Source organism: Dipodomys spectabilis, unplaced genomic scaffold (genome assembly GCF_019054845.1).
Source record: "Dipodomys spectabilis isolate Male_0828 unplaced genomic scaffold, ASM1905484v1 ptg000129l, whole genome shotgun sequence".
Taxonomy (NCBI): Eukaryota; Metazoa; Chordata; class Mammalia; order Rodentia; family Heteromyidae; genus Dipodomys; species Dipodomys spectabilis.
In genome coordinates, this window is record NW_024870806.1 from 3,254,096 (window position 1) to 3,326,184 (window position 72,089).

The following is a 72,089-nucleotide window of genomic DNA, read 5'->3' on the forward strand; positions in this document are numbered from 1 at the left end:
GTAATTCCAACTCTAAAGACTTCAGTATCATCATCTCAGAATTAAAAATAGAAGCAGATCCACTTTATGGGAATATTGTGAGGATTAAATTAGATACCATAGGTAAAGTACTTGGAAAAACAATCAGCATTTGATGCTTTCTACCTGTTATTTTATCATGAAATGAATTCTATCATTTTACTCTGATTTTTATATTCTGTCTATTTAGAATACACAATGTGATCTATTGATATTCATTGCATTGGTCACTTTTCTGTCATTATGAGGAAAATACCTGCAAATAATATTTCTGAGTAGGAGACTATTATATTGACTCATGGTTTAAGAGAATGCAGTTTAAGATCAGATGTCTCCATTGATTTTAATTATATTTTTATTAAATAGCTGGTCAAAAGAATTTCTATTCCACAAGTCAGTTTATAAGTACAATGGATCTTTACATAACTTACCCACACCCTTTCAAACCTCACCCCACTTTCATTTTTTCTAGTTTCATACTATCTCCATTGAATATTATACCTTCCCGCTCTTCCTCCATTGCTCTTTATTCCTTCCCTTTGACTCTCTCTCACATCTTCCAAGTGACAGTTTCCTGGTATTCATTTCCTTGAATTTAAAGTTCAATTTTATAAGAAATTACACTGTTTAAATACTCCTCTGCAATAGCATGCTTTGGTTAATACTATTATGTAATTGTAACCCCTCTGTCCGGTATTTTCACAATACAAAAATTCTCAGTTTTATGATGCATATATTTTGAAAAGAATGCCATGACTTTATGAAATAAAAATAGAATCTTTAATTGGTGTATTGTCACTATTGCCTGCCAGATTTAAAAAAATTTCTTAGACTACGACCTCAATCCTTATACAAAAATAAAAAAAGATTATAAAACTAAATGTGAGATGCAAAAACCTACAAAATATAAATGTAAAAATTCATGACATTGGATCAGTAAAGGTTTCAAAAAATGACAAGGAAAGCATTAGTGGGTAAAGAAAAGCAAGAATAAACTGGATAATATCAACTGATAACCTTACATAATTCACAGGACAATATAACAGAAATGAAAACATATTCAACAGATATAGGAGACATATTTGTTAATACTACAATGTTAATGCTACAATCATTTTGAGTCTAAGTATTTTTATATCTTCTAATTCTATATAAATTTTTCCCGAATAGGGTATTTCTTTAAAGAACATATGTAAATTGATAGTCAATAGGAAGAGCAAATGAAATAAGTTCCTCTTTAGTATCTAAGAATAAATCAAAAGAAAACTCACTAGTATGACCATAATATAAAAAGATTACACAAAATATAGTAGTGCAATTTTGGAGAAATTGATATACTCCACATAGCAAATCAGTTTGTACAATACTACAATCATTATATCAAGCAAGTTTTCAAAAGGTCAAAGAGAATTTATATGATCTATTTATTACACTTCTATGTATGTATTAAAGAGAAGTAAAAAACTTGTTTGGACAGGAAATGTAGTTTATTGACATTGCACTTGAATAGTATGTGTGAGACCCTGGAAATAATCCCTAAAATCAAGTTTTGAAAAGACACACTATAGAGGAGGTATGCTGGACAAATTCCTGTAACTGAGTTTCATATCTATTTTAATGTCTGTTCTAAAATGCACAGTATTTCTATTTGAAGAAATGCAAGTTTGTGAAAATTAGGCTTGGAAAACCTATGACTGTACATTTCACTTCCAAAGCACTAAAATGTATGCAATACATGGAGATAATATATTGCAAGTGAATTACATGTCAGCAAAAAAAGAGAAATTATTTTTAAAAATACTGCACACAAAATGCAGAATACCTAAAAAAATGTTTTTGGTGTTGGCTTAACAAAGATATAATGTCTGACTATTTTGAGGTTTTTGTCTGTTTATTTTGAGTTTATACAGAGATAACTCGATCAAAAAGTGTATGATAACTGGAATACCTAGGAATTATGCATCACTTATAAATAATTGATAACCTTTTCTGGAAGAAAATTTGGTAAATGACAGAACACAGAATCTATGCATCTGCATTTTATGAAAGCCATATGTTACTTGCTCAATCCAATTGTTTTTCTCTACTTTGCTAGGGGAAAAAATATTCTTAAGATAAGAGTCAATAGCAATGAAAAGAAACAAAACACACAATCATCTTGATTTATTTGTGAAAATAACAAATGAAATAAAACAATTCCACTTAAAGGACTCCAATATTAGTATCTAAGAAGATGTTCCTGAATGACAACATCCACTGAATTTTTGGAATTTTAATTTCTACAAACATATGACAATTAGAATAAGAAAACAAATATAGTCTTAGAGCAAACCAGCCTTGGAATAACTTTCTTAATTGTTTTGAAATTACATAAGAATTGATACTCCTTTCCTTTGGAAACATTTAAATAAGTTTATCACTTATTACAATTCCAATACGAAGCAAGAGTAATTTCATATAATCATTACAAATATCATCTTATAACTATCGCAAAATAGAGTAAAAGACCAATCCCAATATAGTACCTTTGTATCGTTATACTTAATTCTTAATCATTACCTAAATATCTTAAACAGGGCTGGGAAGGTGGCTCAGTGGTAGAGCGCTTGCCTTGCATGCTCGAGGCCCTGGGTTTGATTCCTCAGCACCACATAGGAAAGAAAAAAGCCGGAATTGTCGCTGTGGCTCAAGTGGTAGAGCGCTAGCCTTGAGCTGAAGAGCTGAGGGACAGAGCCCAGGCCCAGAGTTCAGGGCCCACGACCGGACCCAAAAAAAAAATATATCTTAAACAAACTAAATATTAGTGTCTTTAACATAGATGTAATTATTCTTTACTTTTTACTTAACATTTTCCATGGGCCTGTATTCATGTTTCTAAGAAATGCATTAAATGCATTAATGCATTTAAAAGATGCTTTTGTGAAATTAATGTGTTACATTTTGTTGGAGTTGAGTTGTTGTTGTTTGCAAGGCATAGGCATTGTCCCTAAGCCTTTTTATTCTCAAGGACAGCACTCTACAACTTGAGGCCCAGAGCTAATTTATGTTTTTAAGAATTTAACAAGTAATTTTCTGTCTGGGCTAGTTTCAAACTGAATTTTAAGATCTCATTACAGAGAATAGGTTGAATTATAAGAGTGAGTCACTGCCACTTGTTTAGATGTATTTGTTAATTTTAATTATGTTTTAAGATTTTTGTTTCACCATAGTGTCTATCTCTCTACAAATAAATTTAGATATATGTATATATTTCTGATGACAAATTATCTCTAAAAATGTATGTCATTCGAAACATAACATTTAAATATCTATATATATATATATGTATATATATATATATATATATATATATATATATGTATATATCTGAAGACAGACTCCCTCTAAAATTTGTTCTACTGTTTTTGAACTTTTTCATTTCAAAGATATACAGTCTATTTTTCGAAAAGTTTCCTAGCATAAAATAATTAATATTTCAATAGAAAGTAGAGTTTATTACTTTCAAGGGAATTTTAGATATACACATGATATTGTAGTAACATTTACAGTATATTACTTGAAAAGTTCTGTCTAAACTCTTAAATATTTTTGTGTAGTGAAGGGGAAAGAGGAAGTTAATTTATACTGGTTAGGAATTTCCAATGCTTCAAAAATCTATTCCATAATTTGTTATGAGCACATTGTCAAGCTACCTGATATGGTTTAGTTTTTCTGTTTCTTTATTTGTTCAAAATTTTAATATGGATGTATGCACAGTGGTAACATTAAAATTATTAATCAAAAGAAAAATAATAGCAAAATCATAGACACATATCAGACTTTCAATAATTAGCACTATGATGCTAATAATAATTTTGATGAAGATGATGATGATGACCACAGTGTAGCCTGATAATGACAATGTTGTGATTGAAAAGGAAAAAAAACCTTAGACATCATTGAAGGTAGATTTGCCACATTGAATACACAGTTATAAACAGTGTTGGATTACATACAATAACAATAACAAGGGGACAGTTTCAATATCAATAAATAAAATCACATAAACAGGTACAGAGAGTAAAAAAAAAAAAACCTAACGTTATTCCTGCAGTTTCTCTAATGTGTAATCACTTTTCTTGGTGGTATTTTTTTCTAATAAATAAAATCATTTATTTCCACATTTTGATGGACTAAGCTATAGTTTTCAACTAAGTGTTATTAGATCAAATAACATTCTCATATAGATAGTATTCAAATCAATGTTTCCAATGATATATTATGAGTATGTTCTTCAGTACAGCTGTAAACACATGACACAACTTACATAATACCACTTACATATCTGTAGTTACCATAAATGGACAGAGGCCCTAGAACCAGTAGTTAAAATTTATTTTTATTTCTGCATGAAACTATTTGTGAATTCATACCAACAAATTGAATTTGACTATTTATAAGCTAAGGTGGAAAATATAAGGACGCTTCACTTATCTTTTTTCTTGCTCCAGAAGGCAACAAATATATTCTTCAATATTTCTGGTAGATTACCTCCATTTACAGATGAGAAATGTAAGGCCAACAGTCAATGTAGTGAGTAAATAATGATACTTGAATTTGTATCTGTGCTCTTTACTCTGTGTGCTTACAAGAAGAGTAACTTGGTGATGGAGAGGACCAATAGGAAAAGACTATGTGGAAAAATCATACTTTGTAAACGGTTGTTTTAGGACTAGGGGATCAATGATGAGTATTTGAAACAGGCTGGTGTCAGGCACATAAAACGGAGTACATAGAAATTGTGTTAGTGAAAATCTTCATCATTCATCTTATCTAATGGCAGGGAGTAGAAGGGTAAGAAGAAATCTAAAGTGCATCCACATTTCTGGCTAGCATTTGTGTTAGTTATATTCTTGGTGATAAGAACTACAGGTGGAAATGATGGATTTAGAGGAAAAAACTCTCAGAAAATTCTAAAGTTTATGTTAAACAGATGTAAAGATAAGTCTGTTTAGATATCATCAATATATCCACGACCATGAATATGAAAAATGATAAAAAAAAATCAGGGGTATTATTAAAGGGAAGAGGAAAAGGAAAATTCTGACATATGTGTGAGCAATGTGAGCAACAGTGTGGACAAGATTAGAAGAAAGAGATAAATAAGGATACAAAAACGTAATAAACACAGATTTACAGAGGTAAAGGAAGGAACGAATTTTCAGGAAGGTATTGAAGGAAATATGCTATTTTGATTTGAAAAGTAAAAGACATAGACAAGTTCAAAAAGAACAGTGTTTTGGTGAAAGTCATATTGATAAAATTTTGAGATATGAATGTGAAGTCATGAAATTCTGAATCCATGCATTCAACAGATCCTGTTGATTTTAAATGCAGAGAACAAATGCTTTTATCCTGACCTTAGAAGATTTATACAGATATAACTCTCATTAACTACTTAGAGGTATTCTGTGAATATTTTTGAAGACTTTGTTTAGCCAGGTGAATAAAGATTGAATTACAGCACAGGCAAGCCTAATTTGTGCTACCGTTCCAAGGAGTGACCCATGTATCCACACCATTTTGGGATTTTATTGAAATGTCTTTAGATATGTTCGTATATCTTATCAGCCTAATCATTATAAATGTAGGACAAGTAGCACCAAGTATTAGGTTGAACATACAGCTTTACTGATGTGACTGAAGACTCCTCGAATTGATTCTTCTTTAGAATAAAACATGCCTCAGTACCATTGACAAATCATAACTGCCATATACTCTATTTAAATCTAATTTTTGTTAGGAATATCTCCATGCTGTAATAACCCTGTCAATCAACCTGCTACAAATTCTTATATGTAGAAAGTGCTCTTATAACCTCCAAGTTTTTATTGAATGGAAGAAGTCAGACATTACCCTCACCACTAAGAATAAATGCCAAAAAGATTAGACATTTTGTGTTAATGCCTTTCTTTTATTTTTTCATACACATTGGCAAGTGGGAAAGAATTCCGATGTAATAATAACACAATTTTGACTTGTACTAACAAAACATCTAGGATCTAGTGTTAATTCAGATACTTACTAATTAGCTCCATATTTTGTGGATATTTGTATTTCTCCTGGGAAAACAAATGAGTTCCAAGAAAATGCCCCTAAGGAGCCTTTCAATTCCAATATCACTGTTAATGAGATAATGTCTCATATTGCTTTAAATTCTACCTCCTCGAATGTAGGCATAGGGATATACTGTGGAACTTTTCTCCTCAGAGAGTGAGTACTACCCTATTGTTTAACATGGACAAAATACCGTGATAAATAGACTGGGCGTGTGCAAACAAGAACTGGTAGTGGAACAATGTTCTTAGCAGTTTGTAAAGATGAAATGGAAATAGAGCAACCATGATCTCAAAAGGAACGTGCAAAGAAGACAAAGGCACAAAGTAGAATGTGCCAAGGAAATGCTGAAGTAAAATTTCAAATTATTTGCTCAGGAGTGAGGATGTGTTCAAAGTACTGCTCCAGAGAATGTAGTTGAATATCTTGGGGGAAAAACTGCTTTAAACAATTCTGGGATAATTGTACAAGTAGAAGCCCCTAACTCTGACTGTAATCAGCCACAACATCATTAAATTAGGGACTATTTTCCAAGTGCAAAGTGAGAAAAAGAGGGCTCATCACAGTTAGTGTTCAGGTTGAAGTAATGGAAATCACATAATTTTTCTGATAAATCTTCATTTATTTTTGGAACATTAAAGTAGGGAAAAGCCAAGTAAATATATTGCAAGTTCCTAAATTAAGCGGGATGTATCATATTGTTCTCTTTTTTAACTTGGAAGTTATAGATTATATCTTTTTATACTCTGACTTGGGACACTGATCTGCTCTCAGTTATTTCTACTCTTCTCCTTCTTTTGACCATCCGCTTACATAATCTTTATTTAAAGAGACATACTTGAGCTTGCATTTCTAAATTCTTCAAAATTATCTGAATTTCTTCATACTTCTGGCATCCTCCTAAATCTTTCTCAAGGGAATATTTTGTCACTACCATTTTTATCCTATATGATATCTTCCTGCCTAATTCAGTGCAAAATATATATCATCCAGATATCTCAACACTTGTACTAACCTAAAATACTATCTTAATTAGAAATCATGATTTCAGTATATCTGGGGAGGTGACATCTGTCACTTTTCAATGACCCTAAGTGATACTTACATGAAATCATGTTTTAAACCAATATGCCACTGAGAAGATGAATGAATAGATAAAATCGGTGAAATCATTAACACACACACACACACACACACACACACACACGGTGGAATTCTATGCTTCCAATTCATAAGGAAATGGAAAGACTTGGAAAAATCCTACTAAGTAAAATAAGCAAGACACAAAGAAACAGATTCCATTGTTTCCCTCATGTGTAATAAGTAGGAAATGTCTAGGATGATCCTAGCAATGAGCAGAATGGCTCAAAAGCTTTGTATATATGACCATATAAGTGGATGCTGAGCAAAATGAACTCCTAGACATTGAAACAAAGGTTTTCCTTTGTGGTTGTTTTTTTAATGTACTATGTGATTTCTTTTTTCTTTTGTGTTTTCCCCTGTGGCTTATCCCCTGCTGCGTATGATTTCAGTATCCTGTGTATTGTATACATATTTATCTTAATTTGGCAAGGGAAGAGGAACAACAAAATGGCGACAGAAAGGACAAAGAGCAAACCAATGCAATAGCAATACTCACAAGACAACAAGTTGGAAATTTACACTACAACTTGTGATGGGTATTGTGAATGAAAAGTGTGAGAAAAATGAAGGAGGGGGTAAAAAGTTCAACATATTATGTCTTCACTACATTACAATTACTGAAACTATACAAAATTTTCAGAATATGCTTGCCATTATTTGAAAAAAAACATTATTTTAGTATTGTCTCATACTAAATAGGAAATAGTTCAATTCTCTGGAAACTCCTAACTTTTAAAACTGAAGTTTTGTTAAGAGGAGAGAATATATGTGTTCTTCAAAATTCCTATGACTACTAACTACACATTTTCAAATTCTGAACATGCCATACCAGAGACATTTAAAACAGTGCCTGTATGCATTTTATTTAATTCTGCAATAAATGCAGTTTCCAATGAGGCGTTACATAATTAAAGGTCAACAGAAAAACTAGCCACATTCTGGTAGAAGATAAAACTATGAAGTATCTATAATAATTAATTCCTCTAGAGTAAACATTTGTTCATCAGAGTAAGCTATTATTTCTATGAACATCAATCCCAACATTTTATGCAGTGAAGTCATTCTAGCCGAACACTTTCCAACTTGTAAGGTGCACCTTAAAATTCCCTAATTTCACAGCATGACTAGCGTAACACTATTGTGAAAAATTCTACATTTCTACTAATGTAATGCCCTTTCTATTGTTCTAAGGACACTGCACTAAACTTTGCTGCATCATTTTCCCCCAAGTGGTATTCTTGTGATGAGATAATTTGTAAATATTCTTTATACTTATCTTTTTACCTATAATAGATATTCAGGAGGCTAAGATCTGAATATTATGGTTCAAAGCACACCCAGGCAGGAAGATTTCTTAGATTCTTATGTCCAATGAACTGCTCAGGAAAAGCCAGACACAAGTGGCACTGAGGTTCAAGTGGTAGATAGTAGTCTTGACCAAAAACAGGCACAGGGACAGTGCCCAGCCCCAGAGGTCAAGCCCTAGGACAAACAAAACAACAAAAACAAAATGAAAAAAAAAACCTGAAAACTAGCATATTTCTCATTGTATACAGGGGTACGTAATTGAGGAAATTTCTACGAACTTTGCAACTTTGTGTGGGGGGAGGGGAGAGCGAGATTGGGTGGTGGGCCGGGGGGAGGATGGGAAGTCATGGGAAGGGGAAACAAAGGAGGAGGCTACAATGCTTGATAAGAAATGTACTCATGATCTTGCCCATGTATTTTAACCCCTCTGTACAGTATTTTCACAATAAAAAAAAAGAAATTTCTTCCTGTGTTATGTATAGGTAGAAGAAAAAAGATGCCTCACAATAACTCTCTTCATATCATGTTACACCAAAGTCTCAAAATATTGCTCTTTTTCTAAATTTATAAATTACTATCACCCATTTGTTGGCAACTCTTTCTAGATTATTCATATTATCACGTTATACATGAACTGTTGAAATTATCTATTAACTAAATCCTAATTATAACTCTCTTGAAAGAATATTCTAGACAAATAGAATGCTAGAATCATTTGTGAATTTGTAAATTAAAACTTCTACTTAAAAAGAATTTTGTAATATTCTGTAGAATATGAAATTATAAACAAAATATTTATTCTGAATCGAAATTCTCATTTAGCCAGGTCTACAAAGTCCTACATTAGATATCTTTTCTATTTCTCTAGGCTTAAGCTTTTGTAATCCTTCATCATTTCTTTGGAATCCAACAGAATGATGCTTACTTTTTCAAATTTTTGATTCGGAGTCATGAGCTTTTTTGCATCTAGGAATATTCTGTAATGAAGAGAGCATGTAAAACATGACTGAGGATGATATATGAGTTGCATTTCAATAGGAAACTTGACTTCTCAAAACATAATGACAAAATTATCCCAAACTTCCAACTGTGAATTCCATTTTTGTCCTTTGTTTTATTGAGCAAAATTATAGTACCTAGTCCAAGGAAGTTATCACTATGCAATCAACTCTCTAATCTCCTGTCCTAATCTGAGTGCTAGAATTTCAGGCTTGTATCACATTGCCCTGCCATAGGTTGTTGGTTTATTTAATCTAGAAACATACTAGTAATTCTGAACTTCTCCGATGATCTTATCCTCTAGACTGACTACTCAAACTGTTGTTGTACAATTTTCAAAGATGTCCTAACATTTGACATAGAATGTGAACATTTTCAGATGCATCTGCAGGGGTCTCTGATGCATTCCTCCATGGATCCGATCCCTTTAGTAATGATTACTTGACTCTCTTACTATCTCTGGTCCCTACCTATGTAATATTCTCAAGCTTTTGGGGGGAAAGTTCAGTTGAGGACTTTCTAATATTAAAAATAATCACTTGATTCTAGTCTTACTCAGGACATATTTTCTATTATTTTCTAACTTTTCTACATATTGAGAGTTGTTTCATATGTGTGTTTGCTCCTATAATTGCTTCTGTGTGTATGTGAATGTTTGTATGTATGCATGCAAAAACCTCAAGCTCTTATTCAGCAATCTTGTTCATAACTAGTATTATATCACTTGAGCCATTCTTCCAGTGTAGCTTTTGGCTGGTTAATTATAGGTATTGTTGCAAAGACTATTCTGCCCAATCTGGATGCAAACTGAATTTCCCAGACTCTTTTACATTCTAAGTTTTTATTTTTTCCATGAATATCAAGTTTTAAACTAGAAATACTTTTGTTAATGTAAAGTCTAAGCTGTAGCCCTGATTTTTAACTCAAGAATTCATACAAAGATAGATGAACATACACATTACATATCCTGAGTGTACACTGCTAGAAATGTGATCTTGAGTCGGGTACTGGTGGCTCATGCCTATAATCCTCTCAGGGGACTGAGATTTGAGGATTATAGTTCAAATGCAGCACAAGTAGGAAAGTTTTCTGAGGCACTTATCTCCAATTAACCACCAGAAAAAGGAATTGACACTGTGGCTCAAGTGGTAGAGCTCTAGCCGTGAATTGAAAAGTGGAGGGACATCACCCAGGCCCAGAATTCAAGACCCATAACCATCAAAGAAATAAAGAAAAAGAAATGTGATCTTAGCCACCAGTTCATTGCTGGTATAATTCCTGCTCTCTCAACATAGCTTTTTTTTTTTCCAGTTAAGTCCATGCTCTTATATCTGACGTCTTTGGAACCAGAATAATTCTTCCCTTCTACTTTTTACAAATTTGCATGATTAGTTACCATGATTTAGATTTAGTAGAAAACAAGAATGGCCTCATCATTCATGTTTCACTTAGTAGTAATGCTCTCTATATCCCATAGATCTACATGCTGGAATGGCTTTATTTTTTCACAGTTTACATATTTGCAGAGTCTTCTGTAGTGTATTGAACCATTATACTTAAGCACAAAACTTCTTTTTCTTCTATTATTCCTATTGTTTCTCCTAATGTTAACTTATGTACACTTGGGAAATAATGCACAACACACACACTCACAACAATATATTTCTAAGAATCTTCCTCCCACGTAAAATTGGTCTTAATTACAGTGCACATAGGAAATTTGAACTTGAACTACTCCACGATGTTTTTTTCATGTCTTTTATTATAAAATGGTGTAAACAGGGGTTAGTGTTACATAAGTAAGTAAATGAGTACATTATCTATCAAGCTCCATTACCTCCTCTTTTGTTTTTCACCTTCCATCCCTTTCCTCCCCACCGCCCCAACTCCCTTCTACTCTGCTCAAGTTGTATAGTTCATTTTCTACATAGTGCCTTATAAAACTCATTGTTAAAATGGGTCATATGGTATTCTTTTTTCAGCATTTTGTTATTTCCCTTTCCCTCCCCACATTAGAAAAATGTATATGCAAGGTGCAGGTCGCCGACATCAAATATAGTGAAAACAGGGGTTATACCATGGAGGAAGAAAAAAAAATCAGATAGTACATGTTAGATACATTAAAAACAATAGCAAGAAAGAAAAAGCAAGTTGTGTCCCTATCTTGGGGTACATTTCACTTAACATCATCTTATATGACCATTTGTACATGGATAATATTTTATAAACCATTTAAATTACATATTTTCTCCTTACGAAGTTATCTCTGAAACACGTTACCCCATGTCCAAAGATGTGCTTGTACTATATCAATGAAGCCAGAAAATATTCATTTTACCTGGGGCAGCATCATAGATTGTTACTGGAAGTAAGTGGAAGGAACTGTTACTGCAAGTGGAAACTGAACCCAAGAGGAATTGAACATAGAGAAATGACAAAGTTCAAGTTAATTTGTGCTATCCTTTTTACTATACAAGAAAATAATCCAAGGCCTGAAGGAAACTCTGTCCCTGATCTTTTGTAGTGTGTCCTTTACTCATATAAAACTTGTCTGTAAACTTCCAGTTGAGAGTATATAAAAGGAAACAATATGCCATTTGAAGGCAAGTATAGAATAAAAGGAAATAACTTTATTTTAAAAGTGTCCTACTGCAAAGAAAGAAAGAAAGATATGCAGGTTTTAAAGTGTCTTATGCACGGATATTTCTCTCCTGAGATGATTATCCTATTGCAGGATTCAGTTATTCATTTCTTTAGTCTGGTCCTGAGTTCTCCATAGCAATAAGGATTCCAAAAATCAGGATCCAGTAAGCATGATCAGCAAAAGGAGCCTCTTCTCAAACCAGTGCTTTAAGGATGGTCCCAACCAAATATGTGGGTTTTTTCATTTTCTTGTTTGTTTGTTTAGTTTGTGTTGGTTCTGTGGCTTGAATCCAGAGAGTGGACACTGTCCCTGTACAGTTGTCTTTCCTGCACACCTGTCCCCTAACCTAGTACTCTACTGTTTGAGCCAAAACTTCTGGCTTTTTTAGTGTTTAATTACAGATAAGAGTTTGACAGAGTCTCCTGCCTGGGTTGACTGAACTAAGACAGTCAGAAAGCCAAGTGACATCAACTGTATGAACTTCTCTTTTGAAACAAGAAATATTAGATGAAGTTTATAATAAAGCTAATATTTGACAATTTTTAAAAGAAAAGAATATGTGCAGCAAAGAAGCCATAACTTAAATAACTCAGCACTGAATCAGTTTGTAATTATTTTTTCTCTTTGGGAAGATTACTATCGACTTCGTTGTTCCTTTTGGGGATAAAGTTCTATTTGCAGTTTTTATTTTTGTTGGTCATGGGGCTTTAACTCCAATCCTGGACTCTGTCCCTCAGCTCTTCAGCTCAATTTGAGCACTCTGCCACTTTAGGTACAACACCATTTCGGGATTTCTGGTGGTTAATTAAAGAAAAGGGTCTCATGGACTTTCCTGACCAGGCTGGCTTTGAACCACAATCCTCTAGTCTCATCTTCCTGAGTAGCTAGGATTACAGGTGTGAGCCACCAGCATCCGGCTTATATTTGCATTGATGTGCACTTAATGACACTATGTAGACAAAGAATGGATATTTCAATCAATGTTGACATTGCAGCTTTTCAGAAAAATTGAGGTAGCAATAAATATATCCTCCTTTTCCATGTTGTTACATTAATGACTCATGTGTTATGGGACTCTTACATTAGCATCTTCTGTTATATGTGTATGTGGACTTAGTATCAGAAATTGTTCATAGAGAAATATAAAAGACTAAGATTTTTAGAAAGCAAAGGAAGTCAGGTATGAAAGAATAGCATAGGAGGATATACAATTTATCATACAGAGATTAAGAACTAGCCTAAGTGACTAGAATGCTAAAGGCAAGGAGGAATAAGTGTAGTTGATAACTAGTTCTTCAATAACCAAAAATGGTTCCCTAGAACAGTTTGTGGTATAACTTAGTTATTATTATCATTTATTCCTTCCATGGGGAATTATTCCATCTCTTCTGTCAAAGCTATTAATTATCCTATGACTTTTTGATGCCATGACTTACCAAAAAGTTTTCCAAATCTCAAATAGACTACCCTTCTCATTGTGATTAGCAGTGACCACTCAAAATCCTGGAATCTGAATTTACAGGATTAATCTTCACCTGATAGTTAATAATATTCTTGGAATTAATTGCCATGACCTATTAACAGAAAATGTTTTTTGTTTTGTTTTTTTCTTTTTTGTTTTTTTTGGGTCAAGTCTTGGGGCCTCAACTCTGGGCCTGGGCGCTGTCTCTCAGTTCTTAAGCTCAAGGCTAGCGCGCTACCACTTTTGCCACAGCAACACTTCTGACAGTTTTCTTTTTGCCTATGTGGTGCTGAGGAATCGAACCCAGGGCCTCATGCGTGTAAGGCAAGCACTCTACTACTGAGGCACCTTCCCTGCCTTTTTTTAAAAAATACTATTCTAATATAGGTAAAATAAATGAATTACAGACTATTGCTAGGTATCAGTTGGAATGAGCAATTGTATATTCCAAGTATGGGTTATTTATTTTGCATTTACTAGCTAAATGACTTTTTTGCCAGTCTTGGGGCTTGAACTCAGGTACAGGGAACTGTTCGTGAGATTTTTTTTTTTGGCTGAAGGCTAACACTTTACCAATTGAGGCACAGTTCAACTTTCAGTGTTTCTTTTTCTATTTATGTGGGACTGAGGAATTTAACCTAGGGTTTGATTCATGCTAAGCAATAACTGTTCCATTTAGCCACATTCCCAAAGCCCTAAATAACTTTCTTACTTTTTTATATTAATAGGTTTTCTTACTGTGAAAATACTATACAGAGGGTTTACAATTACATGAGCAAGGTAAAGAGTACATTTCTTAGCAACCATTGCTGCCTCCTCCTTCCCCTTACCATCCCTGCCCACCCATTCCCCATCCCTCCCCCACCAAAGTTGTAAAGTTCGTTTTTCAACATAACGTTTTATACATCTCATTGTCGCAATGGGACTTGGTTAAGATGGGATTACTTTTTCATTCCATTACTATTATGTATTATAATTTAGGCCAGGTGGTAGAAAAGGTAGTGGAAAACAATACTAAGTCCAGTAAAGCTGACATTCCTATCACATCAGTAAGGAAGTACAGTATTAAGGCCTGCTGGACTCATAAGGCTGTTGCATGTGACAATATTATGTAAAACATTATTGACCATCATCTCCGACATCCCTAACATTCTGCTTCCACTTTCAAGGTCACAAGCCAAATATCTAAGTCTTTTTATTGATAGGGTGTGTTTCTTAGGAAGGAAGAAGGAGGATGTGGAAGGTGATGGTGGAAAAATATGTATACATTCTTTGCATTTTTAAAAAGTGCTACTGATGAACTCCCACTTACATCTAATTGACTGTATTGTCTGCACAAGATGCAGATAAATGATGACATTTATTCTGGTGGATAATCACATATATTAACAAAATCCATTTGTGAAAAAAAAAGATACTAGGTAAGAAAATATAAAGTATTGTCTATAAAATGATTTCTTTTCTTGGAGAACAAAAGGTAGAATTGAAATGCTTACTCCAAAGTTTGAGATTTTATGGTGTCTCAGGATCAAAATGTTCTCTAATTCCTGTAACATCCAAGCATAAAAGACATGATTTGAAGATCTCAGTAATTTTAGAAACAAAGGAACATAATAGCTTCCTTCCTGTAGAGACTTGTGATAGCAAGTATGATTGATTGTACTATAGTTCTCTTTATTTTCCTCTTTATCTCAAGTGTTGCATATCTGGGCATTTTACTGTATCAGCTGCATCAGCTTTCTATAGGTGAGATTTACCTCTACTCTGCAATGTCAAGATTGGTCATGTGACTTACTTCAGTTTACAAAAATGAAACAGAATTGGTGAAAGCCTATTTCTAGGGGAAGATTTCTGTCTCATTGTCTGTGTTTAATAGCTGACTTGTTTTCTCTTAGCTATAAAAATAGCATCTTTTTAGAAGGAGTCTTCTTTCAACCTATATACTGGAAGAAAATAGCATGTGAAATTGAGGCAAAACTCAAATACAGCCTCATACATATAACACAGGGAGAATTAAGCTAATATTAGAATATGATATTAAGATGTTAGTTTCTTACCATTCTTGTATACCTTTATGATAGTTGTCTATAGCACACCAGAATTTAACAAATACTAAACAAGAACTAAGCAAATATATAACATTTCATGTTGGAAATTATTACAATTTTTTATAAATAAGCATTCTCCATGTGATCACTTATGAAGTTATATTTTTTCTATAGATGGGGTTAATCACTCTAGACCATTGTATCCAATATCCATAGTCACTATCCAGACCTTGTGATTGAGATGAGGAAGAACAAAATATCCAGATTGGTATTTCTCTTTTACTCTTCCCCTTTATCTAGTGTGAATTCTCATCCTTTCTCCCAATTCTCCTATTAATAAAGGAAGAATGACACGCCGTGGATATCAAGCAAAAGGCTTCAAATCAAGAATTTCATTCTTTCAAAATTAGATGAATAAATCAGAGTGCCTCAAGGAAGGAAAACAACATGATTTTTTTCTCTTTCTGGCTTCCACCATAGAGTCTGAACATGACTCTAAATATCTAATAAACCACTTGCCTTGGCTAACTTTTTAAGAATATAGTTTGTTACAGAAATTTTTTAAAACTAAAAAAATAAATTTTAAATAAATAGTATTTTGTGGTTTGCTTTTGAGAGGCATGAAATAAAACTGCATTAACACTGTGTGAGTTGAGAGGCTAAATTCTATCAGAATCTAAACATAATGAAAAATAGATGATTTTAAGTTAAATAGCTTGTAGGTACATTTTTAATGCGACATACCCACAGAGACATGTATTTTCTTTTCCTCTCCATACTGATTCAACTTCAATAAGCAGTTCATGTAATTCAAATAGCTGTGTTTCAGAAATAGATTAGACACAAAATGTTACAAAAAAAGAACTAGTATTGGGTGGTCCATTGTTTAAAAATAGCAGTAAAATAAATATTAACCATAATTCCAAAATAATAACAATCAACTCCTCTTGAAAAGAGAAGATTGTAGCAGAATGTATAAAAAGTGATAGTGCCAGAACTGTTTCAGGAGCTGCTCTCTTGCATTTAGGATTTCTAGTACAGGACAATGTTTTAATCAGGATTAATTGCTTTCAGGAACTAATTTTTTTCTGGTTATATTTCATTGAAGAAATATGTTGTTCAAAATTAATGAATGGATAACCAATTATAGTAGAAAAAAGTGCTAGACACTCATTGTGGTTGGCAGTAAAATACCTTCCAATAATGTCTCTCATCCCCCAAAATGTTTAATCCCTCAAATGTAAATATGCACTATATATATATATGTACACACACACACATACACACACACACACACACACACACACACACATATATATATATATACCTTTGTAAAATATTGATCTTTTATTACCCAAGGAACACAAATTTGAATAATTACCAGATGGGGGAGGTATAATTCAAATCGGTACTTAAAATCCCAGCAGTAGTTCAAAGGGGAAATGATCATGTAAGAATCATCAGAAAGATGTAAAGATGCTATATTAGAAAACAAAGGAAAAGACAACAACCCAGATTCTGAATTTCTGAAAAGCGGAACAGGATGTAAATACCTTTTGACTAGAATCATCTAAAAAATCTTTTAGCCCTGTAGGTGGCTTGATTTTAATGTGGTGAGACTTCTTTTAGATTTCTGTCCTTTAGAACTGTAAAATGATAAATACGGATTATTCAAGCCAATTAACTTACAGAAATTTGTTACAGCAGATTTGGTTTAGTAAACTAACTCAGCTACAGCCTTTTCCTGATGCAACTATAGAGACATCACATATCCCAGTTTCTGAGAATAAGAAAAATTTGCCACTGGCTTTGTACATATGTATGAAGGATATACTACTAAGGGCCTTGCATTAATGAAATCTTCAAATTCTAAATAATATTTAAATAAGAAACTCCCTATCTTTATTTTCACGTTTGGGGATCAAAGTACTAAAGTTATGCATAAGGCTAGGGTAAGAACATGGAAATGAAATCTGTCTCCTAATATTATAAAGATAATTTATGTCATTTTGAGTTACTAAAGTATTTGAGTTTCTAAAGTATTATAAAATAAAGTAAAACAGAAACAGACACTCAATTTTCCATCCTTCCTAACTTTCCAACAGAAATTAGAGAATCCAGTAAAGATACAGCACTCCCAGGATGGTATAGGATGATATAGGATCACTAGACAGTGACAAAGAAGATCACACAAAAGGGTCCCTTGGAACCATGGGAAACAAAATCTACACCTACAGGTTGTGATATAGCTACAAAATAGTTTCCACTATGCTAAGTCTTTGATATTTTATGTTTGTTTTCACAGCAACTTTCCTCTCTTAGGAAATGACTCTTTATTAATACTCAAGGGTTTGCAGCTTATAACCCAGCAAAAAATAATGCTTCTAAATGTAAACAAGCATGATTCTAAGAGTAACCAAGGCTACTTGTGTTGCTATAGGTAATAAATAAGAATGATGTTGGGGAATAGTCAAACAATCTTGAACTTTTTCATGCCTTTCCTCTTCTCCAATACGAATCATCCTAGTCAAGATATGTGAAACATTAATAGAGGATTTTTATATTTTTTATTGTTCACACTAAAACAAATACACTTTTTCTCTTTCCAAGCCTGAATTTGAAAGAGTTAGACCATAACAATTTTTTTATGTACAAAAGTTTACTGCTTTGGCTTAGGTATTTTCCTGCCTTTGGATATTGCTCTCTATTATTTTTGTAATTACATAGAAAAAACAAGATAAAGCCATTATGCTTATGTTGAATTATTCAAAGTTAAGCTGTCTTCAAACACAGTTTTCTGTTCCCTTCTTCACTGCTAATTAAAGTTTAATTATTGCTCTTTAATGATAAAAAAGTGATACTTTAAGTTATATTCTCATTGAAACTGATTAAAACAGGAATGTCTGCGATTGCTTTTCAAATTTTTTCAAGTATTTTCCTTGGCTATTTTCATTATTGCCTTTGTTCCAGTCTTCTAACAGGAACACAGAGTTACACAAAAAAGATCTTCCTAAGATATAGACTGTTAGACAGAAAAAATCAGATGTATATTTAAAGATTTTCATCTCTTAAGAGACTAAAAAGCTCAGAGGACATTTTTCTATTACTGGCATGTTTCAGATGACTTAAATGTTTTGGTTCTTAATCTAAGTGAAATACATGTAAAATGTTAAGGTTGTTCCAAACAATAACTACGGCTTATACTTTTCTGCTCCAATGAGTTGAAACTTCTGACAAGATTGGAGGGCATATCGATTTCAGGGGAGAAGTGTTAATGTTAGAATGCCAAGGGAGATTCCTAAAACAGCACTGCCTATCACATATCTGTTAGTTATACTTACGGCATATAAGTGTATAAACCTACAAATATGATTTCAATAAGAAATGTGTGATTTACACAATTCATTCAATAACAACTAAAACCAGAGAACACTTCTATATATTTATATAAACTAGTATATCTAGTGAGGATTTAAAAATTTTTAGAATATATATTTTAACATTCATTTCAAAGGACTGTTTATTTTTAACGGTTTATTTTTAATTGTTGTCAGTTTGAGGGCTTGAAATCTGGACCTGGACACTGTCCCTCAGTTCCTCAGCTCAAGATTAGTGCTGTACCACTTGAGCCACTTCCAGTTTTCTTTTGTCTCATTGGAGATAATATTCTCACAGAATTTCCTGCCTAGCCTGGCCTTGAGCCATGATTCTCAGCTCTCAACCTCCTTAGTAGCTAGGGTTACAAGCATGAGCAATTATATCCATTAATTTCTGCATGTAACATTTCTTTTTAGTGAAAATGCTCAAAAACTTTTCTTTTGGCTTTGATGAAATATCTATTCTTAACTATGATCACTTTTTTCTTGTATAAAATTAATATATTAACTTTTAGTCATGGAAGTCTGCTAACTAAAGTTATATAAAACATTAATTGTAAAGTGAAAGAAATTCATGGTTCTATTTCTTGTTTTAAGTAAACAATTCTGCGTTTTGTTTTCAATTATATTTCTTTGGGAATGTGTAATATTCTTTGATTTAACTGTTAAAATTGATAACAATTACATTATATCAAGTTGATTCAAACTTGTATTTGAAAATTGCATCCTTACCACAAATATACTTCCACTTTCCTCTATCACATAATTAAAATAACAGTAAAGCAAAGATTGGTGTTAGCCATTCATGTGTAGAATCCTAGAAACTCAGGAGGCTAAGACCTGAATACTTTAGTTCAATGTCAGTCGAAACAGACAAAAATGTGAGAAAACTTATCTCCAATTATCCAGCAAGTAGCAGAAGGTGAGAATGTGGCTCAAGGAGTAGAGAAAAAATTAGAGCAAAAAATAGAGCAAAAAAACAAAGCCATGAGTAATAAATTCAAGGAAGTCCATAAAACATTGAGCTCCAGCCCTAAAAATGGCATATACACCCAAGACAACAACAAAAAGTAATATTGTAGTAAGAAGATCCCTACTCAGACAGGCAAGCCCACCTAGTCGTCCGGAGTGACAGAGCCCACCGCAACAAAGTTGTTATTAAAGAAGCAACTTTATTGAGAAGGTTCCTACACTGACTGGCCAGGGCCACAGCACAGGCTCAGGAGCTGATACTGCGACCTCGAGCGGTCCACATACTTAGGTTTTTAAAGGCAAAAATCACAAGGGGAAGCCTGGTCATGTAGGCAACCAATGAGATTGTCACACACCAAAAGATTGTACAGTCATACCAGACCACACGCAGGTGGCCAATGAGTTAACACTTTGTCACATAATTGCTGTATAAACCAGTCTATCACTTTTGGTTTCTATGACTCATGAGTTCAACGGTAAAGTGGAGTTTGAGGTAAGCTTACACAAAGGAGGAGTTTAGTGGAATTTCACATAAGCACGTGAAAAAGGCGGAGTATATGATAAACTCATGATGTTGTCAATATGAGCCAGATTACTGGCTATCTGTTTAATCGGTCAGTCCTTAACAGACCAATCCCTAAAACAAAGGCAAAGCCTGGAAAGAAGCTATACTAGCTCCAATCTCCAATCAGGTGCTACTTCACTCCCGCCTTTGACTTGTTCCTGAGTCAAATCATTGACTCAATTTTTCCATTGGGATGGAATCATATTGAGTTCTCCTTACCATTAATTTTATGGCCCCAATCTTCTTTTGTGTGAATGACATTAATGCATTAATTACACAAGGGCCAATTTATAGCATCAGGAAGGTAAGAATCAAGGTGGGCAGCAATAGCTGAAATCAGGGTCATCATCCATGGAGACCTACAGTTCATATCAGAAGCAAAAGAACTACACCAGCCAAGGCAGTTATTAGAGTTGTCACCCATGGGGACCATGAGAGGAGAGGCTGATAACATGACTCAGTCCCTCAGACTCTTCTAACCGAGGCCAAACTTTCCCTAACACAAAGGCTACCTTGCTTCATGAGAAGTCCAGTGCCGGGCGATTTCAGAACTACCTCTGCCAATGAGTCTACCTGGCAGCTCTAACTGAACCAGCATCTAGATTGCAGTAGGGATATAGATAAGACAAAGAATATTCCATATCAGTGTGGAGCACACGGGCAGCAAAGATGACACTGGGAGGGGGTTGAGTGGGCAGAGCCTAATTTACTGTAGAGCACATGGCCAGCCAAGATGGCTCTGGGAGAGAGTAGAGTGGGCAAACCCCAATTGATCTTCTGATCAGTGCCTAACCAGCCCGTGAAGGCTCAGGTGAATGATAGAGTGTGACCTTGACAGTGATTGGTTCCTCTTCCTCCCTTACCACGCCACCCACCCTCTTTGTCTTTAAAAAGGGGCTGCTCTCTGTTAATAAAAGACTTTTCTACCTGCTGGATTTGGCTCCCCGCTGTGTCTGATTGTCTCCCAGGCTGAGGGAGGCTGGGGAATGGGCAAGTGCCGCACTTACCTTTCCTCGGACCCCGTCTGTCTTTTGTGGGATGGACGAAGACCCAACATCTGGCGCCCAAAGTGGGGCATGAAAGGAAAAGATACCGGCTGAGGCTAAGCGGTCTCTCGGTTTAAGGGAAACCCTAAATATGGGTAATGCTATATCACAGAAGAAGGAGGAGGAGGCAACATTAGGCCTAGAAGGAGTACAGGAGGACTTGGGAGATGAGAAGGAAAAGGAAAGTGTCAAATCCCATCGAGTATGCCCTGAGACGTGCACAGTAGAAATCAAAACGAGGGTAAAAATTACCCCCTCTGACCCAGCTGATACTGACGGTCCTAGGCCCCCTCCCTATTCCCCTGATTGGAGGGGAGGTACGGCACCCTATGAGACCTGTGAGAGGGACTTGAAAGACCCAGACCCCTACCAGCCTTCCATGGAGGGGCCAAGGGCTGGGGAAGTAACCTACTCGGAGACCTCCTCTGGAAAGGAAGGGCCACCCAAGAGCCCAGACTCTCGGCCACAGGATTCGCTTCCAAAAGCGTATCCGGTGAATGTGGCATCAGGGGCTAATAGGCCCTTGGAATGGTATCCATGGGAAGCTAAGGATCTTAAAGAGCTCCGCCATGCAGTGGCGGAGGATGGCCCAAACTCTCCTTGGTCCCAGACCCAGTTACAAGACATTGCCTATAAACCATGTTTCCTTAAGGACTGGATGGATGTGGCCAAAGCCGTTCTTACTAGTTCTCAGTTTATTAAATGGTGTGCTTTCTTTAAGGAGGAATGCAGAGTGCGGGCAGAGAGTAACCGGCACTCTCAACCAGCGATACCTATTACTTATGCCATGTTAGCAGGGACAGGGGAAGCCTACTCCACTGGCATCCAACAGGCTGCCATACCTGGCCTGTACCATGACCAGGTGAGGCAGGCAGGACTTGCTGCGTGGTACAAACTAGATGATGGGCCTACTGAGTCCCCCATAGCAGGAGTGAGACAAAAACCGGGTGACCCTCTACCTGATTTCATAGACTGAGTCCAACAGAGTGTTCACCCGCAAGATACCAGCAGGGAACCTCCGAGATCAGTTTGTGAAGCTGCTGGTCTGGGAAGGGATGAATGCAGACTACCGCATGGCCTGCTCGGGATTGAGAGAGAGTTCCCTGAGCAGATGGGTGGTGGCCTCACAGGATGTGGGAACGCAACAGGACCAGACCCAATCACTAGCTTTAGCTTTACAGGCTCAGGCATCTACAATGACTGAGGCTATTCCTCAGACGCTGGCAGCCCAGGGCCAAGCAACCCCAAAACCATCGGGGAGAGGGACTTGTTTTAAATGGGGGCAGGAGGGGCACTTTAAGAGGGACTGTTTACAACAATCGCCTGCCAACCGGCCTGAGGGCAAACCCCCCCCTACACCCTGCCCCAGGGGCATGGAGGGATACAAGTTTGATTTATATGGGAAGTCTTTAAACTAGGGGAGGGGCATCCTCCAGCCCTGTTAACTCAAGGAGGAACCCCCTCTGCCGTGAGGCCCAGGCAGCCTTATGGCAGGGCAGCCCAGGTCCATTGGACCATGCCCCTGGTGGACGGACTCCACCCTAAAATGAGTATTCTCATAGGCGGTAAGAAGTTTCACTGCTTAATTGACACTGGGGCAGACCGAACCATACTCAGGGAGGAGGAAGTGCCCTTGGACTGGAAGCTTGCACCTGGGCCCCCAATATTGGGGGTAGAGGGCAACTCCCAGAACAAAGAAACGGTTGCCCTTATGACATGGACTAGCCCAGATGGAGAACAGGGAAAGATACACCCTTTAGTGGCAAAGAACCTCACTGCCAATTTACTAGGGCAAGATATGCTAAGACATATGGATGCCGTAGTCACTACAGACCATTGAGCATCATATGATGATATCCTAGATGGGGAAGAAGTACAAAGGCTTAAACAGGATCTAGAGGGAGTTAAGGAAAGGGATTTTTTTAACTTTCATAATTACAGAGAAGAACATAGGGGACCTGCTCGGGTGCATCACCAATCCTAAAGGCCACTGCCCCCTGAGTGCCTCCCATTAGGTGGAAGCCAGGAAGCCCAATCTGGGTGGAGCAGTGGCCATTGACCAAACCTAAACTTGAAGCCCTCAACCTTCTGGTGGAGGAACAGATAAGCCTCGAGTATATCTGCCCTTCTATAAGTCCTTGGAACACACCCTTATTTGTTATTCAAAAGGCCTCTGGGGCTTGGCAGATGCTCCAAGACCTACATAAGGTAAATGAAAGGATGGAGCAAGTAGGAACGCCCCTAAGAGGCATGCCCTGGACTCCTGCTATACCTTCAGAATATACTTTGGTTGTGCTTGATATTAAAGATTGTTTTTTTCTATCCCTCTGCATCCAGATTACTCTGAGAAGTTTGCTTTCTCTATACCTTAATTTTTCCCAGCCTGAACGGAAGTTTGAATGGACAGTGCTGCTACAGGGTATGGCCAATAGCCTGGCCTTCTGCCAAAAATACTTGGCCACACTTTTAGAGCCTGTGCTGGGTTCAGATACCTTCCTTGTCTATGCCTACATGGATGATATGATTCTGGGGCACCGAGACCCAAGCTGCCTGGAGGGCCTTCTGACCCAGGTTCTCGCCATATTAAAAAAGGGGGGTTTTACCATAGCCCTTAATAAAATTCAAAATGTAGCTCCTTTTAAGGTGCTTGGGACCCACCTTACCTTGACTCAGGCCAGCCCCCTTAAGCCTTTGCTGGATATTCCAGCCTCTCTAACCTTAACCAAACTTCAGAATCTTTTAGGGGAAATCAATTGGTTGTTGCCATGGGCTTCTGTCCCTAAAGATAGTCTTGTGCCCTTATTTGCCTTGCTAAAAGACAGGACGCCGCAAGAAGTTATTACAGTTACAGACAACCATAGGGCAATATTTTTGCAGTTCCAAAAAGCCCTGGATAAAGTTTCTCTAAAGAGGTATTCTATTAGTGAGCCCATTTCCCTTTGGTTGTTTGCAGGGCTCACATTAATATCAGCAGTTTTAACTCAAAATGGGGAGCCATTAGAGTGGGTTCACACTCCCCTGGGGGGCACACCTCAGGTGTACTCTCAAGCACACCAACTTGCAGATGCTATTGTGAAGGGAAGGACGCAAGCCCAAAGGCATTATGGCCTCGACCCTCACTCCATTGTTTTTCCTTTTCGGATGGCAGACATTGAGTGGCTCACTCGAACCAATGCTCGTCTTGCTCTCTCCTTGGAGGGGTTTCTAGGCCAAATTGACTGCCATTATGGGCCATCCAAATAGAATGTCATGTCATGGCGACTTCCCCTCAAAATACCATCTCTATTTTCTTCTACGCCTATTCCTGGCGCCCTCCATGTTTTTACTGACAGAGGTAAAGCAGGCTGTGCATATGCAGCCTTTGAGGAGCAACAAAAGACCCCGAACCAACAAAGATTTCAACCTTGTCAAGGGTCAGCACAATATAAGGAAATGCTGGCAGTAATTATGGCCCTTCAGGACATTCAAAAACCCTTTAATTTATATTCTGATAGCCTATATATGATTAACTTGCTCCCTCATATTTCCCAGGCACATATTAAGCTGGATGAAAACCCTATTTCCCCCTTTATGGTTACCCTTAAGGGCCTATTAGAAGGGCGGTTAGCCCCTATTCATATTCAACATTTGAGAGGGCATTCAAATCTTCTGGGTTTTTTTTCCCTAGGCAATAAGTGGGCGGACCAGTTAGCTACTGGCACACAAGCATTAACATTACAAGAGGCTACCTGTTTTCATGATTTTACCCATATTAATTGGAGAGGTCTTCAGCATAGATTTCCTCAGATTCCTGTAAAGGACCTCAAAAGGATAGTACATACCTGTAAAACATGCCAGCCTTTCTTAAAAGTGACCCCGTTACAACCCCTAGGGGTAAATCCCAGAGGCCTTAAACCCAACGTCCTCTGGCAAACGGATGTTACTCATTTCCTGGCCTTTGGTAAGTTTAAATATATCTTTGTCTCTATAAATACCTACTCAGGAGCATGCTGGGCCACAGCATATACAGGAGAAAGAACTAAACATTCACAAGCACATTTTCTTAAATGCTTTGCCACCTTGGGTCTACCAACACAAGTTGAAACCAATAATGGACACTGTTTTGTTAGCAAAGCAATGTCAGAGTTTTTGGACAAATGGCATATTAATCATACTACAGGAATTCCCTATAACCCCCAGGGCCAAGCAATTTTAGAAAGAAATCATCAATGTCTTAAAGGGCAATTATTAAAACAAAAAATGGGAGTTAGCCCCCATATACAGTTACAGATAGCTTTGTTTTTAAATTTTTCAAAAGGAGCAACTGAATCCAGATTTCAGAAGCACTGGGGACAACTAAAACCTAAGCCCCAAGTGAAAGTCAGGTGGAAGGACCCCCTGACACAACAATCGAGTGGACCTGACCCCCTAGTTACTATGGGCAGGGGATTTGGATGCGTTTTCCCCATAGGGGAGTCCACTCCCATTTGGATCCCTGCCAGGAACCTTAAGTTTTTACCCATTTCCTCTATACAGGAGGATACCCAAGAATAAGCTAACCAACAACAACAACAACAACAACAACAACAACAAAAAGGCCATGGCCTAGGCTTGTGTTTTAAAGACAAAAGCCAGAAAGACAATTATTAACCATCCCCAAGGGTAACCAGCCCTTGAGAAGTTCTTGTGTTCTCTAACAATTGCAGATGGCAATACTCCACTGTTGGCTGTCCTGACTCTCCCAGTCCTGTGAACGGCCCTATGGAATCTGCATCAACCTCAGCAGGTGACCTGGGCAGTGATCAACGCTGGCAATGCAGAAATCATCAGTAGCACCACAAGAGAAGCTGTCCCTTCGACCTGGTGGCCTGACCTTCATTTTGATCACCACCCTATGGACTGTTTAATATTTTTGTAGGAGTTAATTATTTTAATGTTACCTGCTTTAATTGTTCTTTTACTAATTGCGTGTATAGCAGCATTGAATCCATACTTATGTTAAACAACCACCTTTTGTTATGCTTCCAGTTTAGATCTTGTCCAACCCCACAGGCAAATAGCTGGATTAGAACAATCCCCACCTCTGGACTCTGAAGTGGCAAAGACTGCTATCCCATCCTTCACTAAGGTTAAAGGACTAGTAGTGACATTTCCTGGCCTGGTAATGCTTTTGCTGATGGTTTTTTCTCTGCCTCTCTTGCATTATACGTGCACTGCAAAACTCTTATGAGCTTAGCCAGCCAGTTATCAAGCTCCAAATGCATGAATTTCCCCCCTCCCCCGAGAGGAATCGCAGCCAGAGACGGGTAAGAGGGGGTGTCAGTCTGACCAACCTAAGACAGGGCCTTCAGCTTCCCTCTGAAGAAGTTGCCGATGACGGGTAAGGCAGACAAGGTGATCCACCCAACCTAAGACAGGCGGGTTCGCTTCTTTAAACAAAGACTGGGGGAGATGATGTTGGGAGCCATTGGGAGCTGACAGTAAAGCTCAAAGGTCATCTTTACCCCTGTGCTAGCTTAAAGGCACGTACAAGGAACTGGCTTACTTAAAAGACACCAGGCACCCAGGAATTAATTGAACTGCTTGCGACATTTCTAACTGTGGTGGGACTGATGTTTATTACTGTGCTAGGTGGGGATGTGAGGTAACTGGGACAGGCTCTTGGATCATGCACAAGGGCCCTCCCTATCCTTATCTGGCCCCCCAGACTTGTCTGGAACCCCCTGTGTAGCCAATGTTATCCTTACCAATGTAATCCTGTTAAAACAACTTTTACAGAGGAGGGAAAAGGATAACTGGGAGGTGGGTCTGCCATTAAAACAAAAAGGGGGGGGAATCTGTGGAGCACATGGGCAGCAAAGATGGCACTGGGAGGGGGTTGAGTGGGCAGAGCCTAATTTACTGTAGAGTACATGGCCAGCCAAGATGGCTCTGGGAGAGAGTAGAGTGGGCAGACTCCAATTGATCTTCTGATCAGTGCTGAACCAGCCCGTGAAGGCTCAGGTGAATGATAGGGTGGGACCTCCTTGACAGTGATTGGTTCCTCTTCCTCCCTTACCACGCCACCCACCCTCTTTGTCTTTAAAAAGAGGCTGCTCTCTGTTAATAAAAGACTTTTCTACCTGCTGGATTTGGCTCCCCGCTGTGTCTGATTGTCTCCCGGGCTGAGGGAGGCTGGGGAATGGGCGAGTGCCTCACTTACGTTTCCTCAGACCCCGTCCATCTTTTGTGGGACATATCAGTACACCAATCCAGACTTTATGTATAGCACAGCTAACTTAATTTTATACCATCTCTAACGTAAGCTCCAATTTCAAGACATACTTATACCATTTGCTACATACTTATACTTTCTGAGGTTTGTCTTCTTTCCTTTCAAACATTTATAGACAATCCTTACTTTTCAAATCCTTTCTTATGCAGGATACTAATTTTTCCCCAATTCCTTTCCCAAGGCTTTCTTTACCACCCTCCTCTTTTCAGTTTCTTGAGCATCTTTGTGGTTAGAGTTTAAGACTGCCCAATTTTCCTTTGGCTTGCGGAATCTTTATCTTAGAACAGCCCTAAGGCACCACTGTGATGCAGAAGCTTGCTAGATTTTAAGGCTAAGAGTAGGGCTGGGTCTAATTTACCATACCAGAGCCAAACCAGGCTGTGACAATAGAGTGGATTTCCAGTCACTATGCACTGAAGTGCCTAAGGCAAGCAAGCCAGTGATATCCTTGTCTCCAATATCCACTGGGGAATAGAGAGGGTTTCTGGACATCACCCAAAAGAATGTCCCACAAGATCTTAGATTTAGCATCTGTCAACCAGGAAGCAGACTCAGATGATGTAATCAGGCAGGAGTTCCTCCAGGTGACTGTCAGGCCATCCTTGAACTTTACCCATTAGGGTATACAGCAGCAGCAGCAGCAGCAGCAGCAGCTGCAGGGTCTCTCAGTGACTCCAAGGGACTGTTACCTCATGTTGGGCTGCAAATTCCTACACAGACTGGTTAAGGATGCAAGTAATACATAGGCTTGGCAGGCTGTGGCCCCGTTGGTTTTTAAGAACATTTAGACAATAGCCCAGGACAATTTACCAAAATAACAACTTTTTTGCTAACCAGATAATTTTGTAAATAGACACGAAGGCTTACTCTTGTAATCATTTTTGACAGATGCAATCTCCACACTTGCACACCTAAAACTGTTAACACTATTCTTTATGCCTTTTTCTTAAAAAAAAATATTTTGCCTCATTTTTACAAAACTGACTCTGGACTCTTGATCTTAAAAAGGTGGTAGAAGGGAGAAGGTCCATCTTCTGTAACTTCTTCAACCTGACTTCAGGGGCGTTGATCCTACCTAGCCAGGAACCTATAACCTTAGCCTATTTTACAAAGTGGCTATCAGGGTTAGATGTCATTAAGAACAATATTTAAATTCTGATAACTGCACAGACCTTTTCTCCAGCTACATCAGTGTAGCTTGTTTAGCACTCCGGTTTGCAAAAGCATATTTCTAGATGGCTTAGGAATGTGATCTCTAGTGACCCTAACAATGCCTAAATTACCTTTCCAGGCCTTTAGACAGATGTTAATAGAAACACACTCTCAGGTTTACAAACTTTTTCCTGAGCAGATGAATTTCATGTAGCTGGTGTCAGCTCAATAGTTACTGCCAATTAGAGCTTTTTGCACATAAAGGGGTTAAGATTTAAACTATCCCCCACATTTTATAACAATAGCTTTTTACTATCACAGAAGACTGGCAAGTTCCTGTCCCTTACAAGGTAGTCATGAACATTAGGCATGCTTACAAACTATTCCCATGACCTCCTGGCTCTGAACAGTTTTGAAGGGCCACACACAAATGATTCTAGGATCTGACATTTCTGCCATCCAAGCAGTGGCTTACTGCCTCTGGATACTCCTCCATTGCTTTTGTCCCAGGAGTGTCTTCACCACACTGGGATAAATGCCTCATTGGCATTTCCCTTAGCTGGTCGCTGGACTTGAACTCTGGCCTGAGTGCTGTCCTTCGGCTCTCCATCTCAAGGCTAGCACTCTGCCACTTTCTATTTTCCAAGTTAAAGAATCCTTAATAAGTCATGTAAAACACTATGAAGTTTCTTTAAAAATTTTGTTGACGTCCAAACCTCATAACTTTTTGAATTTTAAATTTAAACTCACCCAATTGTTACTGCATGCTGACAATTCTTATCTTTGAACACTTCACAAACACACACAAAACACTCACACAGATCTTAAAGCATGCAAAAATCAAAATCAGTTGTACGTACACCTTCTAAAGTTTTCAACAAAAATTTAAGACAGTATTTCTTTTAAACTAGGTACCTTTGTTGGGCTTCATTTTCCCAGAGCTTGCTTGTTTAGCAAGGCAATTCACTAATCAGTCTTTTGAATCCCTTCTGTTGGAGGAGGGCTGGGGGAGGGGGTCACCTAAAACTAAACTGGCCAGATTTTTTTTATCCAATTTTAGACAAGAGCACTTTACAAATTGTTACATTGTCAGGACTAGCTGAAAAAGTCCAAACCAGGCACACAGCCTTCTTCACTCTCCCTGCCGGCAGCCTCCACAAGGAGAAAATGCAGCCTGAGGCTTGAAAGGAACCAAACTAGCCCAGTAACCTTCCATGCCTCACAGGGAGGGTGGGCATAGCAGGTCTGTGACCGAGCCCAGCTGGAACTTTTATTCCCCTAGAGATGTTCAAATAAATAAATAACAAAGACACAGATAAACACAAAAACCAAGGATCCACATTCTAAAACAGAACTAGACAAGAACCAAAGGCTCAGTTGGGGACTAATGGGACCCAGTTTATCCCTACTGGAACTCTGTGCTTCTCCCACTCAGCAAGCTGAATCCAGAGTCTGTTGAATGAGCATGCCATGCTCACCCAAAACTTCCCTATCTCTGGAAACAGAACAGAAAATGCACTGAAGTAAACAAAACAGACAAGTGGACACAAAGACAAAATCTGGTCTCTGTGTATGGGGCAAAATCTCACCACCATTCACTTACCAGGGGCCTCAACCCCCCTACTCACCTCCAGAGGATTTTTCTTTTAGATTCCTGCAAATGTTGACTCAGGGGCCTTCCAAGGCAGAGGAGAATTCCCAGTCATCTTGGGGCAAGGGAAAAAAAGTCCCTAGCGGTCGTCCCCTCAGACTGACATGTTCTCCCCCATGCTCAGACCCCTTGAGCTAAGGCCTGAGGCTGAGATCTAACTGGGGTCAATTGCAGGTGGTCAGTGGCAGTTTCATAATTGACTAACAATCAAGTTACAAAACCAGAATCAGCAGTTTTTGTTTTTGTTTTTAAACGAACTAGGACAAGCTCTAGGGGTGTCCCCGGAGTGGACTCACATTGCCCCACATTTTTTCTGTAAGGTAAATCCAATTACAAACATGGCAAGCAAAAGCAAAAGCACAATGAGTCCCAGACAGACACGATTATACCCAGAACAAGGAGGGATCCCAAAACCAAAAGTTACTTTTTTTCTCAACCTATTTTCTCCACAAGCAAGCCCCCCGTACAACAAGGACTGCTATGACTGGTGGAATTGAGGGGTACAGGTGTCCCTGGACCTCCTTGGTCGTAGGCTACTCTACTGCGTCCAGCCTCACCCTACTTTTGGCCTCACTCTGGCACCTTCTCTACTTAGGTCGACCACACTTACCTCGAGGCTTTCCTTGGAACTTCTCTCCATCAGCCGAGTGCCCACACACTGTCCTCCCGGCTGTGGATAGCAGTCCCCCTCAGGTTGTAGGCTAAAAGCTCTATCCCGGACAAGCCCCTATTAAATGAAGTAGGAAGACCCTACTCAGGCAGGCAAGCCCACCTAGTCGTCAGGAGTGGTGACAAAGCCCACCGCAATAAAGTTGTTATTAAAGAAGCAACTTTATTGAGAAAGTTCCTACACTGACTTGCCAGGGCTGCAGCACAAGCTCGGGAGCTGATACTGCGACCACGAGCGGCCCATGTACTTAGGTGTTTTTTTTTTTATTGTTTTTTTTTTTTGGGTCCAGTCAAGGAGCCTGAACTCTGGGCCTGTGTGCTGTCCTTCAGCTCTTCAGCTCAAGGCTAGCACTCTACCACTTGAGCTACAGCACCGTTTCTGGCTTTTTTTTCTTTTTGCATATGTGGTGCAGAGGAATCGAACCCAGGGCCTCATGCATGCAAGGCAAGCGCTCTACCATTGAGCCACCTTCCCAGCCCTGCACTTAGGTTTTTAAAGGCAAAAATCACAAGGTGAAGCCTGGTCATGCAGGTGACCAATGAGATTGTCACACACCCAAAAGATTGCACAGTCATAACAGACCACACGCACGTGGCCAATGAAGTTACACTTTGTCACATAATGGCAGTTTAAACCAGCCTATGACTTTTGGTTTCTATGACTCACAAAATCAACTGTAAGGTAGAACTTGTGGTAAGCATACACAAAGGAAGAGTTTAATGGAATTTAACATAAGCACATGAAAAAGGCGGCGTTTATAAAAAACTCGTGATGTTGTCAATATGAGCCAGATTACTGGCTATCTGTTTAATCGGTCAGTCCTTAACAGAACAATGAAGGTGGATTAAGTTAAGGGGAGGGGGACGTAGAGACATGCTTTTCATTCCAAGAACTGGGCAGGTTGGAGTCAAGGTCGAGTTAACCTTGTTTAGGGGTTGTTTTTTATTTCCCCTAAAATCCCTAAAACAAAGGCAAAGCCTGGAAAGAAGCTATACTAGCTCGAGTCTCCAATCAGGGCCTACTTCAATATGAACATCAATAATGAAGACAAAATAGTAGAAATATCATGAGAAATATGTAAACATCTGGAAGACAGAAATCATTTGACAGAATTTTGATTCATGAAAGGGAAAAGTGGCATTCTCATTTGTACAATCTCATTGTAGTTATTTTTATTGAAACCTGGCTATTGGGTAACATGTGAAAGAGTAGATTGGATTCCCTGATTTAGCAGACCTTGCCTGTGACTTTGCACCATCGCACTATGCAAAATCTAAAATAATGCTTGTTAATTTAACTAAAACCTCATGTTAGAGACTGTTTGGCCCACACAGACTGAGGTCCTTATATTGAGACTTAAGACCAGTGCTATTGTTTATAACCACTCCTGTTTTAACAAGTTGGGACAAATAGAAGTAGTGGGTTTAATTATAAATGGAAGCATGCTACAGACTTATTTTTGTTGTTAAGGCTCTAACCACTTTAGATTATTTTTCAGGCCAAGCCACCTTTGAGTAATGATCACTTACCTATGGCTTCCACAAAGGTGAGATATCAGGAAATTTCATTATATCTAGCTTTCTTTGTTTTGTAGTTTTTCACGAATTTGTGTTTTTCAGAACTGGCCCTCATATCAGTCTTCTAAATCTCTGCCTTCTAATTAGCAAGGTATATTTCATCTCAAGCTTGGACCCACATTACTTTTCAATGTAAACATTCAATATTCACTTCTGTTTTCTAGATATTAAATTCTATCGAGGTTAGTATGGATCTTTATGATCTTATAAGAACATAGATAAATCCCATGAATACTTTTCCCAATTTATTTAAATATTTCTATTCCGACATCACAAATAGGACATTAATATGTCTCAAGTACCTTATGCAGACCAGTTAATTTAATTATTTTGTGCACATATTAAGTCCAACATAATTTTATCAAATCTATTTTAATATCCAGTATTTACAGATATGTTTCTCTACCAAAAATAATTGTCTCATGTTTCCCTTTTATAATTAAACCCACCACATCCCTTTTTTCCATCAGAAACCTGTTTTATCCTGTCAACCAACATATTTTTTTCTCCGTCTTTTAGATCATGCAATAAATAAACATGTTTACCTTCAAATCTATGGTAGATTATTCCCAGTTATTGTATGCTTTAATTTTTTATTGCATTAACTCGAGTTGCCTTTTGGTCCTGTTATTAGAGAATGTAGCACAATTCATTTCCCATTCACTTGAAGAAAGCCTGAATTGATTTCCTTTTCTTTGACTAGAGGAAATAATGCTGTTATAATCCTCTGTGTTTTGGCATTTGGGTGAATGTTACATTTTATTTCTATGAGACAAAGCCTGGGGATATCAATTCCTGTGCTATAGAGTGGGTATTTGCTTATTTCATATGCTAATAACCTGTCATATGTTTTTAGAAGTGGATTTCCCAGTTGACATTTCTGCCAGCATCCATTTTCTCTGTTTCTTGATAGCATTTAATATGGTCATTATTGTATTATGTGAAGTAATTCTTATACATGTTTTATGATGTCATTTTGGTTTTAATGTGCATTTATTTGACTACTGATGATGTTGTTCTTGTGCTTATTTTTCACAAGATATACTTTGCTGGTTTCTAATTGATGTTCTTTTTAACATTAGGTTTTGAGAGTTCTATGTAGAATCTAGATTTGAGGCATTCTTCAAGTATAACATTTATACATATTTTATCCTTGACTATGGGTACACCTCATCATCATTATAATCATCATCATCATCATCATCATCATCATCATCATCATCATCATCATCATCATCATCACTATTAGTTACTACTATTACTTTTCTACATGTATGTATGGTTCTTGGGCTTGAACTCAGGGTCCCTGAAATTCCTTGCAATTTGTTAAAAATTTCCCATTTCAGTCATGCCTCACTTCTGGCTTTTTTGCTGATTAATCAGAGATAATATTCTCAAGGACTTTATTTTGTGGAGGGCTGGCTTCAAACAACAAAATTTAAATCAGGCTCCCAAGTAGCTAGGATGAGATACATGAGCCACCTGCTTCCAACTTCTATTCACTACTTATATACAAGCTTTCACAGACCAAATTATTTTACACTTTCATTGAGTTCTACTATATTGTTTTCCTTGCCTATAATTTTAATGCCAAATTTAAGAAAACTTTACCTCCAAAATTGTCAAGACATCTTTCTTTGTTTTACATTTACATCACTCATTTTGTTTTATATGCCACGTTTTAATTCTGCTTGAAGTTAATATTTGAATAAATTGTTATGTTTAAGTCAATGTTTACTTTTTAATTCTCCCCAATATTATCTAACCTATCACCAATTATTAAAAAGAATGTCATTCCACAAATGTTTGGATTTACCCCATATTAAATATTCCTTGATAATATTTATGTGGAGCTAATCTGGTGCTGTACAGACCCATTGAGCTGTATAATTTTCCTCTACAAATATAACAATTTTATACTAACAGCTTTAATATTGGACAGAGAAGTATATTCCAGTTTATTTTCCTTTGTGAATGGGTCAGAGTGCTGGTCAGGTGTTTTTAGAAATTGTCATAAACATAAATAAAACTGTGAAGCTGGACGATGTTGGCTTATGCTTGTAATCCTAGCTGCATAGGAGTCTGTGATCTGAGGATTGTGGTTAAAATCCAACTGGAACGGGAATGTCCGTAAGACTCTTATGTCCAATTAACCACCAGAAAACCAGCAGTGATAGTTTCTCAATGGGTAGAGCACTCCTTTGAGCTGAAAAGCATTGAGTCAGTGCCCAGGACCAGATTTCAAAACCCACGAATAACCAACAAATAGGGGAGGAGACAATTTATATCTTGGCTCAATTGTATCCTCCAATCCACAAAAATTATATGTCTCCATTTATTTTGATTTGTGCTTTTATATTCATCATTGTATAATTTTCAATGATGGTGGGTGAACAGCACTTTAGTAATTTTTTTTTGTTTCTTTTTTTTTAATTTTATTTTATTTGTGAACATACTGTACAGAGGGGTTACAATTACATGGGCAGGATAATGCATACATTTCTTACCAAGCATTGCAGCCTCCTCCTTTGTTTACCCTTCACATCCCTTCCCATCCTCCCCCCCCCCCCCACTCAATCCTTCCCCCTCCCCACTCCCCCGAATCGACGTTGTAAAGCTCATTTTTGACATGACAACTTGGACTTCTCATTGTTGCAACAGGTCCACCTGTATCCTTAAACAATTGTTTTTCCCCATCTCCTCCACAAGTTATACTGACATCAAATATAGTGAAAGGGGGGGTTATACTGTGTGGGAGGGACGTACAAAGCAACAAAGAAATAATCTTTAAATGCATTAGAAACACATGCATGAAAGAAAAAAAAGTTAAAATACATATCTAAGGTTTCATTTTCCTAACATCACATTATCTGACCTTTTTCCACTTGACTCATACATATACTAGATATTGCAAATAAGGGAAACCATGGGACTTGTGTTACTTTGGGCCTGGCTTACTGCACTTGATATAATTTTTTACAAGATTTTCAATTTCTTAACAAATGGGACAATGTCATTCTTTCTGATGGAGGCATAGATTTCCATTGTGTATATATACAATATTTTCTTGATCCATTCATCTATTGAAGGGCATTGGGTTGGTTCCATATCTTAGCTATGGTAAATAATGGTGCAATAAACATGGTTGTGCTGGGAGCTTTAGTGTGGTCTTGTTTGTAAACATTTGGGTAAATGCCCAAAAGAGGGATTGCTGGGTCATAGAAGAGCTCTATGTGAAGTCTTTGAGGAACCTCCATACTGCTTTCCAAAGTGGTTGAACAAGTTTACATTCCCACCAACAATGAAGTAAGGTTCCCTTCTGTCCACATCCCGTCCAGCATCTGTTGTTGTTAGAGTTCTTGATTATAGCCATTCTAACTGGGGTGAGGTGGTATCTCAATGTTGTTTTGATTTGTATTTCTTTTATGGCTAGGGATGTTGAACATTTCTTCATGTGTCTATTGGCCATCCTTCTTTCTTCCTCAGAGAAGTTTCTCTTTAAGTCTTCAGCCCATTTATTTATTGGGTAGTTGTTTCTTTGAGGATTTGTTGTTGGGAGATTTAATTTTTTGAGTTCCAAGTATATTTTAGATATGAGACCCTTGTCCATTGTATGGTTAGTGAAGATCTTCTCCCAATCTGTGTGCTTTCTATTGATCTTGGTAGCTATGTCCTTTGCCATGCAGAAGCTCTGAAACTATGCAATCCCATTTGTCCAACCTTTCTTTGATTTGTTGTGTTTCTGGGTCTCTATTAAGGAAATTTCGGCCTGAGCGAAGGAGACCTAAGGTTTCTCCTATTCTATCCTGTAATGTTTTCAGAGTGTCTGCTTTGACTTCGAGGTCTTTGATCCATTTGGAGTCGATTCTGGTGCAGGGTGATATATAATGATCTAGCTTTAGTTTTCTACAAGTAGTTAACCAAATTTGCCAGCACCATTTACTGAAGAGGCTGTCTTTCTTCCATTCTATGATTTTAGCTCCCTTATCGAAGATTAGATGGCTATAGGTCTGTAGGTTTATTTCTGGGTTTTCAATGCTATTCCATTGCTCCTGAGGTCTATTCTTATGCCAATACCAAGCTGTTTCGCTTACTATGGCTTTATAGTAGAGTTTGAAACTTGGTATTGATATTCCTCCAGCAGTGTTCTTTCCGTTGAGCAGCGTTTTTGCTATTCGGGGTCTTTTATTGTTCCATATGAATTTTTGGATTGCCTCTTCTATTTCCTTGAAGAATGAGGTTGGAATTTTGATAGGTATTGCGTTGAATTTGTATATAGCCTTGGGAAATATTGCCATTTTCACGATGTTAATTTTTCCAATCCATGAGCATGGGAGGTTCTGCCATTTCTTAAGTTCTGTGTTGATTTCCTTTTTCAAGATTTTAAAGTTTTCATCATAGAGGTCTTTAACTTCTTTTGTTAAGTTAAATCCTACGTTTTTTATTTTTTGTGGGGCTATTACAAATGGAGTTGCTTACCTAATTTCAGCCACACTTTTCTCATTGTTGGCATACAGAAAAGGGATTGATTTTCTGGGGTTAATTTTATACCCTGCTACTTTCAAAGTTTTGAATCAGATTGAGTAATTTGGGAGTGGCGTCTATTGGATTCTTTAAATACAATATCATGTCATCTGCAAAGAGGGAGAGTTTTATTTCTTCTTTCCATATTTGGATCCGCTTTATGCCTGCATCTTGTCTTATTTCTGTAGCTAGGCATTCTAATACTAGATTGAAGAGAAGTGGAGAAAGTGTACATCCTTGTGTTGTTACTGAGTTAAGAGGAAATGGCTTTAGTTTTTCACCATTAAGTGTAATACTTGTTGTAGGTTTGTCATATACAGCCTTTATTGTATTGAGGAATGGTCCATGGATTCCGAATTTTTCCAAAACCTTCATCATAAAGGGGTGTTGGATCTTGTCGAATGCTTTTTCTGCATCTATTGAGATAACCATGTGGTTATTCTTCTTGCGCCTGTTGATGTGATGAATAATATTAATTGATTTGCGTATACTGAACCAAATTTGCATCCCTGAAATGAAACCTGTTTGATCGTGGTCTACGATTTTTTGGATGAATTGTTGAAGTCGATTGGCCAAAATTTTGTTGAGAAGTTTTGCAACAATGTTCATCAATGAAATGGGTCTATAGTTCTCTTTCTTTGATGAGTCCCTGCCTGGATTTGGGATGAGGGTTATGATGGCTTCATAGAATATGTTAGGTAGTGAGCTTTCTCTTTCAATTTCATTGAAGAGTTGGAGGAGTATTGGTGTGAGCTCTGCTTTGAAGGCCTTGTAAAATTCTGCTGTAAAACCATCTGGTCTTGGACTTTTCTTAGCTGGGAGGTCTCTTATTGCTGTTTCTATTTCAATGCTTGATATAGGCCTGAAAAGATGGTTTAACTCATCTTGGTTCAGTTTTGGCATGTCAATATTTGCTAGGAAAAGGTCCATTTCTGTCAAGTTCTCAAAATTATTAGCATAAAGTTTTGATAAATATTTCCTAATAATGTTCTGAATCTTGGTTGTTTCCGTGGTGATGTTTCCATTCTCATCTCTGAGTTTATTAATTTGGGTGTGTTCTCTTCTTTTCTGATAAGATTTGCTAAGGGTCTGTCAATTATGTTAAGTTTTAAGAAAAACCAACTCTTTGTTTAGTTGATTCTTTCTATAGTTTTTTTTGGATTCTAATTCATTTAATTTTGATTTAATTTTAATTATTTCTTTCCGTGTACTGGATTTGGGTTTATCTTGCTGCTCTTTTTCAAGGAGGTTTAGCTGTGTCATTAAATTGTTGGTTTCAGATCTCTCCAATTTGTTGATGTAGGAGCTCAGAGCTATAAACTTGCCTCTGCGTACTGCCTTTGCTGTGTCCCAGAGGAGCTGGTAATTTGTGTGTTCATTTTTGTTGAATAGCATGAACATTTGAATTTCCTTTCTAATCTATTCCAAGACCCTCTCATGATTCAGCAGTGTGTTATTCAGCCTCCACGTGATACCGGACATTCTTTGGTTGCTTTTGATATTGAGTTCTAATTTTATTCCCTTGTGGTCAGAGAGAATGAAAGGTATATCTTCAATGTTTCTGAATTTAGACAAGTTTGCTTTGTGGCCTAAAATGTGGTCTATTTTAGATAATATTCCATGTGCTGCTGAGAAAAACGTGTATTCTCATGCTGCTGGGTGAAATGTTCGGTAGATGTCTGTAAAGTCTAGTTGATCTATGCAGCTGTTTAGATCTGTGGTTTCTCTGTTGAGTTTTTGCCGAGTTGATCTATCTAGTGGGGAAAGTGGTATGTTAAAATCCCCAGCAATTAATGTCTTTGGATCTATGTGAGATTTGATGGAAAGTAGTGTTTCCTGGATACATTTGGGTGCTCTATTGTTTGGCTAATAAATATTTCGAATTGTAATATCTTCCTGAAGGAGAGATCCCTTAATTAGTATGTAGCGACCTTCTTTATCTCTTCTCACGAATTTTAATTTGAAGTCTATTTTATCTGATATTAGGATTGCAACTCCCTCCTGTTTATGGGGGTCGTTTGCTTGGTAGATTTTGTTCCAGCCTTTAACATTTAAAATGTGATTGTTTTTATGGGCCAGATGTGCCTCCTGAAGGAAGCAAATAGAAGGGTCTTGTTTTTTAATCCAACTAGACAGTCTATGTCGCTTAATTGGAGAGCTCAGTCCATTAACGAACGTTAAGAGATAGGACTGAGAGGTATTTGGGAGTTCCTGTCATGTTATCCACCTTCTTGGGGGCTGCGAAAGCTGAGTTCTTCCTATGGTTCTTGGATTCTCAGTTTGGGTGCAGTTTCTTGGCCTTTATTGTGGTCTTGTTGGTTTTCTAGGTGTAGGACATCTTTAAGAATCTTTTGTAGGGCCGATTTGGTGGAGATGTATTATTTCAATTTTTCTTTGCTATGGAAGGTTTTTATTTGGCCTTCAGTTATGAAGGAGAGTTTAGCTGGGTACAGTATTCTTGGTTGATAGTTGTTTGTTTTTAGGGCATGGCATACATCATTCCAGTCTCTTCTTGCTTTGATTGTTTCTGCTGAGAAATCTGAAGTGATTCTAATTGGTTTCCCTTTATAGTTGATTAATCTTTTCTCCTTGACAGCTTTAAGAATCTTTTCCTTGGTCTGAGTTGATCCTGTGTGGATTATAATGTGACGGTGGGATGTTCTATTCTGGTCTGGTCTATTTGGAGTTCTAAAAGCTTCTTGTATCTGAATAGGTCTATCTTTTTGTATATTTGGGAATTTCTCTGCTAGGATCCTGTTAAACAAATTTCCTAGACCATTAACTTCTGTTTCTAGGTGCTCCTCTACACCCATTATCCTTAGATTAGGCCTTCTGATGGTGTCTTCCAAGTGTTGGATAGATCTATCATATTTCTTGGACTTGTCTTGGATGATTGTATGTTCTTTCTCTATAATATCTAGGCTGTCTTCAATCCCTGAGATTCGATCTTCTGCATGGTCTAACCTGCTGTCAAGACTTTCTACTTTGTTTTTTATCTCTTTTCCTTCCAATTGGTCAGCTTTGATGGCTTCAAATTCTTTGTTGAAGCTCTGTTTTAGATCTTGTATGTATTTCTTTACTTCCTTAATTTGGTGTTCAGTGTTTATTCTGAAATCACTTATTTGATTGGTTATGGTTTCATTGGACTCCCATTTCTACGGTTGTGTTCAATTCAGTATTCCCTTTGTGGTCTCCCTGACTTCCTTCAGCTCTTTATTAATGGATTCCATGAATGCCTTTAGTGATCTTTGTGTATTCTCTACCTGCTCTCTGAATTCCTATATTACTCTTTGATTAGCTTCCTCCCGTTCATGGGATTCCTGCAGTTCTCTTTGAGTGTTCTCAGCATGCTCACGCCATTCCTGCCTTTCTCTTTGAGTATTCTCAAGCTGCTCACGCAAATCCTGTATCAGTTTTTGAGTAGCTTCCTCACGCTTATGATATTCCTTTATAAGCTTTTGGATTGCCTCCTCTTGCTCCCTATCATGCTCATACAGAGTCCTTTTTATGTTTTCTATCTTTCCATTTATCATATTTGCCAGCAGTGTTTGTAGAGCTATTTGGGAACTCTCCTCTGGATTATTCATTATCTGTTCTGTCCCCTGATTATCAGGATTGGGAATTGAGATACCCGGATTTGCCATTTTTCTTGTGTTTTTCCAGCTTACTCTGCCCATTTGAGATGAAAATAGCACCAGTTTTGTGCTAGAACACTATCTTAAGGCAACCATCAACCAAAGTCTGAATTTGTACAGTCAGTAGTCTACAGATACAATCTAGTTCAACAAATACATCTATTCAACATCAAACAACTATATGTTAATGGGCTTCGAACCCCAGAGAAGAATTTGGAAAACCAGAAATTATTAGGGTTAGGGAGAGATGTGGGTAAAAAAATAGGAATAGACTGGTGTGGGGAGGCACAGGGAGAGTTAAATATGTCCTAATCTCAATGCATGAAATAGATTGGGTAGGATGAAAGTAGAGAGAGAGAAAAAAATAAGAAAAGGAAAGGGAAAAGAAAAGAGACCAGAAAAAATAGAGAAAAAAATTAATAATATTATGGTGAAACAAAAACCATCTATTTAGAGAGGAACGTGAATATATTGAGAGAAGGGGAGGGCCATAGAGGAGATGTGAAAAACTTAAAAATAAAAATGCTTAAAATATTATATAGGTATAAAGAGGTAGTACTGCTATTAAGAAATTTAAGTCTCAGAGGTTTGGAATTGAGTAATAAATTTGTGGATTAAGTGTGTACACAATGGGGGATGGGGATCTACTAATTAACTACGGGTTTATCTGAGTATGTGCAGGACAAGAGTTAAGTCAAATAAAGAAGAACAAAAGAGAGGAAAAGGTGAAAAGGATAAGAAAGGAAGAAAAAAAGATCAGTAGAGCTAAACAAAAAGATAATTAAAAAAGAAAAAAAGAGAAAGAAGATAAAAAAAGAAAGAAAAACTCACATTCATGTATCCTTAAAATAAAAGTTATAAGAGGAAAAAAAAAAGTTACTGGAGAACAATTTTTTTCAAAAAAGGCAAAAATTAAAGATTAAAAAAAGTTTTAGAAAAGAAAAAGAAGAAGAAGAAGAAAAAAAATGTTCTTTGGGGTTTTTTTTGGCAGGGGTTGGAAAAATCCTGTATCACCCTTGTGTCTGTAACCAGCCTCTTATTGGAGTCTCTGGTCTGCTTGTGGTCCTGTGGCTTGATTGGTTTCATAAGTCAGTTTTTTCGAACAGGCAGAAAAATGTTCTGCTTTACCCAGGATTTTGAGATCCTCCTCCCAGTTTAGTTTAATGGGAGGCTGAACTGCTTTGAGAATTACAAAAGAGGGGGATGCAGTGATGAGGCTAGGTTCTGGGTAGAGTTGAGGCCTTTCAACAAACAGTAGCTTTTCCCTTGGGCTATTTTGTCAAAAATTCACAGAGCCCAGCCTGGAGCCATTCTCAGGGTTTCTATTTACTGAACTTCAATTGATTGTCCAGCCTGCTAGAGGGAGAGCAGCCTCTGGCTCTGATCACCCAGTGAAGAAAGCCACTCCTAGACCTGGTGCCCCAGCTGGGTGACTTTTCCATGGGTGGAGCTGAGTCTGGCAGGTCACGCCGCCATTAAGTTCTTGTGACCTGCTAAATGACTCCTTTTATTTCAAGGCTTGAGTTGGAGCTAGCAGCTCTGCCGAGATTTGTTGGTGTCCACGATGCAAGTCTCCGGTACTGGGGGGGGGGTGGCCTTCCCTCCTCTGCTCCCTGAGAAGTAGTGAGGACGTCTGGCTTCTACTCATGCTGAGTCTTGGTTCATGCTGAGTCTTGGTTCCTGGGTCGTCTCTGGTCTGCGAACTGCAGGATGAAGATGTCTGCTCCTTGTCAGTTCTTGCTGGTGTTGAGTAGAATCTGCTCTCCCACTGGGTCTGGCTCCTTCGTCCCAGACTCTCTGTGGCTCAGGTATGGTGCCCTTCAGTCGCTGCCACCACCGCTGCCGCCGTGGCGGCGGCTGCTGGCAAGCGCTCAGATGTGTCTCCTTGCCTGGGTTTCCCCTCTCTGGCCTAACTCTCTGTCTTGTGATGGCACACTTGATGTGATTCTCTGGCTTAGGACTGTTCACTGGAACTCTAAAACTGCTTTCTATGCCAGAGCTTGTTCAGGTTCCAGCTTCTCCTCCACCATCTTCCCAGAACTCTCATCACTTTAGTAATTTTGACGATGTGTGAAGTTAGCAGAAAAAAATTCACAGAAAACAGTCGAAAAATAAATTGCAATGGGAATAGAGAAAAAAAAAAACAGGTTAATCAGGCCTTTGGTCAATATGAGAGTGTGTAAAGTATTTCAATAAGATTTCTTCGTACAATTAATATACATCAATTAATAAATATTTTCCAAGGGCATTGGTATTCAAGTATGACATAAAGGATATATACATATTCTGTGGTGAAATGAAAGAAAGATAGATGAGAAAATACATACTTATAGTAACTGTGTAAATAAACTAAGAAATTTGGTTAACATTCTGAGGCCTCATGGCTCATTAGACGAGAAGAATGTTGACATCTAAGATAATACCAAAATGTTAGACTTGAGCTGAACTTTAAGACAGCTTAATACTATTGCTTTTTGAGTCAGTATTCTTTTTGTTGTTGTTATTGGTGGTGGTGGTGGTAGTGGTGGTGGTCGTGGGCGTTGAACTCTGTGCCTGGGTGCTATCCCTCAGCTCTTCAGCTCAAGGCTGGAGCCATAGCATCACTTCCAGTTTTCTAGTGGTTTATTGGTGATGCCAGTCTCATGGACTTTTCCTGCCCAGGCTGGCTTTGAACCGCTATCATCAGATCTCAGCCTCTTGAGTAGCTTGGATTATAGGTGTGAGTCCCCAGCACCAGGCTTCAGTCAGTATTCTTAGTACAAGGAGAAAATACAAATGGTTTGGAACCAAGCTGTAGAAGACTGCCTTTTTTGCTTTAGAAGAGAGCTGTCAGATACCTTATGAGTAGAGAGATTTAGCAAAAATTGAACATATCAGTCCACACTGAATGCTACCAAACATTTTGCAAAGTTTCAAAAATGATAAGAACATTAACTGTAATAATTACCTCGGCAATAAAAGACCTGTTTGAGGGTTCTGTCTTTATTGTTACTGTTGTAAATGTACAATGCCATTTTATTCATTTTTGTTGTTGTTTCCTTTTTATGTTCTTTCTCCTATGGCATATCCCCTGTTGTCACTGTACTCAGTTTTGATACCCTGCATCTTGTATATACTTGTCTAATCTGGGGAGGGGAAGGAGAATTATAAAATGGTGAAACAAGGACACAGGATGTCACATTGCAACAAACATACTCACAAGACAGTATATTGGAAATGAACTTTACCACTTCATGCAGTGAGGGGTGGGGAGATAGGAATTTGAGAGCTGGAGGAGGGAAGGGATAGTGGGACAACAACAAGGAAGGGAAGGGGTAACAATGATCAACAAGTAATATACTCATTGCCTTACTCATGTAACTGTAACCCCTCTGTACATTTTAATCATAAAATAAAATAAAGAAAAATCAATAAAGGACATGTTTGGCAAATAAATTAAAATGATAACTTACAGGGAAATGAAAATAACAATATACATATATGTCTGTATATATATATACACATATGTATATTCATAAATGTATACATATATAGGCATTTGTATGTATACACATATAAGTATGAATATATGTACATGTATACATAGTGTGTATACATATGCATTTACTTAAACCACTTGAATCAGAAATATATTAAGAGCATATTAATACCAATAAAAAATTTTAACCATCGTGAATAAATTATCAAAAAATTGAAATACATATCTCTATATTAATATAACATCAACCAAGGAACATTTGGAAGTATCATAACATACCTAGACATTGCATACATATAGAGATTAGTGGAAATAGAAACAACAATGAGATTGCACTGCACAACCACGATGTAGAAATTGGAATTCTTATACCTTGGTGCTTGTCACTTAAAATGATATAGTCAGTTTGTTAAACATACTTGCAATCTTTAAGATATTGCACATAGAGTTGCCTCTATGATCCAGCATAGTTTTTGTTTTCTTTTTGGTCCATCATGGGGCTTGAACTCTGGGCTTGGGCACTGTCCCTGCACTCTTCAGCTCAAGACGAGCACTCTACCGCTTGAGCCATAGCGCCACTTCGGTTTTGTAGTGGTTTATTGGAGATAAGAGTCTCACGGACTTTGCTGCCAGGGCTGGCTTTGAACCGTAATCCTCAGATCTCAGCTTCCTGAGTAGCTAGGATTACAAGAATGAGCCACTGACGCCCAGTTTGATCCAGCATTTTGAATCATAATTTTATATACAAAATATATTTCAACATATATCCAATGAGACACATGTAAAGGAATATACATAGCAAAACCTTTTACAATAATATATATTAATATATAATAAAATATTGAAATGTCCATTGAGGATGTGATATAATTATTCACATGCATGCAAAACAATATACTCCATCCATGAAAAAAATTTACATGGTCTTAATTTGGAAACAGTAATATTACATGGGAGAAATGGATAGACTACATTTTATAATAATTTGAGCTTTTTAAAATTGGCACATCTGTAGAGGTAGAATATGAAATAATAGCTGCTCAAGAGGAGGTAGGTTGAAATGATGACAGGAAGTGACTACTAATAAATATTGGAGTATTTTGAGAGGGTAGTGATGATAAAATGTTCTAGAACTGAAGCTGATGTTCTTACTCCAACTCTTTAACACTTTAAGAAAAATTGTACTTTATTGAAGAATTACAGAGTGCATTTGCATTAACCTTAGGAAAAATTTTTATAATAGTAGTGTGTGAATCTGAATAGTACTGTGTGATAATTTAGAATTTAAATCCCAGAATTCTGTAATGCATAACATTGGTATGTTGATGAATAAAACTATCAATGAAGTATAATCAGTGATATATTCTCTGAGTGACTATATATGACATTGAAAGTCAGTGAATATTCTACAAAAGTATGTAAATTGAGGGATGAGATAGGATTGAGAAGGATGAGGGATAATGATCATCAAGATGCATTGTATTGGCCATGGAATGTGGCTTAGTGGTAGACTGCTTGCCTTGCATGTGTGAAGCCTTGGGTTTGATTCCTCAGTAGTACCTAATTTTTTAAAAACTGGAATTGGCACTATGACACAAGTTGTAGATTGCTAGAGTGAGGAAAAGAAGCTCTTGGGCATTGCCAAAGCCCTGAGGTCAAGCCCCAGGACTAACAAAAAAAAATGCTTCATTGTATAAGCCAGGCACTAGCTGCTCACGCCTGTAATCCTCAATAATCAGGAGGCTGAGGATTGAGGTTTGAAGCCATCCCAGGCAAGGAAGTCTGTGAGATTCATATCTCCAATTAAATCTCAGAAAAATCTGAAAGTGCTGCCATGCCTCAAGTGATAGAGTTCTAATGTTCATGCAAAGGAGCTCAGGGACAGCACCCAGACCCAGAGTTCAAACCTCAGAAGACAAAAAAGAAAAAAAAAAAACCTCACTAAACACTATTCATAAACTGCTTTGTCAAACAGCAACTCCCATACAATTACTTAAAGTTAATTAAAAATATGATTAGAATAAAATACAAATCATTTTGGGAACCAGACATAGATAGAAAGCAGGGGACAGAGTCAATTTTATATCACGCAGATTGAGTTGAAATGTGTTCTTCAGTCTTCTTACATCATTTATGAAATTGACAATGCTGCCAAATATAGATCAATTTCCTTGAGGAATAGATTGAATTCTATTGTCTTTTAATAGTAAACAATAGAGGTGATTTTTTTGCCTCTTATTGAAGTATATCTGACACTTTAAAGTAGATTTTTCCTAATATAATATTAATTTAATCAATCATTTCATTAAGGTGATATTGGTCAGATTTTTTTCCAGTAAATCTTATCCCTTATAATAAGTGAGAGCATGCTGTGTCAGTCTCCTATCAATATGACAAAATACTTTATAAATTAACTTAAATTGGGGAAAGATTAATCTTGGCTTCTGATTTTTTACATTTCAGTTTATGTTTTTATCTTCCTTGCTTTTGGTTGGTGGTGGCACAGTACCCCATGTCAGGAACATGTGATGGAATATATGTATTCATGGAAGCCAGGCAGTAAAGAAGAGGAGGAATAGGAGTGGGAGAGCGAAAAAGAGCAGGAGGGGAAGAGAGAGAGTGAGACGGAAAAGGAGAAGGGGAAGGAAAAGGAACAGAGAAGAAAAAGAAGGAAGAGGAGGAAAGGACTTTGATCTTAACATCCTCTTAGATCACAAGTTCTCAGTGACCAAATCTCTACAACTATGCCCACTTAAAAGGGTTCACTTCTTTAAGGCAACATAATGAAAACTAATTATTAATCCCAATCCTTTATGACTTCAGATTTAATTTCTAGAGTGGTGGGTAGATATTTCTACACATTTCGATAACTTCTGTTCCCAATTACTGTCTTGAATTAACCAGAAAAGCTATTTGGCATGGAGGTGGTTTGGTTATACCAATGCTGGAGAGATGAATGAAATATTTTGAGTGTAAATACATTTTATTTAACAGATAAGAGTGCTTCAAGAGATTTCATTTTGTGACCTTCAAAAATGACTATTTCATCTAACTCATAATGACTTGAATTTTTCATAAACTTTATGGCATCTCCATTCAAGTTTTTGTCATCTATAGTGAGGTTCTTTCTTTCTACTTGAAGGAAAAATTAATATTATCATGATCATTTATTTCTTAAATATTTTATAGAGACTAGGTGTAATATTCATTTTCTCCCATTCAAAAATAAGTTATATTCAAGTCTAAAGTTAATGCCAAGGTCACAGGACTCCCCACAAGAACACCACCGAGAGCCAGACTCTACAGCTGTTTTATTTAAACGGGCTGTATCTCGTGTCTCATCCTACACTCCAACAAAGCAGAGCCCAGGAGGCGAGCACACAATCAACCATGTGTTTTGATTACCACCAACACGTGGTGGTCACTGCCTCAAACTTTAAACTTTCATCCCCCCCCTCCTTGAGTTATGGTCCTGAGCCAAAATCTTGTGGCTCTGGCCCAAAACAAAACTCCAACAGCTCTTGATCTTGAATGAGTATACCAATAACAATCAGTCCATTTTTCTTTTCTTCAGGCGTATGCAGAGTGGTTGGGTAGGATGCTTGGAGACTTCTCATGTTTCCCCACAGTTGTCCAGGACAAAGGGGTCAGCTGGTCTGGTGTGGGAACAGTGGATCCAAGCAGCAATGCCATCCACCTTAAGGGCACTAGGTGTAGCCAGTAGCACCATGTAAGGTCCCTTCCACCATGGTTCCACAGATCGCAAGTAGTGCCTTCAAACAAACACCCAGTCCCCAGGTTTAAACAAATGGGGGGTAGGAATAGAAGCAGAATCATATAATGCTCTATGCTGGGGCCACATACTCTTATGCAACAGCTGTAAATAGTCAAGCTTACACAGAAATTCAGTATCATCCAAATCAGCAAGCAATTCAGTCTGAAGGCTAGGGATAATGGGTGGAGGGTGTACACACATTATTTCAAAAGGAGTAAAGCCAAGCCAATAGGGTGAATTTCTTATTCTAAACAAGGCAAAAAGAAGGAGTGATACTCAGTCTGCGCCACTTTCTAAGGCCAATTTACTTAAGGTCTCTTTTAGAGTCCGATTCATTCTTTCTACCTGCCCTGAACTCTAGTGTCTATAAGCACAGTGCAATTTCCAATCTGTCTCTAGTACCGCGGCTATTCCCTGACTTACTTTTGAGATGAAGGCTGGTCCATTATCCGACCCGATGGTTGATGGGAAGCCATACCTGGGTAGGATTTCTTCCAGGATCTTCTTAGTCACAACGTTCGCCGTCTCATGCTTTGTTGGGTAGGCTTAAACCCATCCTGAAAAAGTGTCTACAAAAACTAGCAAATATTTATATCCAAATTTTCCAGTTTTAATTTCTGTGAAGTCTACATCCCAATGCACACCTGGCCTATCTCCACGGAGGCGAGCTCCTTTTGTAACTGGTGGATTGGGGGCATTGGTGAGCTGACAGGCTTTACAATTTTTAACAATGTCCTCAATGAGTTGATTTCCTTGCCTAATTTTTACTTCTGAGTGTCAGAGCAAGTCCTGCATTCTTCGGGTTCCCTCCCCAGTTTTCTACCAGTCTTTGTTTCCTTCTCTGTCTGGGGGTTTATAGGCCATGGGAATTTTCTTTATCCACTCCAAGTCTTCTTGGGAGTACTGAGGCTCAGGAGGCAACATGTGGTAAACTTTAACCTTTCAATAGGAATAATTGGATAAGTGATGGATTATCTTGCTTTAGTTCAAATTTAGTTAAATTATCAAAGTGCCTTAGAGTTCAATTTTGGCAATCAAACTGAAAAACAGGCATGTTTTATCCTCAAGAATGTCATTATTTTATGTGTGAAAAAATAAAATAAATGTAATATTAATTCAGTGGAAATAAGAAATCAAATCCTTATGCAATGCATCGATTCCATAGATTATGAAATATATTGGTAAAATTAATAAAACTTGTATTAAGTATGTTACTTAAGACATGAAGCAAGTGATAATTTTGTTTTCTAGGTGATGTTGATATAGAAATGAAAGCCCAAGGATTCCAGAGCTCTGTGTGATTGATACGTGTCAATTTACATATATGCTTGGCTCATTTCAATGTTATTTCAGCATAACTGAGAACAGAACTAAATAAAAATATCACTCAAATGTTTAGCTTTATTTTGTTATTAAATATGTCATTTTATATCTCTTTATTTTATTTGAAAAATCTGGTAAATATACTTAAGTCATATCAACAATAATGAAAAATAAACAGGATCTAGCTCCTTAAAAGACAATGAATAAGAAAAAAGATGACTCTTGTTTTCTTCCAAGGCTGAATTAAGCCAGGCCCAAAGAAACATAGGTCCCATGCTTTCCCTTATTTGCAATAACTAGTATTTGTCTGAGACAAGCAGAAACGGTCAGATAAGTTTATGTTAAGCAAAATGGACCCCAAAATAAGGATTCAAATGTTTTTTTTCTTTCTTGCGATTGTTTCTAACATATTTATAAGATGATTTCTTTGTTGCTTTGTATGTCTCTTCCCCACGGTATAACCCCTGTTTTCACTCTATTTGATGTTGGTATATTTTGTGGAGGGGGAGGAAAAAAAACTTATTGTTTAAATAGTGATAAAGGTGGACCCATTGGAATAAAAAGATGTACAAGCCATTTTGTTGAAAAACGAAATTTACAACTTTGGCGGAGGGGGGCTGGGGTGGGCATGGGAAGGGATGTGAAGGGGAAACAAAGGAAGAGGCAACAATGCTTGTTAAGAAATGTACTCATTACCTTGCCCATGTAATGGAAACCCCTCTGTATGGTATTTTCACAATTAAAAAATAAAGGAAAAAAAAGAAAGAAAAAAGTGAAACAACAAAGAAAAAAATTGAACCTCATTTTGCATTTTGTCATTGTATATTGTGGTGCTTTGCAATTGTGTATTATGTGACTATCCCATAAATCTGGGCTCAAATCACTAGGGCTACTGGAAGAAAATTTCAAAATCTAAAGCAGCTAACACAGCTGTGCAGTTGTTTGTGGGATTCACTACAGTAGCAGCAGGGCATTGTTATACCTGGACTGGAGACCCTCCAAAGATCACCAGAGACAAAGATCAATGTAAGTGAAAAAAGAGTTGTTTATTTGCAAGTTCAAGCTTGGTCCTCCATACACTCGATAACCCGTGACACTAACAGGCCCTGAGCATAGAATCAGTACAGTTTTTATGTTATTGAATAAACAACCTTAAGGGAGTGTTACATGAGATATTACATGATTGGCTAATATTTTAAGGAAATTAAGCTACACATACATGATTGGTTATTATTAATACTGACTTGCTATTGACGGGTACCACCTGGGCACTGGGACACCGTGTCTCGTATAGCCACCCAGTGTTTGTTTGATATATCCAGAGAAAATTCCTGTGGCTTGAACAAGGATTATTTATGTTTCAGTTGTCTGGCAATTGTTTTCTTTTCTGGGTCATTTCTGGGTCAAATTCATGGTTCTTTTTTAATCCGTACCTCACAAGATGGTTGCTAGTCTGTAATGGAGTTACTTAGTTCTTTATTGTGCCTCTTTAAGTCTTATATTCTTCATTCACCCCTTTCTATTATGCACCTGAAAGGGTAATCATTGACCTTACGGGTCTGCGTTATGTCTTTCATCAGGGATTAATTGATATGGAGTTCTCAAGACCATCAGTTATACGGTATTGACACGTTTCTTAACACACATCACTAGTCAATTTACAACACAAGGCCCTATAGTGAACACAAGCACTAGAATGATAATGGGACCCAACAGAATGGATATTAATGTCGTCATCCAAGGGGAATAGTTAAACCATGATTCAAACCATCCTTCTTGCTTTTCCCTTATTCTTTTACAACTCCAGAGTGGTTTGCATAGAAACAACATTCTTCCCTAGGGCAGCACATAGACCTCCTTGCTGTAAGAAAATTAAGTCCAGCCCTTGTCTGTTTTGTAACACCACCTCAGGAAAGGAATCATGAGATTTTTGAAGGTAGGATGTAGAACTTTCCAGGTTTTTGATATCCTCATTTATAGCAGCACAAAGGTTAGAGTAGGGTGTTCTCTGAGTAACTAGAGATGCTACTCGAGTCCCTACTCCAGCTAAGCCAACCAGGGCCCCGATAGTCACGGCCATTATTATTTCTATTTTAGCTCTTCAGGGCCAGTAGCTTGCTGAGGACATTTTTATCATCTTGTCTTCTAGAAAATTGTAAAGTAGTCATGGGATGTGTTGCATGATGACACAAAAGCTGTGGGTCCTATTTAAAACTTCCAGTGCACAAAAGGGGTTAGGCCAGTTGAAAATGTCTACCAAACATCTTGGGGAGGTAATCGATAACCTTCCTCAGGAGTCCATTCTTGGGTCTGTAGGGTAAGTTTTGCCTCTTTTTATTCCCATCTGCGTGATTTACTTGTTTCAGTTACATTCTGTACCACTGCAATACCATCATAAAATGGGGGTCTCATATCATAACACATCCAACATGTACTGGTAATATAAGTGCAGGTCTGATTGATTACATTATAAGTTTGAAGCAACACCTGCCATAGAGAATTCTCCAGCAAGAGGATGTTCACCCTGAGGGGGTCTCCTCTTTTCAGAGGAGATGGGGTCACTATAGCCTGGGGCTTTTTCTTTTCACTTGCTTTGGCTTTTGTGGCAGAAGCCAGTTTTAAAACAGTGTTTGGTCCCATTACTGAAGGGAAAAAGCTAGCTGTGGCAATTGCCTGTAGAGTTATAAGTATGCCATTGTGAGTCTCTCCACATCGGTAAAATCTTAGTCCCCAAGTCTTTCCTAATTCCCATCCTAGGACTTGTTTGCCCTTGTCTGTGAACCGAACTTCCACTCAGGCATCAGAATCCTGGGGAACCCTAATTTGTTGGTGCACAGGCATCCCATTAAACTGGATGCCCGCTGGCCCTGATTTAGTAAAAGTAACAAGGTCTCCTACTTTTCCTTTCCATTTTCCTGAGGTACTTGTTTTGCAGCCCCAGCTCTTACAGTAAAAGTCCTCTGGTCCTCCACAATTACTAGTTCTTCCTTCCCCTGGGCAAACATACCAGTGTCTCCATCTACACTCAACAAGCCTAGTTCCTTCCCATACTCCCTCGGCGAGCTGGCACAAATTAAATGTAAGCCTGTCTCGAAACCATAGGGAGACAGAGGGAAACGTTTGTCCATACCTGATTACAAATAATCCAAGTCCAATTATATGGATGATTAGGATTGCAGGCACCCACGATTATTTCAATACAATTTCTAAGTAAGGTATACCTCAACAACCCTTTCATAACTTAGTCTTTTTACTGCTCAATTCGAGCTTTAAGAATTTTCTTTTGAAAGTGAGACTTATCACTCTGGGTTTTCTCTGAAATCGGTTATGTGATCTGCAGGCTTCGCATGCAAATGTTGGATCCAGGTAGCAATGCCGTCAACTTTGAGGACAGTTGGATTCGTCAAGATGACCACAAAGGTTCTTTCCACTGCGGTTCCAGGTTTTCCTGTCAGTGTCTTTTCACCAGGACCCAGTCCCGGAACAGAAGTGATTTGGGATCGGTGGAGGGCCTGACTCATACAGCACATTCAGTCTAGGCCAGACATAAAAGCGGGTCTTCTACAGGACCCTGAGAGAGAACAAAAGTTCAGAGTCATCATCTTCCCTAAGAAACTGCTCTGAAAATTATGAATTATGAGAGGGGGCATTTCGAATACAATTTCATAGGGGGAAAGACCAATTTTCAAAGGGGAGTTTCGTACTCTGTATAAGGCAAAGGGAAGGAGCGTTACCAAGTCACCACCAGTCTCCATGGTCAATTTGGTCAGGTTCTCCTTTACAGTTCTATTTATCCTTTCTACCTGTCCTGAGCTTTGGGGGTCTATAAGCGCAATGCAGTTTCCAATCTGCCCCAAGAGCATTAGCAAGTCCCTGACTTACCTTCAACACAAAGGCTGGTCCATTATCTGATCCTATCATACTAGGGAAGTCAAACCTGGGTAAGATTTCTTCCAGCAACTTCTTAGCCACGACCTGTGCTGTTTCACGCTTTGTAGGAAAGGTTTTTACCCATCCTGAAAAGGGAAAAGTAATAGATATTTATATCCATACTTTCCAGGTTTGATTTCTTTGAAGTCCACCTGCCAGTAGGGTCCTGGTCTATCTCCTCTTATCCGACTGCCTGGTTCTGCCTGAATTTTCCCTGCATTAGTCAACTGACATGCCTTACAGTCCCTGACAATCTGTTCTATTTTAGCATGACTATTCTTGATCCTAAGACCAGTATTTCTCACCAGGTCTTGCATCTTCCTCTCACCCATGTGGGTGCTCTATGCATTTTCAGTAGTATTTTAATCCCTAACTGTTCTAGCAAGATAATGTTGCTCTTAGAGTCTCTCCATCAACCATTGAAGCATTGTGCCATTGTTAGTTGATCAATCCACTTTAAATATTCTGTGGTATATGTAGGAGTGACCAGGAGAGTTCTTGCACCGGGGTCTGGGAGGTTTATCATCATTATAGAGTCTCTTTTTTGTTGTCACTTCCTGGGCAGTTCTGTCGGTCAGGTTATTGCCTTTACTCACAGCATCTTTAAGTTTTTGATGTCAAGGGAAATGAACAATGGCCAACTTCTTAGGCAACCAAAGAGCAGCGATTAAGGCCAAAATTTCATCTTTATTTTTGATGGACTTTCCCTCTGCTGTCAATAATCTTCTTTCTTTGTAGATAGCTCTGTGTATATGAGCCATTGCAAATGAATACCGACTATCACTGTACAGAGTTAGACTTTTATTCTTTCCTAGCGTTAGTGCTTGGTGTCAGGGCTATTAATTCGGCTCTCTAGGCTGACATGCCTATGGGCAGAGGTTCGGCCCAAACCACATCAGTCTCAGTCACTACTGCAGCTCCCGCATACCTATGTCCTTGATGAACAAAGATGCTCCTATCTGTAAACCACTCGAGTTCAGCATCTGGTAACGCTGATCTCTTAAGTCCTCTTGGATATTACGGACTTGCACCAGAATCTCCGAGCAATCATGTAGTGGCATATCTAGGTCTGGATCTGGTAGAAAAATTGATGGGTTGACAGCCGAGGGAACCTGGAAATTAATACTGAGAGGACTGAGTAGCAGTCCTTGGTAATGGATTAGTCGGGCATTGCTGAGCCATTGATCTGGTGGCTGCTTTAACACACTCTCAATAGCATGGGGGTGGTCACATACAGTTCCTGCCCCATAGTTAATTTGCATCTTTTACGATTAGAGCAGTAGCCACTATCATTCTCAGGCATGGTGGCCATCCTGCTGCCACCGGTCTAATTTCTTTGATAAGTAGGATACTGATTTTCTCCAGGGGCCTAGATATTGGCTTAGGACTCCTTTCAAAATCCCATTATGTTTATCCACGTACAAATAAAAGTGTTCAGTTGTATCAGGGAGTCCTAATGCTGAGGCTGACAATAAGGCAGTTTTTATCTGTTCAAAGGCTTGTTCAACCTACTCCATCCATGAAAACAGCTGCTTTTCTTTGGTAGCCTCATAAAGGGGTTTAACCAACTCTGCAAACCCAGGAATCCACAGACAGCAAAAGCCTGCTGAGCCCCAAAGCTCCCTTATGTGATGCTGAGACTGGGGTGTTGGAATTTTAAGGACAGTTTCTTTTCTTCCATTTGTAAGCCACTCCTGCCCCCCTTTCAATAAATAGTCCAGATAAGTTATCTCTGATTTGCATATTTGAGCTTTCTTGGCCAACACTCAAGAAACCAAGGCTTCCCAAAGTCTGGAGTAAATCCTCCATTCCTCAGATGCATTCTCTTTCAGTCTTAGAAGCAATTAATAAGTCATCCACATATTGCAACAGTCAAGCCAGGGTGGCTTCCCTTAGACTCACCTAAGTCCTCATGCAGGGCTTCGTCAAAGGGTGTTGGTGAGTTTTTAAATCCTTGAGGAAGTCTTTTCCAGTTCAGCAGTCCATTAATATCTCTTTCTACATCTGTCCACACAAAGGAGAAGAGATCTTAGCTTTTAGCTGCCGAGGGTAGGCTGAAAAAGGCATCTTTTAAATCTAATACTGTGTACCACTGCCTATCAGGAGGCAGGGTGCTCAGGAGTGTGTAGGGGTTGGGTACAGTTGGGTGAATTCCATTACCCATTTGTTGACCCCCCTTAAGTCCTCCACTGGCTTATATTCATTGGAGGGGGGCTTACAGACTGATAGCAGGGGAGTGTTCCATGCAGACTGACAGGGCCACAGTATACCCAGTTCTAGCAGACACCTAATGTGGGGCGTTATTACTACCCGTGCCTCCATGCATATAGGGTACTGCCGGACTCTGACTGGGTCAGCTCCTGGCTTCGCTAGTCCCACTCCTCCAGTCTCTGCCCATGTTTCTGGACAACTTTCCAGCCAGTAGGTGATTTCTTGGTGAGGAGCCTGGGTGATTGGTGCAACCGGTAATCATCTTCCAGGCTCAGAGTCAGCTTTTGTATTGGTCTCGCTTGGGTATCTGTCACCTAGGAGTCTTCTGGATAGAAGTGAATCTGTGCTCCGACCTTAGTCAACAAGTCTCTTCCTAATAAGGGATAAAGGCTCTCTGGGATAACTAAAAATGAGTGAGACACTCGTCCCATCACCAGATCCACTGTTCTTTGGGTGGTCCATGAGTATCGTTTAACTGCTGTGACCCCTTGCACCCAAGAAGTTTTGTTCGAAAGTTTTCCATGGGGCTTTATTACTCCTTGGGACATTTTGAGTTGTGGTCATATCCCAAATTGCTGAGAGCACTGGCTATTCAGTTTAGTGACAATTGTAATTACTTTTCTCCTTTTCGCTGGTCTTATGTGTGGATTGATATACATTGAAATGTGTCAGAACCAGAATGCAACTCACACCCCCCTTACCTTCCTAACAACTAATTTAAAGATGTTAAGGACAGAGCTAACAATGTCCCAAGGTGTAAAGTGTGGACTAGCTGGTCTGTCTAAGATCCCAAAGGGGTAGACAGAGACACTTTGTGATATTCTAGCAGTGGCGTCCGATAGATTACCTGACTCCAGCTTTGCTTCAAGTGGGCCAATCTTTCTAGGCCAGATTTCACCCTTCGAGGTGCAAAAATAAGGGGGGTCTGAAAGAGAAAGTAGTTATTATTGGATGAAGAAACAGAGCGAAGACTAACAGCCTCAAACGGAGACAAACAGGGTCTCTGGGCATCCACCTCTGGATGAACCTGAGTGAGGAAATGTTTCATAATACTCACAGTACAAACACACAGACATTAGGACAAGACACACATTTAATAGCATGCCCATGGTAGATTGTCAGAAAGAACGTGAAGGATTACAGACAGGATAAATCCCAAATGTCCTCACTAGTGGACAGTCTACCTTGTAAACTATCTGACAGAAAGTTTCTGACAACAAACAGGCCCAAGTGTCCAAACTAGTGGATAGTTTACCTTCCCGGGGAACCGGGGGACCTCTCCCACTGGTCCAGTTGGCTGCCTTATAGCACCATCCCCCAAGACTTCTTCCCAACTCCAATACCAATCCTGCAGGACACACAGACCCCAGACAATTACAAAGTGGCAATGCCTTAACTTACCAGCCATTCTTTGATCTCTTTGATACTCTCTGATCAGGTATCTGGGTGGGTTTATGGGTTTATCCCGGATGAGCCCCCACCTGTTATACCTCCTCCAAAGACCACCAGAAACCAAGATCAACCTAAGTGACAAGAGTGGTTTATTTGCAAATTCGAGCTTGGTCCTCTGTGCACTCGGTAACTGGTGACACTAAGAGGCCCCAGGCACAGAATCAGTACAGTTTTTATAGTATTGAATAAACAACCTTAAGGGAGTGTTACATGAGAAATTACATGATTGGCTAATATTTTAAGCAAATTAAGCTACACATACATGATTGGTTATTATTAATACTGACTTGCTATTGATGGGTACCACCTGAGCACTGGGTCACCGTGTCTCGTATGGCCACCCAGTGTTTGGTTGATGTATCCAGAGAAAATTCCTGTGGCTTGCCCAAGGATTATTTATGTTTCAGTTGCCTTGCAATTGTTTTCTTTTCTGTGTTATTTCTGGGTCAAATTCATGGTTCTTTTTTATAATCCGTACCTCACAAGGTGGTTGCCAGTCTGTAATGGAGTTACTTAGTTCTTTATTGTGCCTCTTTAAGTCTTAGACTTTTCAGCACAAACTCTACAAAGGAAATAATTCTAGTTCTTTGCAGGCAAGAATGTGATGAAAAGCATACTTTTACCGTCCTACATGAAATAAGAAGACACACTTTAAAAGCTTACTATGTGATCAGTACTTAAATAACAGTGCCAGTTTTAAGGCACTCTAGATAATTCAAGTCCTTTACCTCCCCACAAGCATAACTGCCATTCACAAATCATTGCCAAGGTGAGTTTCCAGTTCTTTTTGATATTTCGAATGGATTAGGAGTAACATAAACAATAATTCAACTGGTTGAGAAAATTTAGAATAAGCAAAAAATCAGAGTCAACCCCATAGCATAACCTTTAGGGAAAATGAATTAAGGAATACGGTATGTCCTTTGTAACTTAATATTAGACGTTAGGGCAAAATGCCAGAAACAGGCTCTGCAAGAAGGACATAGAACTCTTTAAGATATATTAAAGATTACCTAGGGACAAGTAATTTTACCTACATTTTCTATTATACGATAGCACATTTGTGTCTGCTGATCAGAGTTTTCAAATGTGATATGAAAAATGCATTGTCATGAATGAATGAAATCAGGATAGATGGCTCAGGAGATGCGTGGTTCTGTTAAATAATCTCATTATTTTGAATGATCTAGTTTTTTTGTATGTGTGGAATTATGAATGTATTTTATGACTGGGCAAGGAAGTTTGATTATTAGGATAGATCATTTTCTCATACCCAATGTCAGGAACCTAATCTAAGTTAGAGTGGTAAATATGTGAGTATGAGTGTGTGTGTTTGTGTGTGTGTGAGTGTGTGTGTGTGCCTGTAAGCATGTATTTAGTAGGAAGAATCTTCTTTCTCTCAGGGTATATACTTAATTGTATTAGTTATAATACATTAACAACAGCAGATAAAGGTAATTAATATTTTGTGCCATATGTTTATGTTCCTAAGAATGCATGAACAAACTAAAAATTATGTATGGGATATGAGTTTTTTGGAAGGTCAGCTGAAATTATAAACATTTGGAATCTTGAGAAGGATATCAATGGCGATGATTTTAATGGAGATCAATTTTAGACAACACTTGCAAGGATATGTAATCCCATATGAAAATGCAATATTTATTGATTTTTCCATAGCTATACTATTCTATAAATTCGTGGGGAAACAAGTTAAATTATGGAAACATGAAGTAATGTCATTATTTATTGCATACAGTTTTACACTTTAGTTTCTTCAAGTAGACATAGCATTTGTTTCTACTATATAAGAAGGAAAACCCTAAATATTACATTTTGTGCCATATTTCACACTGGGAAGCTTTGTCTACATCAATTTATATATATCAATTATTTCTTTTGTTTCTGCTTTCCTATTCATAACTCTGTTTTTCATAGTATTCTTCTAAGAATTTTTTCTTTCTCCCAGTTTGGGGCTTGAACATACCTCATGCTCTCAGTTTGTTTGCTAATAATAGTCAATCTACAATAAGGACCATGTAGTTATTTGGAGATAGAACCTCATGAACTTTCCTACCAGCCTGAAAACCATTATCCCCCAAGTCTCATCCTTCTTAAACACTAGAATAATAGAGATGAGTCATGGACCCCAAGCGTCAATGACTTTTCATGTCATATAGATTACTCATGTTTGCTAGTAATTGTAATAATAAACTACCACAGATTGGGTAGTGTTAATACTGTAAATACTTTGCCTCTGAGTTGGTGGAACTAAAACTCCAAGATCAGAATTGGCTTCTTTTGAGTCCTCTTTCTTTAGTATATTCAATTCCTTCTACTTCTCTTGGAGGAGAATTCAACTTAAATGATACCTTTGAGATAGTTTCCACATGCTGTCAACGAGGTTTTGATTTTAATATGACTTCAGTGGGACAGTATCCAACACATAACATATTCCTTAATGGATAAAAGAAAATCTCTAAGAGGAAATTATTTGGTTTGGCCATGGAAATTATGATTATACTTTAAAAATTAACAAAAGAGGTAAAGTTTTTATTAGAGCTTGTAAAACCAGTATGAAGTCTTGACCTTAGACATGCCGTTCTTACCCTGGCACATACATAAATTCCTAGTGGTACAGGAAGATTGAACCCCAAGCCCTGTACTTGTGAAAAAACACCTCTACTACTCTCATACCTGCAGATTGTAATTGGATTACTTATTTTAAGGTAGTATCACTATGCCTGGGCCTTATTGGACTGTGGCCCTCCTAGCACAGGCAAGAAAACATTGCACCAAGCAAATGGTTAGAATTTCTGGAACTTCTTTTTTTGTCTGGGCTTGCTTGGAACTGGAATTCTCTAATCTTTGTTTCCCAAGTAGATAAGATTATAAGTTTGAGCAACTTTATCTAGTAAAGGTATACAATTTCAAAATGTCTTGATATTGCCTATATTTGTGCTTAACATATATACCTAACCTTAATTTTATCCCTCTTATTTTTAGTACTCTGAGTTGAAAACATTGGCTTTCTTGACATACATGGCTTTGTTTGGAATGGAATCCCATAACAATAAAAAAAAATCTCCCAAAAGTTTATGTCAAAAACCATGGAAAAGAAGGTTTCAGGCTGGGAAAAAACACTAATCCTTAATTTATAAATGAAATATATTTATAGTCTTAGTCAGTGCTTTCTTAAGTATGAGAAGAGAAGGAAGGCAGAAATGTGAAAAATGTCAGATATAATTTTGATAACATTCTAGGTCCCCGTAGAAATTTTGTAGTTGTCACTTCATGTTATCTTACTCTCTTAAAGCTTGCTTTATTAAAACCCCCTGGGTAGATATTGGTTGGACTGACTGGTAACCTTCTCCAAGAAATGAACCTGATTTTAGAATGCTTATGGTATAGTAAATAAAGGAATGTTGAGAAAGAGGACAGGTATTGTCACAGAATGAGCTGAACAGGTTCAACTGCTGAACAGCAAAAACAAAGCAAAGTTTCAATTCTGATGATTCACTAGGGAAGATATTTGGATATCTATATATACATATGCATATACATGCATGCATGAAATCGTAATTCTCCAGTAGAATGTCGAGAAACTTGGCCTGACAATTATAAAACTATATCAAACTGGTTGCAAGAAAGGTACAGTAAAATATTAATATTTTAGCATAGATTTTGAGTATATTTTGTAAAGAATGAAAATTCTTCCTTCATTTTATACGTTACAAATATCCTTAGTAGATTCTGTTTTTCATATTGTAGTAGGAGAATATATACAATGCTGAGAATTGGAATTACACAAAATATGCAACATGGCTGGGCACTGGAATTTGAAGTATGTAATCTTAGCTAGTTAAGAGATTGAGATCTGAACATTACAGTGTGAAGCTAGCCTAAGTGGGAAAGTTCATTAGATTCTTATCTCCAATTAACCACCAGGAGAAATGAAGTTCCAGTTCAACTTATATGTAGAGCCCTGGCCTTGAACACAAAAGCACCATCCAGGCCCTGAGTTTGAGCCTTAGGATCAACAGAAACAAAAATACAAAATACAACATGGAATTAGATATTTTATAATGAAGTATATTTTAATACAGTCTACATTGTTACAAAGACTAGACTTCTGTGTTATCTTTATAACCTAACATAATAAGTGATATTATCCATTTATTAAGTAGAAAGGCTTACTCAGATTTACAAATCTGAAGGTTTCAGTGTATGTTCAGTTGGTTTTATTGCTTTGGAGGGCTGTGACAAGACATGTCAAGGTGGGAAGTATGTCAAAGAGAAATGTTTTTTACCTAGAATGATTTAAAGATAAAAGAAGAAAGTATGTGAGAGGCTATGTTCTCATGGGTTTCACTCTAAAGAACTTAATCTCCAGAAGAACTGTTCAGGTATTCTCCACAATGTGGGAGGAAGAGGAAAGTAATTTTTCTTTAACACATAGGTCTTTCTGCGGCATTCTAAATTCAAATGGCAACATTTTCACCAATGATAATGATTTGTCCAGGGGTGGAAGCAATTAGATATTTCAAGAAATTCTAAGCAGATCTCAGCAGACTAAATATTTTATGGAATTCCTATTAAAATACTTTCTTGCAGACTGACTGGGTCGTCATACCACACATGTATATATCTGTGTGTTTGTATGTGTTTGAATAAATTAATACAACAATGTAGCTGATAAAAATATTCCTATGGCCTTTTGTTTTTCTTCTCATACTATGAAAGCCTGTAAAAATTACCAATCAAATAGCATCCAAGATTAAAACATTACTGCTGTCCAAAAGATTTGCATGCAAACCCAAGAACATCCACCTCATTTCAGACCGCCATGTTTTAGGAACATATTAAGTCTATCAATTATGTTGTCACCAAGGAAACAACATACAATATTTCTTTTAAAAATACCTAGATTGCAGAACACTTTAGACAGAAAATTGAAGGAATATAATTTATGGGATTTAATATAAATATTTAGTCACTTAAATTGATATTCTATTATTATTATTATCATTGTGAAATTATCTTACAGAGGGTTTACAATTACATGCGCAAATAGTGAGTACATTTCTTATCAAGCATTGTTTTCTCCTACTTTATTTCCACATACCATCCCTTCCCCTCTCTACCACCTCCCTCCCTACCACCCTACCACCCACCCCACCAAAGTTGTAAAGTTCCTTTATAGACATAATGTCTTATACATCTCATTGTTGTAAATTGGGTCCACCTGTAAACCTATTTAAACAGTTTGTTTTTCCCATTCCCTCCAAAATTATATCAACATCAAATACAGTGAAAGCAGCGCTTATATCCTGGGGGAAGTACATACAGAGCAACAAACAAATCATCTTATAAATTTGTTGAAAACAATAACAAGAAAGAAAAGAAAACATTTGAATCCATATCTTGGGATTTATTTCTCCAAACAACAACCTGTCTGACAGTTTGTGTTTGTCTCAGTCATATATTAGTTATTGCAAATAAGGGAAACCATGGGATCTATGTTTCTTTGGGCCTGGTTTACTTCACTTAATATAATTTTTTCCAATCTTTCCATTTCCTAACAAATGGGGCAATATTCATTGTGTATATATACCACTTATTCTTGATCCAATCAAGAATATGTGTAGATTGGTTCCATATCTTAGCTATGGTAAATAATGCTGCAATGAGCATAGAGATGCTGGTAGCTGGTCTTGTTTGTGATCATTTGAGTAAAAGCCCAAAAGTGGGATTGCTGGGTCATAGGGGAGCTCTATGTGGAGTCTTCTGAGGAATCGCCATAACAAATTCCAAAATGGTTGAACAAGTTTCTACTCCCACCAACAATGCAGTATGGTTCCCTTCTGCTCACTTCACATCCAGCGTTTGTTGTTATTAGAGTTCTTTATTATAGCCATTTTAACTGCGGTGAGGTGGTATCATAATGTGGTTTTCATTTGCATTTCTTCTCTGGCTAAGGAGGTTGAGCATTTCTTCATGTGTCTATTGTCCATCCTTCTTTCCTATTCTGAGAAGTTTCTCTTTAAGTCTTTAGTCCACTTATTTATTGGCCAGTTGTTACTTTGAGGATTTGTTGTTGTCAGATTTAATTTTTTGAGACAAAGGTATATTTTAGATATGAGACCTTTGTCCGATGTATGGCTAGTGAATTTCTTCTCCCAATCACTGGGCTTTCTATTGATTTTGCTAGCTATATCCATTGCCAAGTAGAAGGTCTGCAATTTCATGCAATCTCATTTGTTCCACCTTTCTTTGATTTGTTGTATTTCTGGGTCTCTATTAAGAAAATACTGGTCTGTGCAAAGGAGACCCAGGGTTTCTCTTACTCCATTCTGTAATGTTTTCACAGTGTCTGCTTTAACTCTGAGTTCTTTGATCCATTTGGAGTTGATTCTGGTGGAGGGTGATACATAAGGATCTAGCTTTAGTTTTCTACAAGTGATTAACCAATTTTGCCAGCACCATTTAATGAAGGCTGTCTTTCTTATATTCTAGTTTTTAGCACCTTTATTGAAGATTACAGTGCTATAGGTCTGTAGGTTCATTTCTGGGTTTTCAATTCTATTCCATCTATCCTGAGGTCTTTTTCTTGTGTCAAGACCAAACTGTTTTGATTACTATAGCTTTGTAGTAGAGTTCATAGTTTGTTATTGATATTCCTCCAACAGTTTTCGTTCTGTTAATGATCATTTTGCTATTTGGGGTCTTTATTATTCCATATGAATTTTTGGATTGCCTCTTCTATTTCCTTGAAGAATGAGGTTGGAATATTGATAGGTATGGCATTGAATTGGTAGATAGCCTAGGGAAGTATTGCCATTTTCATGATATTGATAATTCCAATCCAGGAGCATGAGAAGGTTTTGCCATATTCTAATTTCTCTTTTGATTCCTTTTAAAAGTTTTTAAAGTTTTCATCATTGAGGTCCTTCAATTCTTGGGTTAAGTTAATTCCTAGGTATTTTATTTTTTGTGGGGCTATTAAAAATAATCTCTTCTTGTTAATTTTAATTTGAAGTCTATTTCATCTGATATTTGGATTGAAATTCCTATGTGTTTATAGGAGCCATTTGCTGGGTAGATTTTGTTCAAGCCTTTCACTTTCAAAAGTTGTTTGTTTGTATGGGCAAGGTGTTACTCCTGAAGGCAGTAGATAAAGGAATTTTGCTTTTTAATCCAACTAGACAGTCTATGTTGCTTAATTGGAGAGTTAAGTCCATTAATGTTGAGATTTAGGACTAAGCGGTATTTGGGAGTAGCAGGTACAACTGTAACATCATTATGGATATTGCCACTGGCATGGAATTCATTTCCTTTTTTATCTGACAAATGAATATACGAAATAACATAACTTTAACTAAATATCAAGACTTAACTAAACATATTACCAGAAAAGTCATCATGCAAGCCATATTGCAACTGGGGTAAAAGAAAAATCCGTCATACTCATTCTGTATTTATTTTACATGTTGATTTTTTTCTTAAATTATGTACTTTAGCTTGTATTTTAAAAATATTGTGTTAAATGATGTATATTTTGGTAATTAATTTTGGATGCCTCCTTAAATTTTGTTTTGAGTATAATGTCTCACTTCAGTTACTAACTCATGAAATGATGCTGATTACAAAACAAATGCTAATAACCACTGTTTATAATACACAAAATCTCATAAGCAAGATTTCATGAAGCATTGGTTAACATTTTGATTTCATGGTCTCATGATGATGAGGCCTATCTGCAGGAGTACAGTTGTACCTAGATTCCCCAGCCTAAATTTAGCCACTGTTAAAAAATGTTTATATCTTTATCTGTCATCCATCAGAGATTAAACTTAGGTATAAAACCTTAGAAAATGATAAGGTAAGAATTTGGCTTTTCTGGACATAAAGTAAACAATCTGCCGCATAGAGTAACTCATTATTTTAAAGTCAAGCTATTTCTCCAAAACATTCTAAACATTTCCTTACAATGTATATTATTCTCAAGAAGGGAATGAGGAATGTGAGAAGAAGACTAACCACGTATTGTCCTCAAATATACATAATTTGGATTTACCTCTTTTTTTTCATTATAAGCATTTTTGATAAAACTCTTTGAATAATTGTTCTCCTGGTCTGGTATCATATGTCTTAGTTGCATATACCAAACTACATTCAGAAAATGGTATATAGTAATTAAGTTAAGAGAACATATTCAATAAATTGTAAAAAGTATATACCTATAGGGATAATATTTTGAAGAGTTCATTGGAAATATTCTCATATAATTACTAATTTGATTGAACAATTTCATATTGACAGTAATGAACTAGATTACGTTAATGCTAATTGGACAAGATTGGACTGCATGCGCGCTCTCCCCTGAAAAAAAAACAAAAAAAACAATATCTCCTTCTACTTTATCAAGGAAACAACTGAGCAAAAAATGGAAATTAACATATGAATCTATAACAACTTGAATGAATTTTTGTTTATTAACAAATATTAATTTCAGAAAGTATTTTATTGTGTTATATTCATCTGTCCATATAATGTAGATTGGTAAATTATATTCCTTTTATTAATTTCATTATCCTATTTTTATAAGCATGTTTAATTCTGTCATCATACTAACATAAAATATTTGAATCTATTTAATCCACAATATTTCTCTTCATCTCCTCTCTTACTTTTTTCCAAATATAATCCTTTCCAACTTTTATACCTGAGTCATTCATTTTATTTTCTGAGTCTAGAGTCTGCATATGAGAATTTAGTATTTGTTTTTAACACTATGGCGTATTGCTTTAATATGAAGTTTTCCAGTTCTATTTTCTTGAAGATGATATGATTTCATTATTATGTGCGGCTAAATAATATATCATTGTGCATATATGCATACATATATTATAATTTCTTTAGTCAATGAGTGATTAAGGAACATGTAGGTTGATTCGGTAGTTATTTATGTTTTTTATGTGGGAGAAGGAAGGATGGAAAAAATGATGTTTGGACTGAGAAACATGCTCTTTAGGCAGGCATTCAAGTATTTGAAACATTCTCTCAGCTGCTCTTTCATTAGTATTTCAATAATGCATTATATTCAAAAAGTAAAATTTAATTACATTTGCAAATGAGTTCTTTTTCAGTATCTATATTATTTTTTATTATAGTTTTACGTTTAGTATGTCATGTGAGTATGGGGGTATATGTGAGCATGAACATGCATGCATGTTTGTACATGTAGCTGACTCTAAGGAAACAGACTCTGTGAGATACAGGATTCGAATAAAAGTTTGAGACCTGTAAGTTGCTAAATTAATGTAAAAGTCCAGTTTGTGGAGTGTGATTTCAAGATCATATTTTTTAGGTTTCATACCAACAAAGTAGATCTTTCTAATCCAAAATCACAAGGAATAAAAAGCTACTCTGTTTCATAATCATTGTCTTAGTACTCTAGACCTTTTTTATTAGTGAAAAATATGATTGAAAGTATGATGGGTCAGTAGTAAGCCTTTAGAAACTGTACATTTTCCCCAAAATCTTCCAATGTACTATTTGGAAATAGATTACAAATATATTTATAAACATACAGATACAATATGATTTTATATATCTAAATATATGTATATAATATAAAAGTATCATATATTTAGTTATGATTTAAATGTGTATCTTAAATATCTATTTAATTTTAAATGTAATTCATTTCATCATATATACATATATACATATATATATATGTGGACACACACACACACACACACACACACACACACACACATATATATATATATATATATATGTCCACATATTTTTTTGGGAATGTGACATGAACTCTGGGCTTTGGTGCTATCCCTGTGCTCTTCAGCTCAAAGTGAGATCTCTACTGCTTGAGACATAGGTCTACTTCCAGTTAACTGGTGGTTTATTGGAGATAGGAATCTCAAGATAAGGAATCAAATGTTTCTTCCCCCCTTGGTATTATTTCTAACATATTTATAAGAAGATTTCTTTGTTGCATTGTATGTCCCTCCCCCACAGCATAACCCCTGCTTTCATTGAAGTTTACTTTGGTATAATTAGTGGAGGGGAAGGAAAAAAACAAATTGTTTAAATAGGGATACAGGTGGAATTATTGCAACAATGAGATATACAAGGTGTTATATCAAAAAATGAACTTTACAACTTTGGCTGGGAGGTGGGGGTAGTTGGGAAGGGATGGGAAAGTGAAACAAAGGAGCAAGCAACAACGCTTGATAAGAAATGCACTCATTACCTTGCCCATGTAACTGTAACCCCTCTGTAAGGTATTTTCAATATTTAAAACAAAACAAAACAAAAATAAAACCTGAGAGAGTCCAGGACAAAGAGGCCAGAAGCAACAGGAGAGCAGATTCTGCTCAACCCCAGCAAGAACTGACAAGGAGCAGATATCTTAAAAATCCTGCAGATCACTGAACAGAGACGGCCCAGGAACCAAGACTGTGGTGTGAGTAGAACCTTGACATCTTTACTCCTAGCGAGCAAAGGAGGGAAAGCCACCCTTCCCCCACCACCAGTGATCTCCACCTTTGATCCTGACAAATCCCCACTGAGTAACTACCCCCAATCAGGCCTTGGTCGAAAAGAAAAGAGTCATTTAACTGCTCACAGGACCCTGACCTGAACTGCCAGGCTCCACTCCACCCAGGGCAAAGTCACACATCCCAGGCAGATATTGCTCGGCCTCCGGAGGAGTGACTTTCTACATTGGGTAAACAGAGTCAGGAGCTAACCCCTCAGGGAAAACTACTGTTTGCTGAAAGGCCTCAACCCTACCCAGAACCTAGCCTCATCACAGCATCTCCAAACTAGAGGAAACAGCATTTCCCTCTTTTGTGATACTCAAAGCAGTTTTCCCTCCCACTGAACTAGCCTGGGAGGCAGATCACAAAATCCTGGGTAACAAAGAGCATTTTTCTGCCTGCTCAAACAAACTGACTTAAGAAACCAATCAAGCCAGTGGAAAACCAACCACCACAAGCAGACCAGAGACTCCACCAAGAGACTGGTTAGGGACACAGTGGAGATAAAGGATTTTCCCATTCTCACCCTCCCCCACCAAAAAGAAATCAAAGAACTCTTTTTTTGTACCTTTTTTAATTTTAATTTTTTTGAAAAATATTTTTTCTATTAATCTATTTTTTTCCTCTCATAAATTTTTAGGTGTGTGTGTGTGTGTGTGTGTGTGTGTGTGTGTGTATGCTTTTTTATTTTTAGACCTTTTAGTCCTTTTTTTGTACTTTTCATTTTTTTTCTATTTCTTCCTTTTTTACATGACTTAATTGCTGTTCCGCTCATCCCCAGGTATATACCTGCCATTGATTATTTCACCTTATGCCCCATTGTGTACATACTTAATCCAGAAGTTTATCACTCAATTGACAACCTCAAGCTTAACTTCTTTGATATCAGTATTATATCTTTATACTTATATAATTTTCAAGTAACTAATTTTAGGAAATTTTATTTTTTAGTTTTTCATACCTCTTTCTATCTCTCTCCTCGTCTCATTCTATCTTTTTCTTCTCTCAATATCACTTCTTTAAAATTACATAATTTTTCTTTATTTCACTTTTAAATTTAAATTTTTGTTTTTCCATTTTTTCTTGTTTTGTTTTTTTTTTTGGTTGTGTTAATCACTCTACTATCATTCTGCCCAATCCATTTCCCTCTCGGTGATAAGAATTTGGTTAAATTCACTCTTTTTTCACCTCTCCACATCCCTCTAATCCTATTTTTCAACACATTTCTCCTTAAACCTAAAAATTTCTGGTTTGCCAAATTTATCTTTGCTGTTTTTAGCCCATTAATCCACAGTTGTTTGATGTTGAATAGATTGTATCTTTTGAATTAGATTGTATCTGCAGCCATTTTGATTGTGCAACTACAGTACTTTGGTTGATGCTTGCCTTAAAATAGTGTTCTAGCACAAAATTGGTGTTAATTTCATAAAAAATGGGCAGAACAAGCCAGAAAAACACAAGAAAAATGGCAAGTCCGGTATCTCAAGTCTCACTCATGACATCTGGTAATAGAACAATTCATGAATAATCCAGAGGAGAGTTCCTAAAAAGATCTACAAATACTACTGATAAACATGGTGAATGAAAAGATTGAAAATCTGCAAAGGACTCAGTGTGAGCATGATAAGGAGAGAGAGGAGGCAAAGCAAAGGTTAATACAGGAATCTCGTGAACGTGAGGAAACTACTCAAAGATTGATACAGGACTTGAGTGGACAGGTTTAGAACAGTCAAAGAGAAATTAAGAAATTGTGTGAACAGGCTGAGAACAGTCAAAGAGAAAGACAGTAATTGTATGAGGAGGCTGAGAACAGTTAAAGAGAACTACAGGAATTGTGTGAATATGAGGAAGCTAATCAAAGAGTAATACAGGATTGCAAGAGTGGGATGAGACTAGACAAAGATCAATAGAAGCATTCATGGAATCCATAAACAGACAGCTGAAGGAATTCACGGAGATCACAAATGGAATGCTGAATGGAGACCAAAAGAAGGAATGGGAATCCAAGGAAACCATAGGCAATCAACTAAGTGATTTTAGAATAAACACTGAACACCAAATTAAGGAAGTAAAAAAGTTTATACAAGATCTAAAACAAAGCTCCAACAATGAATTTGAAGCCATCAAAGCTGACCAATTAGAAGGAAAAGAAATAAAAACCAACGTAGAAAGCCTTGACAGTAGATTTGATCATGCAGGAAATAGAATCACGGGGATTGAAGACAGCCTAGATATTATAGTGAAAGAACATACAATTATCCAAGACAAATCCAAGTAATATAACAGATCTATTCAACATTTGGAAGACACCATCAAAAGGCCTAATCTGAGGATAATGGGTGTAGAGGAGCACATAGGGACAGAAGTTAATGGTTTAGGAAATTCATTTAACAGGATCTTAGCAGAGAACTTCCCAACCATGCAAAAAGTTAGGCCTATTCAGATACAAGAAGATTTTAGAACCCCAAATAGGCCAGACCATAACAGGACATGCCACCATGACATTAAAATCTGCAGAGGATCAATTCAGACCAAGGAAAAGATCCTTAAAGCTGTCAAGGAGAAAATATCAACCACTTATAAAAGGAAACCAATTAGAATAATCTCTGATTTGTCAGCAGAGACAATTAAAGCAAGAAGAGCCTGAAATGATGTATGCCATGCCCTAAAGACAAACAACTATCAAGATACTGTACCCAGCTATACTCTCCTTCATAACCGAAGGTCAAATAATAATTTTCCATAGCAAAGAAAAGCTGAAATAATATATCTCCACCAAGGCAGCCCTACAAAAGATACTTAAAGATTTCCTCACATAGAAATAAGAGCAAAGAAACCGCACAAAAAGTGAGAATCCAAGAACCATAAATACCCAGTTGCCCCAGCACCCAAGAAGTTGGATAATATGGCAGGAACTCCCAAAAACCTCTCAGTCATATCTTTCAACATTAATGGGCTTAACTCTCCAATTATGCGACATAGATTATGTAGTTGGATTACAAAGCAAGATTATTCTATCTGCTACCTTCAGGAGTCACACCATGCCCATAAAAACAAACATACTTTGAAAGTGAAAGACTAGAACAAAATGTAACAAGCATTCTCATTGTGATGAGGTGGTATCACAATGTTGTTTTGATTTGCATTTCTTTTATGGCTAGGTTGAGCATTCCTTCATGTGTCTACTGGTTATCCTTCTTTCCTCTTCAGAGAAGTTTCTCTTTAAGTATTTCTCCCACTTATTTATTGGCAAGTTGTTTCTTTGAGGATTTAATTTTTTGAGTTCCAGGTATATTTTAGAAATGAGACCCTTGTTCATTGTATGGATAGTAAATATCTTCTCTCAATTCGTGGGCTTTCTATTGAACTTGCTATCTATATCCATTGCAGAGAAGAAGCTCTGCAATTTCATGCAATCCAGTTTGTCCAACTTTTCATTGATTTGTTGTGTTTCTGGGTCTCTATTAAGAAAATTTCAGCCTGTGCCAAGGAGACCTAGGCTTTCTCCTATTCCATCCTGTAATGGTTTCAGAGTATCTGCTTGACTCCGAGGTCTTTGATCAATTTGGAGTTGATTCTGGTCAGGGTGATATATAACGATCTAGCTTTAGTTTTTTACAAGTGATTAACCAATTTTGCCACACCATTTACTGAAGAGGCTGTCTTTCTTCCATTCTCTTTTTTTATCTCCCTTGTAGAAGGTTAGATGGCTATAGGTCTGTGGGTTCATTTCTGGGTTTTCAATTCCATTCCATTAGTCCTGAGGTCTGTTCTTGTGCCAGTACCAAGCTGTTTTGATTACTATAGCTTTGTAGTAGGGTTCATACTTTGCTACTGATATTCCTCCAGCGCTGTTCCTTCTGTTAAGGATTGTTTTTTGCTATTTGGGGTCTTTAATTGTTACATACGCATTTTTGGATTGCCTCTACCCTTTTCTTGAAGAATGAAATTGGAATATTTATAGGTATCGCATTGAATTTGTAGATAGCCTTGAAGAGTATTGCCATTTTTACGAGGTTGATCTTTCCATTCAAAGCGCATGGGAGGTTTTTCCCACTTTCTAATATCCATTTTCATTTCCTTTTTCAGATTTTTAAAGTTTTCATCATAGAGGACCTTCACTTCTTTGGTTACTTTAATTCCTAGGCATTTTATTTTTTGTGGGGTTATTACAAATGGAGTTGCTTTCCTGATTTCAGCCACTTTTCTCAT